The following is a 72,089-nucleotide window of genomic DNA, read 5'->3' as shown; positions in this document are numbered from 1 at the left end:
TTCTATTATGCCCCGAATGAATTTAAACTCAACTTATGCCTTATAAGGGCATTTTAGTCATTTAAAAGATTATAAAAGAGTTAAATTTGTAATCTGAGTTGTAGGTCTGATTCATACAGTAAAAATACTTAATTTAACATATTATAATAGTAGGGTATGACCCATATATGAAATTTATCATTTAAAATCAAACTATGCACCTTAGGGGTATTTTGGTAATTTCACAAGGGCTAAAAGTGTCAAAACTGGAAACCTAAGTTCAAAAACTTATATTTACTATTATTTTATAAAAATATACTAAGAATATCAGTAGGTATCAACCTTATATGTTCAATATGGTTATAGTGCATACTAGGCGTTAAAAACGCTTAAATAGGCGATTTAGAGCCGTTTCCGGATTTTCAAAAGAAAGCTGATATTTTTATATTTCCAGAATGCTCAAAATAATTTATTTAACAAATGAAATCAGTGAAAAAAGGTTTGGGGTCAAAAAGATTTATAAAACTCATTTTATGGCTTAAAAGGGTAAATTCGGTATTAACCGAATTAAACTTAGGGACCTATGTTATGCTCAGCCAAAAATTAAATAAAAATCATCAAAAATCCTAAAATATTATATAACATTAGTGGGTAAAAAGTTTTATAACAAAAAGTGGGTTTAAATAGGCTATACGCTAATTACGCCGTTTACTTAACATAAAGCTTTCAAATTACGGTATCGAGCATAACTCTTAATCTAGACCTCAAACTGATATAAAATTTTAAGTGCATGCTTATAAATCAGTAACATACGTTTCTACTCTTTCACTTTTTCAAAATTCGCGTTTTATAGCAAAAAGGGCAAAATAGTCATATTTAAGCATAAACCGGTAACATGCATATGAATCGGATAGGTGTTGAACCAAGTTTGTAAAATCTCAGAGAGTTGTACATATATAAAAATGGTCCAAAATAAGCTCTAAGGCAGATCTCAAACATGCATGCACGGATCCTAATCGAGAGTCAAAGAAAAAGTCATTTTATGAGACTTTCGGTTCCGATCCGGGTTTAACTGAAAATTGTCGAGTTGATCATGATGAAACAAGTTCTTACATTAATTACAAAGTTATTTTGATGATCAAACAGGTTGCATGTGACCTACATTGCTATTTATGCTAGATTTTGCAAAAACACATTCTGTTGACTTTTTAAGAACAACTTTGACTCGACAATAATCATGCTTAGAGTGGGAATCAGAAAATACCCTTTTGAGGGTTTGTTACCCACATAAATACCAACTTGTAGGTACTTTCAATTTGAGAAATGACTGAGCCATTTTCGTTTAATCGTGAAGTCAAACTAAGTTTACGACGGATTAACTTTCGGCTAATAATCTAAGCTAGAACGAATTAGAGAGGGGTATGAACACTTACAAGAGTCCTAATAAAGCTTAGAGATCACTAGGAAGGTGTCTTGTCGTCCAGAAAGCTCCAGGAGTTGATCTTGTGAATTTTGAAAATGCAAGTGTTCTTGGTCACAACTTCAAGTCCCCTTTTATGCAGGTTTTGATCTGATTTAGAGCTGCCACAATAGCCTAGGAATGTTGTAATATGGTTACAAGTGCCCCTACATGCATGTAAGTTGATTGGTGAGGCTCTGGAGTGGAGAAAAGCTGTACACAACTCGAAATCAGACCTGCAACTGGCAGTTGCCCGTTTTCTGTCGCTGGGCAGGTCACGCGGCCCGCGTAAGGGTCCCCAGGCGGGCCGCCTGGGCCTTCTGATCCACCAAAAACCTTTTTAATGTTTGCGTTTTGGTCCTTGGTCCTTTGTTACGTGGTTTTTGCTATCTATCTTGCTCATTAGACCTCCAAACTTGATTTTTAAGGGCCTTGGGACATTTACAAACATGGTAAAGTCCTCGGTTAGCATTGTGCTCACCCGAAAAGTCACGAAATTCAACGTTGACGCACTTAACCCTTCGTGCACGGTTTTGATCATAACTTTCTCATACGATAACGAAACTTCATGAAATTTTTACCACATATTCTAGTGAGTATATTTTATCATTACAAAGCTTCGGGTTTGCCAAAAGATCACTCAGAGGTATAAATTCAACATGTTGACACGTTTAGCCCCTGTAGTTTGTAATTCCTCACTTTCTTACATTTTCAGGCTTCGTATGATCCATGATTTATCCGTTTGAGATTATAAACATCATGTAGGGTTATTGCAGAGCCTATCTTTCCATTGTTGACACTTTGGACCCTTATAATTCCATAGTTTCACTGTTTGTCAACTTTAGTCCCTCTAAAGTATGTTTTCACATATCCAAAGCCTATGCCACGTGTCAATGCATTATTGGACGTAAATTTCCGAGGTGTTACAGCGGTGATCGGAGGTGGCAGCGGCGATGATCGAAGATGGGTGGTAGCGGTAATCAGAGGTGGCAACAACGATGGTGGATGACCGTGATGGCGGTGGCGGGGATGGAGGTGGGTGGCGGCAACGACGGTGGCGGGTGACGACGGTGGCGGGTGACGACGGTGGCGGGTGACGTCGGTGGTGGGTGACGGCGGCAGATGACAGTGGTGGTGGATGGTAGCAACAGTAGTGGGTTGTGGTGTTGTCAATGAAGGGTGAAGAGGGAATGAAATGAAAAAAAAAACAGGGGTGAAGGATGGAATGATTTTGAGGGAATGGAATGCATTTTGGAATGGACGATTCCATTCCATCAACCAACCAAACACTCTTTTCTTGATTCCCTCTCAATGATCCATTCCATTACACCTTTCATTTCTCCATACCAAACGCTACCTGAGGGCTCCATATCACAAAAGAGAAAGGGATGGTAAAAGGCAAAAGGGCAAGGGCAAAGCCTCAAAAAATCAAGTGAGTCAAGATTGGAAAAGTCTCAAGGCCTCTGGAGAATCCCACAATAGAAAACGGGCAACTCCCTTGGCTAATGGTGACGGGATAATGTGAGTGGCGTGAAGAGACCTGCCATCCCCTCTCTATGCCTGCACTCCGTTTGTTCTCACATTTAAACAAGAAGATAGTAAAAAATAGATATCATACGTGAAGAGACTTGCCCTCCTCTCTCTATGCCCGCACTCCGTTTGTTCTCGCATTTAAGCAAGAAGATAGTAAAAAAATAGATATCATACGTGAACATAAGATATAAGGCAGACATTATATACGTGGAAAATGGTTAATTTGTTATAGAGTTAAATGCTTGGTTGGTCCCTGTGGTTTGCAAATATTGCAGACTTGGTCCTAGTGGTTTAATAATTACATACTTGGTCCCAGTGTTTGTCATTTTTGCACTCGAGTGGTCCTTATCATTAACCTAGGTTAGATTTTTTAGTTAAGTGTATGTAAAATGACATATTTACTCCTCAACAATTAAGAAAACTAAAAATATATAAATTACAATTATTTAATAAATTCAAGTAGGTCTCATTTCCTACCCCTACCCAACCCCCACCCCCACCCCCACCTTCTTCTCCCCTTTTTTTTCTCCATCTTTTTGTCTGCAAAGAACAATAACGTTCCACCACCATAATAACACCCACCATCATAACAGATCCACCCCACCATCGCCGGAAAAACGCCCCTCCATAACAACTCCACCACGCCGCCACCACCTCACCCGGACATCGTCGGAAAACCCACCACCATCACACCTCCACCCCGCTGCCATCACCTCATTCACCTCTAAATCATCAACCGATTCGATCGGAACCAACTGATTCCCACTACAATCAAACAAAAACTCAAGATCTTGAGTTGGTGATTCACATTTTTACTCTTCCCTCTTTTCAAACTCAATCAAATCCCCTGTTTCCTCTGTTTCTTTCTCAAGAACTTGAACTTCATTTTCATGATTCACATTTTCCCCTAAATCACCACTCACCAAACCCGATCCAATCAATTCGACAACCAAATTACCATTTTTCTCAAACCAACAAAATCCCATGAAGAATTTTCATCAAATTCAAACCCTTTTATTTTAAACTCAACCCCACAACAAGAACACTTCAAACCCACCTTATCTTTCTCACAAAATTCAATCTTTTTCTCACAAACCACCAAAAAAAAAATCAGATTTTCACCAACCCCAGATGAGCAATTGCCACACATATCATGAATGTCTCCCAACTTTCCATGTTCTAGACAAAACTTTAAGTCAGAAACTTCTTTAGAATGGTTTTTGCATAGAAGTTGTCTGTGTGAATTCTTGTTTGTGGGTTGAAGAATCGGTCGAGGTTGGGTAACAGAAGAGAGAGGGGAGAAGAAGGTTGGGGTGGGGGTTGGGTATGGGTAGGAAACGAGACCCATTTGAATTTATTATATATTTTTAATTTTCTTAATTGTTGAGGGGCAAATATGTCATTTCACATTCACTTAACTTAAAAATCTAACTTAGGTTAATAATAAGGATCACCTGAGTGCAAAAATTACAAACATTGAGATCAAGTGTGTAATTATTAAACAACTAGGATCAAGTCTGCAATATTTGCAAACCACAGGGACCAACCAAGCAGTTAACTCGTTATATGTTATATTATTCCATATATAAATAAGTAACCTTTTTCATGCATAAACACTTGTAACTTATGCTTTGGGGATTTTCCAAAAAAAAAAAAGAACTTGATTTTTTTAGTTTTAACCCAAAGGTTTTTACCTTTTACAATTTTAACCCTACAAAATTTGTTTTTTTCACTTTAACTCAAAACTTTTCATTATTTGCAATTTAACTTCACAACTTTTGTCAATTATACTTTTCGTCTTTGGTTTAACGTTTTTACGTTCCGTTACGTATAGTTCTAAACTTTTCGTGTTAATAAGACGCAACGTACGAGTGTGGTTCAACTTTTTTATGTTTTGTTTCAAATTTTGCAAGTTAACATGGCGCAACGTGCATGTGTGGTTCAACGTTTTTACCTCTATTTTTTCATGTTTGAGAGGTTCGTCGCAACACGCAGATCCTAGGTCGAGTCAGTGTTTGTGGTCGATCCCGGTTGTGTGACATTAGTACTATTTGACACCGTTTTACGCCCCACCGCAACGCGGGGTGTGCTTTGGGGGTTTCCAAAAGAAAAAAATGGTTATGCATATGGTTGTCGTAACCTTAGCTTTAGGGGTTTTCTAAAAAAAAATTGATTTTTTTTTACTTTTCACCCAAAAGTATTTCATAAATTACTTTTAACCCAAAACTATTTGTTTTTTTTTTTTTTTTACTTTTAACCCAAAATTTTTTATCTTTTGCAATCTATCCTCACAACTTTTTTTACTTTCAACTTTGATCCTTTATAGTTTTCATTTTCCGCAAATTTTTCGCTTTATGCTTGTTTCTAAATTTTGTGACTTAACACATCGCAACGTGCGTCTTTGGTTTAACGTTTTTACGTTTCTTTCTAAATTTTGCGAGTTAACACAACGCAACGCGCGTGTATGGGCGAACGTTTTTACATCGTCTATTTTTTCCTGTTTGACAGGTTTAACATAACGTGCGAGTCCTAGGTCGACTTAGTTATAACTAAAGAATCCCCACCGCATTGCGGCGGGTCTCAATTCTAGTTTACTTATAAATAGAAAAGATATATGGTAAAAGAGAATTAACAAAGACTACGAGCAACCATCTTTGTGGGCCAATTAACAAAGACTACTAAATTGTGTGTATATATAAATATTTACTTCAGAAAGCTATTTTTATGATTTTTTAAGGGTTAGTTAAACTTTATCAATTATTTAATACGATTTTTTTGTCCCAACTAGATAGTACACAAGACTTTATTGTTTCTTAGGTGTCCTGACCGAGACTTATCACTAAATAATTAGGTAAATTGGATTTAAATAATCCCAACTCACTGTTATTGGCCAATAATAATCCCAACTCATTTAATCACCAATAATAATCCGAACTATTTACTTTTGTTTGTAAAATACTCCCAGTTAAAAAAACACTAACTAGGTTAAAAATTTGCTGATGTGGCTTGCCACATCACCTGCCACATCAGTTGCCACGTCATCAAAAATGCCACATCAACTGCCACATCAGCTGCCACGTCATCAAAAATGCCACGTAGACTGCCACATCAGCTGCCACATCATAAAAAAATGCCACGTCATATGACACGTTAGCTAAAAGGGCCACATCAGATGCCACATCAGCAAATTTTTAACCTAGTTAGTGTTTTTTTAACTGGGAGTATTTTACAAACAAAAGTGAATAGTTCGGATTATTATTGGTGATTAAATGAGTTGGGATTATTATTGGCCAATAATAGTGAGTTGGGATTATTTAAATCCAATTTGCCAAATAATTATGTACACACTCCTTGGTATTTATAGTTTAACGAGTTAACGTTAATCCGCGCGTTGCGGCGGATTATTGATTATGAATGTCTTTATTATCACTAGGTGAAATGTGCAAATTCTTTAATTTTTGCAAAACATTATTTTCATTTTGCTTTATTCTCATTCTATAATAACGCTAAATAATTTTATGTTCAAGAAAAAGAATCATGCAATATTTGATAAAGAGGCCACTACACACATACAATCAATTTCTGCTTGGCCGCATAAAGAAAAATCAATTGAGGAATCATTTGTCCTTTGTAATTTTGTAATTGCACACATTGGCGGATCTTACGTTAGTTAGTTTTCGGTATAATTAGAGGGGTAGACTATTAAAATCTAACATTTAATGCTAAAAATAAAATAATTTCACAAATTTTCAGCAATAAAATCTATGCTAAGCTAAAAAAGGAAGGGTCGGCTGTATTCAACGTTGAAGATACAATTTGATCATTGTGACATTTTGGTTATATTCAAGGCATATAAAATGTTAAATTATTCTTCAGTTAAAATCAATTTCATTCAAATTTTGTTGTGAGCAGTGATTCCATGGCATCATTCAAAGAAATTTAGTCATACTTGATTCTCACATGTTTGACCATATGCATCCAAGTGTATACTATTATGAATCTATAATGGCATCCATCAATACTTCAATCATGAATACGGAATCATGAAGGGCACATCTTTTAACGAACTTGAAATTGTATTTGTAAAATCTAATATCCATTCCTCTTCTCATAAACATTACAAACCATCTCCCCTAATTACCCCCACCAAATACTCTACAACAAACTAAACCATAAATCCTACCGGCAGATAAAATTTCTTTCTTGTCCAATTAATTTTACATTGTATTCAAACACACCTTCTTTGCCCACGAACCGCACTACACCTTCAATCAATTAGATATAAAAAATCTCAAAATTAAAATTCTTAAAATAAATTTTCATAACCCTAGTGTTTCTTGAAAATCACTTTCTAGATCCCAAAAAATCCATCTTTTCCACAAACGCACTCTTCCCGTTAAACATTCTTAAAAATCACTTCAGAGATTGTTCATATCTCTTGTGTTAATTCCTTATGATCACAAAATCCACTCTTCCCGTTAAAAAAAAACATATTTTTTTAAAAAGCCACAAAAAATCTTCAAAGATTATCCAAAACCCTTGAGTTGATTCCTTCACAAACCACTTTCTTGATCCCAAAAACTAATATTTCCGATAAAAAAAATTATCTTTTTCAAACACCTACAAAAAACCCAGATTCATAATCTTGATAATTTGGGATAACATAAACAAAAAATCTAGTAAATGAACTAAAAAGGAAGAAATTTCCGTCTAGATTTATTGGTGATTGAGTCAATAGACGATGCATGGTTTTTTTTTTTCTGCCCGTAAAATAGAATACATCAGAACGGGCATCGATTTAACGGGGCAACAGTTTATCGGTATTGAAAGGCTACTGGAAAAGATCAGACAATAGTGTGATTGGGAAGAAGACCCTTATGTTCTATGCGGGTAGGACGATCAAAACATGGTAATCGCAGTTGAAGAAGAAAATAATGACAATCTGAAAACACATACGCATGCATCGATTGTAAAGTACACATGTTCAAGTATAAAAGCAACGATGAACATGGTAATCCCCATTTAAGAAGGAAAAATGAAAATCTTGGATGATTATATTATTAAATCGACTGAACATAACTTAGATTTTTACCTTAGATATCGAATTTTGTGAGTTGGTGATGTGAGGATGTCCAAAGAATCTTGCGATTTGGTATCGGTGGAAGCAGTAAAACACGAATCTGGTTATTTAGAATGTAGAAATGTATTGAGATTATTTAAAGAATTAATGGTGTGTCGATTGATATGAAGCGTCTTTGAAAACGTAATTTATTTAATTTTTTGAGAGGGTATGAAATGTAGTAAGAAATATTGAAATTATTTGACCATGAAATTAATTTGTTGTGTGGATGTGGGAAAAAGATAAATATTAAACGGAGTAGTGAGTAATTTTTTGTGTGGATGTTTTGGTTGTAATATTTTAAAATAAGGTGGGGTAAATGTTGTGGATAATAGTCAAGCGATGTGTTTTGTGAATATATAAACGGTGTGTTTTGTAAGGATACGAAGATTCCTTTACCCCGCTGGTGTCTTTATTTATTTTTGTAATGAATAAAATTTTGTAGGTAAAATGAATAAAATGAAAGGGTGTGAGTAAAATAAATTAAAGGGTGTGACTTTTAAACTAACGGGACATAACCAAAGTTGCTAATTGTATAAGGGTATAATTTGTAAATAGCTGCATATTAGATCTTCACAATCAATTTAATTTAACCAAATTTTATTATTATAATTAGGTAGCACAAGAGAATGAAAAGAACTAGAAATATAATCTCAACCATTACTCAAAACATAGCACAACTTCTTTGAAGAAAGAACAAATGTAAAAATTATATTGAAATGTTAAAACCTTGTTAAAGTGTTCTCAGGCATGTTATAGTTTACAACAAAAAGCATAACTGCACGAGCATAGTAATTTTGCAAACCAGCTTTGGATTTCAAAAATATCATATATCTACAATCATTTTATACACATTTGTACTTGTATGTAAATTATCAAAGATAGATTTACAATATATGTATAGCTAAAGATTGGCAATACACACATTTTGACATTTGTATTATCAACTATACATATATATGTATAAAAATGCATTTTTCTTTTGCCATTTTTTGTATGATTGTTTGAAGAAAATGTGTGGTACAGAATGTTTCTCAAGTTTCTCAATTAGCCTAGTGCTTCTCACACGATCGTGGGCTGTTTGATTGTTTATACAAAATCATAACCTACCATAATACTTCACTTATAACAACCATACGAAATAAATCTCACAAATAGCAAAGTCATTGCTAAGGTCAATTCTTTTTTTGAAACTATATTCTCATAATTTTTAAAGTAAATATAGTTTCTCTGTTACATTTTCAATGCTCTACAATAGTTCGTTGATCGATTTCTGCCAACATATATACACATCGGAGTCAGGATCCTTATCATCTCCGACTTCGGCTAGGCATCCAATCATCGCCGTCACTGAGCTGCTCTGCTAAAAAATCAACCGGCAACGATCCCGGAGGAGCTGACTTTTCACTCAAGTCAACATAATCGTCGTCCGATTCATCATCAAAATAGTCATCATCTTCACAGTAATCCTCGTCCTCGGGATCACGGGCTTGACTTTCTTTGTTTGACACAATCACCGCTGGATACGAATGCTCTGTAACCTGTGTAACCGTCTCAAATTCCTCGACCACCTTCAACAGATCATCGGGCCCCAGCTCAATATCTTCCAGCAACATCGCCTTGCTTGATTCGATAGCTCGCCTCCATAACTGCGTCATTCTAGGGCTTGAAATCGATGATCTTATTTCTGACTCGTAAGAGTTTTCTGATGACAAAAAATAAGATGAATGAATCATCGTATCGAAACTTCCACAAAGTCTGGAAAAATGACGTGGAAACAAAAGCTTGTAGTTCGACGAGCCCTAAAATACCTATTTTGACAAGATAAAGTGACATTAATACTCTACATGTACTTATGAATATACGATGCCATTAAGTCAAAACAAGTCTTTCATCCTAAACCAGTTAAAATCTTTATTTTAAAAAGCGGGGCGCGCAAAGAGGCGATAAGGTCCCACGAGAAGCAAGAGACGAAGCCGCAAAAGCGCACAAATCACATATGCAAGGCTCAAGGTATTTATATTAAAAAGTTTATATTTCTGAATTCCGATAGATTTCTATCATCTCGTACCCTAAATTCAGATTGTAAAACCTCTATGTACAACCTAAATTTAGATGGTAAAACCTCATGTACGCCAACGCCTCAATCAGTCATAAGCAATGAACCGCTCTTCTGAGTGTGCCTGGTGCCTAGGCGCGACTCATAAGAACTAAAAATAAGGATATAACAGTGTTGCACAAAAACCGAATATATTAGTTTCATAATTACCTGAGCAACTAGGATCGTTTGCGATACTTTCTGAAGTAGGGCCCGAAAATATAGGTGCACCATGGAACATCGATTTCCAACCATGGCCTCTCCAAATCAAGATTTGTTCGTCGTCAAAAGATAGTAGCACACAAGGGACCAATTCCTAAAAAACATAGTTGCATCACGGATAAAATAGATAAAATTGCAACATTGTAATAGATTTAATCAAAGAGAAAAGATCTACAAACCTTTAACTTAGCACCAAGCTTCTTGTAATCACTTGCATGCATCCCTCTACAGTCGATCTTCACCAATGGAGACGCTTCAAAAGCATGTCTCACATCTCTCACTAGAGTAAGATACACTCCATTTTTCGCTGTTAAATGGACAATTAATTGACTAAAATCAGGAATGAAAAAAAAAAAAAACAAAATCTATCAAGTGCAAACCTTAAGCATTAGTGTGGATCTTTGCCTTATATACACCAAAAAAAAACATAAATGATCAATCTCTCACATATAGAGTGATTCATTTGTCACTAACATAACTCGTATGGTATTCATCTAATGTATGAAAATCTGCAACACTGATTCTATACTTGACTAGTCAAAAGTAAAAAATAACCTTCAAATCGCAAATATGTAACTCTAGCTGTTAAAACTTTACCTAGTTTACAAATCGGGGGAAGTTTTTTCCCTTTCATTCTCAACTCATCAGCTTCTTCTTTCGTCAACCCTTCAGGCGCTTCTTGTATGAGTTTAGGGTAAACCGGAGTTGCAGGCTTCCACAGCATCACAGGGTATTTCGGTCGGTTATGAGGATCATAATGCCTACCACGAAAAAGATACAGCACACCACCAGTCCTAAGAATAATCTTACCACCTGTCTTCTCCTGTTATTCTAACTTACATTCAGCATAAATGTTTATCTACTTACAGAACCTAAATGATAAATCAAAACTGGCTTAGAGAACCTGCAGAACGCGACAGAGGTTTCGCATGTCGACAGTCGGAACGCCAAGACACCGAACTTTACAAACCGGATCCCTTCGCCAATGCGAATGTACCAGCTCCAACATATTATGTGTTAACCCATCCCTTCCTACAAAACCCAATTCATAATTAATATTATTATTAATAATAATCATTTCCTTTAGGGGTGTGTTATGGACTAATACCATTGCAAGGTATGGGACTTGTCCCACATCGGTTGTATGGGCAACTGATGTGGGGTTTATATACCAAATGGGCTCTCTCACCCACCAGACTAGTCTTTTGGGTTGTGTTCTCCTGTTTGGTATGTAACAGGGTGTGCAATAACCGAACCGTTAGCCGAAACCAACAAATTAACCGAACGGATTTACCGATGACTTTGGTTACGTTTATTATTAATGCTAATAACCGAACCGTGCACAACCCTAATTTCCTTGTTATCAAAACTGTATATAATAATTAAATCTTACCAAGATTAACCTGCCGGTTACTCGAAACATGTCGTTTAACAAGCTCATGCCTCTCAGCTCGGCTCAACGGCTTCCCAAGCACTTCCTCTCTCGGCTTCAGTTCAAAATTCCCCATCTCAAACGTCTTCAACATTTCAAACTGTTTGGAACTATTATTATTATTATTGTTGTTGTTTGGGTTTGATGACTCAAAAAGTTTGATTTTTCTGGTGGATTTTTTCAAGGGGGGTTTACCGGTCCAGGGTCTGGGCATGGTAGGAGGTGCGAAGGGGAGGAAAGCCGGCTCGCGAATGGCAATCGGCTTGGCTCGGGGGGTCTCTGAATAACTGAACTGGAATTCAAACGGGGCACCGGGGAGTTGGTAGGAGACGCCGGAGTCGCCGACGACGACGGAACGGTCGCCGTCGGAGGAGATGACGGAGCCGGGTTTGATGGGTTTGTAGTATTTGGAGCGGCGGTGGAAGGTTTTGAAAGCGGGGTTGTTAGGGTTAGGGGTGGAAGGGGGTTTAGGGGGAGGGTATTTGGGGATGGGGATTGGGGGTTTGATGGTGGTGGAGGGTGGTGGTGGAGGTGGGTTGGGGAGGGAGGAGAAGAGGTTGGGGTTTGGGAGAGAAGCTAGAATCGCCATTGATGAATGGTGGTTGTGGTTGGTTAATTGCAGTTGCAGAGCAAAAACAAGATGACGATGATGATGTTGTTGATGATGATGATGGAAATTGGAAATATCTTGATAGTGATGAAACGATGTCGCTTCGATGGTTTTTTTTTTAATTTTTTTTCTATAATTGGCAGTACAAATCGCTCGTCATTAGCTCAGAAAATGCCCATTCGATTTCTTGCTCGGTTGTAAACGAGCTGATTGACTCGATTCGGTTTGTAAACGAGTCAAGCATCAGCAGAGGTCCACTTGATTTGGGTTGGCTCGTGAACACGCACTCTATAATCCTATTTTAAACCCTCTTCCAACTTCACATCTTTATCTCTCTATTTCTTCCTGAAATATCAACATTGAACGATCTATTACATCTTCAACCCCAAGTGTAATTTGTAAAATCATCAATAGGATCATATAATATTTAAAACCGGTTTTGCTCGAGAGAGTGGGGGGAGGAAGTCCATAGGTCACAATGCACAATGTTAAAGGGAAGTAAAGTACAAGAAGACGATTAAGTTAACGACAATCTTTTATTTTTAGCAATATTGCAAGAAGGGCAAAAAGACGAACTAGTCATTTTATTACAAGAAGATAAAAGTTGCATAATAGGATTTCCTGGGTGACCCAAGCGATCATGCTAGGCACTTGGTGATGAAGACGCCACAAAAGCGGAAGGAGACGTCGTTTTATTGCTGATAAGCGGATATAGTTGACTTGAGCTGTTATGCCTGCTCAGTATAACACCCTCCTAAAAACTCTTAACGTAATCCTAATGTTCCTCATATACACCGTATGCGCGTTAAAGGGCCTAGAATACCTTAATATTTATAAAAATCAAATAAACCAAATAAATAGAAGGTTTCACGGCCCGCGACGGGTGAGACCTAGGGTCTCGCGGGGCGCGACGGCCCTTACTTGGCCGACACACAATTTCGCCACGTGTCCCCACTTGTGGCAACCCTACTCGATGACTGGCCAAGCCTAAGCCCTAGCTAAGGCGGTTGGCGGCCCGCGACGGGCATGCCCTGGGGCGTCGCGAGGTGCGACGGGGTGTGCCACCAGCCTATAAATATAGGCTTCAGCCTCATTTCTTCAACGTTCAATTTCTAATTCTCCCTCAAAGTCTCTGATAGTCTAAACTATAGGGAATAATGTAACACCCCGTGTTTTCGAAAGTCAAACTCAAGGTCAAGTTTGACTTCTTTGACTGTAAATAGTCTATTTTATGTTTTAATTGTATTATGTGGAGTAAGTGTTGTTAATCAAAAGAATCGAAGTAATCGAATCTTTAATCGACGCGAAACGCTTATCGACCTTGAATAGTAGGAAGTAACAATGCGATAAAGTTAATCAATCAATAATCAAGTAGATCGAATCACCATCAAACTCGAAACTCGAATAATGCGACTTTGGTATTATACGTGTGTGTGTGACCTAGGGTCTCGCGGGGCGCGACGGCCCTTACTTAGCCGACACACAATTTAGCCACGTGTCCCCGCACGTGGCAACCCTACTCGATGACTGGCCAAGCCTAAGCCCTAGCTAAGGCGGCTGGCGGCCCGCGACGGGCATGCCCTGGGGCGTCGCGAGGTGCGACGGGGTGTGCGACCAGCCTATAAATATAGGCTTCAGCCTCATTTCTTCAACGTTCAATTTCTAATTCTCCCTCAAAGTCTCTGATAGTCTAAACTATAGGGAATAATGTAACACCCCGTGTTTTCGAAAGTCAAAGTCAAGGTCAAGTTTGACTTCTTTGACTGTAAATAGTCTATTTTATGTTTTAATTGTATTATGTGGAATAAGTGTTGTTAATCAAAAGAATCGAAGTAATCGAATGTTTAATCGACGCGAAACGCTTATCGACCTTGAATAGTAGGAAGTAACAATGCGATAAAGTTAATCAATCAATAATCAAGTAGATCGAATCACCATCAAACTCGAAACTTGAATAATGCGACTTTGGTATTATACGTGTGTGTGTGTGCCTTAATTGTTACCTGTGCGTGTTTACCTTATGTTATGTGTGGTGTTCAATCGAATCGAAACTTGAAACTCAATCGAACTCAATCGAAACCGAAATCGAATATGAAAATATAGTTGCTTGTATGTAGATATAGTAGTTGAGATTAAAATTAATTTGAATAGGAAACTCTATCGTATCCGTATCATCCTCAATCGGAATCGAAATATCAGAAATCGTCACCCAAACGCTCGAAACAGGCTGTTGATCGATCAGGCTTTCAGCCGATCGAACAGCCCAACCGATCGGACAGACCGTCCTATCGAACAGGCTGTCCGATCGGGATGCCTGGCCGATTGGCCAGCCCTTTCCCCTTTGGGAGTCTATAAATAGCCCTGTCATTGTCATTCTTTCCACTTTTGGAAACTCTCTGACCGACCAGCTCGTGTTCTTCACTATTTCTCAGATTCCTCTCAATTCCGGTAAGATTTCATCCTAAGTCTTGTACGTTTTTGATCCATGCACACTCCTTCACCTTTCTATCTTTCAAATCTTGATTTCTAACCGTGAAATCATCACGATCTAAGTATTCTAGGATGATGTCATCATGGTGTTCTTCAAGAACTTCATGTTTTGGCCTCATTCCACCAAGAATCACTTGGATCTAACCGATTTCCACATAAACAAACAAAGATCTATCCTAGATCTAAACATTTACATGATGTAAAGGATTGGAAGATGGATTTTTCAACTTTCTTTCAACTCTTTTACACTCAATGCTTTCAAAACCGGTAGAAACGGAGTTTGAGCCAACTCACAAATCATTCTAGCAGTTGTGTGGTCCAAGATTCGGATTCTATCTACAAGGTTTACCGATTTCGGGTTAAACTCTAAACTCCGTTCCGAACCGTTCACCGGCCGGACTTGGGTGATTCCTGTCCAAGTAGGAGAAACAAGTAAGAACGAAGGTTCCACGGTTCAACCCGTTGTCAAAATACCTCGATATAACGTCAAATAACCAGGACAGCCAAGTGTTAGGCGAATAGGCCGACCAGGTCAGGATGCTGACCGATCTAACAGGCTGTTCGAACGAACAGCCCAACCGATCGGACATGTCAACCGATCGACCAGGCCAGCCGATCGGCTAGCAAATGGCCCCACATTTTGACAAGTTTTATGAAGTATGGTATTGAACGGAGTGATGTTCAATCGAACGAACTGTTTAATAACATTACTCATCGGATCATGAGATACTATGCTTCAACACTTAATCGATTTTTAAACTCGTTCGACGTATGGCAGTGCCACCCGATCGAACATGCCGTCCGATCAGGTGACATCCCACTGAGGACCCATCAACTGGTGTGCCTAATCGATCGGTTAAGCCGACCGATCGAACAGACCGTTCGATCAATCGACCTGAAAGGTAAGGACACTTCAGTGTTCTCAAATACTACAACGAAAACTTCAAAAGGACAAACCATCATACACAAACATATCCTACTCAGAGGAAGAAACAATCCACTCAAACAGTCCAACCGTTCGAGCCTACCAGCCGATCGAACAGACTGTCCAAACGGACTTTCAAACCGAACGAACAACCCGTTCGATCGAACCTACTGTTCGATCGACCAGGCTGTTCGACCCATTTACACTTATTTCCATTTTATGCGTTACTCATCGTTATGCTATCGAACTACTCAGGCTAACCCTACTCTCAAGCGCTCCCTTCAATCCATCATTCAATCGCTGTGAGTATACTCGAACCCTTTTTTGCTTTAGCACTATTGGGCGTTACATAGGTTACCTATTTAAATCACAATCGAACACACTACTCAATTACTTTATACGCTAACCGTTCTGCATGTATTACGTGACTAAATGAATGCTTGTTGTTATGTTACACGTGGAATGTTGTCTACCTGCCTTAACGACGTAGTACTATAGTTTGGACTCAGCACCCGTTCACACGGGGGTTGTTAAGGACAATTACTTGCATGGATTACGGTGGTAATCATGTATTGCGAACTGTCTCGGACAGTCAACCCGCAGTCATTGGTATCGATAGATCCATGTCGATAATTAACATGCTTCGTTTCCCTCTGTGTACGTGCTGGTTATGCGTAAACTATTTCAAACTCTATATGCTAATATCAAACTTGTATGCTCACCTTTACATTTTATGTATTGACTTTATTTTAACGTATGTGACAGGTGTTTAAGGTGTATACTTGCTAGGGAAGCGAGGCTAGAATAAAGCTCTAGAGCCCCCCAACAAATAGTTATCTGTAGCTGTCGAGCTAGGGGTCTTTAGAAACGAACAAACAATATTATATTTTATTTAAATCTGAGTTGTCGGAACAGAATTACTTGACTGGTTGTTATCTATAATAATTTATTGTATTATTTGGGATACGGTATGGGACGTATCATTTAACTGAATAGTATTAATAGTTGTTGTGGAAACTTCTGGACAATCTGTTTCGCTCAGTGCCATGCCCCGATGATTCCACCATCGGTTGGGGTATGACAGATTGGTATCAGAGCCATAACTATAGGGAATTAGGCTAGACACGACCTAGTCCGGGTCGCTGTCTTAGAGACCTAGACTATAGTTTGGAACCAACAGACCAAGTTTATGTGTTACCTATCGCCATTTCCTGCACTATCACTGCACTTGAAATTTTCCAATGAATTCAAGCGATTTAGTCAAGATTAGGTGTGAAAGCCGCAAACTCTCAACTAAGTTGTCTGATCAATACTGATTTTATCAATTTATCAATGATTTCCTCATAAATTTTCATTAACAAATGAGGAGAATTATACCAAATTAGGAGTGAAATCCATATTTTGATAAATAATCTCCTCAATTTTGCTAAAAAAGGAAGAAATTGCTAAGCCAGGGGTGAAACCCCAAACCTTGGCAACTTGTTCCAAGTTTTACTCATCTCACCAAAGCCTCGACGGACTCCAACGACCTGAACTCACGAGTATGACCTAGGGAATACGTACTGAATGCCCAAGAATCGAGGCAGAAACGCGATCCCGAAAGTCGGAAAGTGACGACAAGTCTACTGTGAATAGTCGAATCGCCTTGGGTAGTCGACGTCTAATAGCCGCAGACAATCTATTCCTCGATTTTATGTGTTTCGATTCTGAGCCCACAACTGCCGACTCTGATGATTTGCCGATTTTATGTGCTTATGTGTATTTACCTGTTTATGTGTTTAAAATTTTGAAAGTTCCTCGATTTTGCCGTCACTTCGATCGACACACATGACTCGTATTGCCACTCTATCTCAAGACGATAACAAATCGCTACAATTCTAGACAACATTATGCTACAATGCTATTATGCTATGCTACTCGATATACTATACAAACGACGCGCGAGCTTTGAATGATAGGTTTCTGTATTCTGACTACATCTGTGCTTATGTGCTTCTGTGATTCTGTGCCTATGTGCTTCTGTGATTATGTGATTTTGGTGACTGTGTGTTTATGTGATTCGTGCGTATCGTGTTCCTGAGCTTTAGTAAGTAGTAGACGTGTGAGGTGAGACCCGAATAGTTGCGTTAAGTTCTGTGACGATGTCTGTTGCAGACCATGTCGTCATCTGGACACCGACGTCATCTTACCCGCCAAGAAAAGCGAGACCGTCGTCTTGCCGCTATCATCGCCAAGCAAGTGGCAAAAGCAGTGAACGATGTGTACGAAAATGTCAGCAAGTCGTCTGAGGAGTCAAGAATCGAAGCTCCTAAAGATGCTAACAAGACTGTCTTCAGTTTCAAACAGTTTAAGGCATGCGGACCCAAAGAGTACCGGGGAAGATGGCCCTACCGCTATGTTCCAATGGTTCGACTCAGTCGAAGTCACTCTGCGCCAAAGCGGCTGTCCTGAGAATCTCCGTACCCTAAATGCGACCGGCGTCTTCCAGTCCCGAGCTCTAGACTTGGGAAATGATGCAGCTTATGAGCTGACTTGGGAAGAGCTAAAGGCCATTATGATGGGCGAATTCTGCCCTCCCCATGAACACCAAAAGCTGGAGGACGAGTTTTGGAACATCAAGCAGAAGGACGAAGACAACGTTGCTTTGACTGCTCGCTTCAAGCAGCTTAGTATTATCTGTCCCGATCAAGTCAAGACGCCAGACATGGCCATCAAGAAGTATATTCGAGCTCTACCTGATTGTGTTGCCGACTTTGTTCACGCCGCCAAGACGTCATCAATCGAGGAGACTTACTTGCTTGTCACCGAGATCAATGTCAAGCGAGTAAAATCTAGTGTATGGGATAAGCCCTCCAAGTCTTTGCATCAAGCTACAACTGCAGGAACCACCGACCCATCTGCTCAGCCATCCAAGTCATCGCGCCGAAGGAAGAAGCACAACAACAACAGCTCGAGCAGCAAGAACTGTGCTGTCACAACAACTGCTGCCCCTCTGCAAGCCGTACTGGCTCCGCAGCAACCTCATCACCGGCCAGCTCCAGTGACCAATGCACCGCCATCAAAGCGTGCATACACAGGTCCCCACCCGCTCTGCCCGACATGCTCATATCATCATCCGATGGGAATCGCCTGTCGTTTCTGCGCTCACTGCCACCTCTACGGTCATTTCACTGCCAATTGTCGCTATGGTCCCCGCAACACCGCAACCCCTACCACTGCTCATCAAGCTCTACTCCCAGCCCCTCAAGGCCAACAAGCAGCTCAAGCGCCCGCGGTCAATGCTCGAGTCTGCTTTGCATGTGGTGACCCTAACCACTTTGCAAACATGTGCCCGAACAGGGTGGTGAAGCAAGAGCCCCAACAGCAACCGTAGCAGCCTCAACAACAGCAGCAAGCAGCCCGTGCCAGAACCTTCAACATCAACGCTCGTCAGGCTCAGGCTGACAACAACGTGGTTAATGGTACGCTCCTTGTGAATGGTATATATGCATCATGTTTGTTTGATACTGGTGCCGATAACTGCTTTGTGTCGTTTGAATTCGAGAAGCTCCTTAGTCGTAAGCGCTCTTATCTCTCCTCGTCATTTGAAGTCGAAGTCGCTACTGGAAGAACTGTCGCTGTTAATTCTGTTCTCCGTGATTGTACCCTCGAGCTCAACAATCACATCTTCCCAATCGACCTCATTCCGATGCAGCTCGGAAGTTTCGACGTCATAGTAGGCATGGACTTTCTTCGCGAAAACCATGCTGAAGTCGTGTGCTTTGATAAAATGATTCGATTCTCGCTCGCAAACGGTGATCTATTATGTGTGTACGGTGAAACTGCTTCAAAAGGCCTCAAGCTCATGTCATGCATCCGAGCTAGCAAGTATCTCTGCAAGGAATACAGAGCTTTCTTGGCCAACATTGTAGTAGCGGAGAAGGAAAAGAAAAAGAAGGCCGAAGTCAAGGACGTTCCAGTGGTCCGTGAATTTCCTTAGGTGTTCCCTGATGATCTTCCTGGACTACCACCAAGTCGTGATATCGACTTTCGTATTGATCTTATTCCTGGAGCTAACTCTGTTGCCAAAGCTCCATATCGACTCGCTCCATCCGAAATGCGGGAACTCTCGAACCAACTCCAGGAGCTACTTGAAAAAGGCTTTATTCGCCTGAGCACCTCTCCTTAGGGCGCACCAGTCCTCTTCGTTAAAAAGAAGGATGGGTCGTTCAAGATGTGCATCGACTATCGGGAATTGAATAAGTTAACCATCAAGAACCGATACCCTCTGCCTCGAATCGATGACTTATTTGATCAGCTATACGGTGCTACGTGTTTCTCAAAGATCGATCTATGTTCAAGTTATCATCAATTGCGGATTCAGGAGGAAGACATCCCCAAAACCGCTTTTCGTACTCGATACGGCCACTATGAGTTCGTTGTTATGCCTTTTGGTTTAACTAACGCACCCGCGGTTTTTATGGATCTGATGAATCGCGTGTGTAAACCATTCCTAGACCGTTTCGTCATCATGTTCATCGATGATGTCTTGATCTATTCCAAGTCGAAAGCCGAACACGCGCAACCAGTGTTGTAAAAGTCGCTAGGCGGACCCTAGTCGGCTAACGGGGGAGTTGGGTGTCCTCGGAGTACTCGAGGAGTACCCGGGGAGTACTCGGATATGGTAAATATAAAAGAAATTAATTATTGGATATTATATATATGTCAAAATAAGCATAATTCAAGTCAAAATAAGCACAATCCATGTCAAAATAAGTATAATATAAAAGTCAACAAACGAGGTTGACCGACTAGTCCCGACTTGACCGACTACTCTCCGACTACTCTCTGAAAAGTCAACAAACGAGGTTGACCGACTAGGCCGACTATGCCCAACTACTCTCCAAAAAGTTAACAAACGAGGTTGACCGACTAGGCCGACTAGTCCTGACTAGCCCCGACTAGACCGACTAATCTCCGATGTTGACCGAGTTTGACCGCCGGTGACTAATTGAGTCCGCCTAGGATAAAATTGCCTCAGAGGGGTTCCGAGGACCGACTACTCGCCGAGTACAAGGCCTTGGAATCCGACTTTTACAACACTGCGCGCAACATCTACGTTTGGTTCTCGAACTACTCCAGGGGAACCAACTCTATGCCAAGTTCTCCAAGTGTGAATTCTGGTTGGAGGAGGTTCAGTTTCTGGGGCACATCATTAATAGTCAAGGTATTCATGTTGATCTCGCGAAGATTGAAGTAGTTAAGAGTTGGATTACGCCTAAGAACCCGTCTGAAGTTCGTTATTTTCTCGGACTAGCGGGCTATTATCGACGATTTATCGAAAGATTCTCCAAGATCGATGTGCCGCTTACCGCCCTTACTCATAAAGACAGGTCTTTTGTTTGGGGAACCGAACAAGAGTCTGCTTTCCAAACACTCAAGCAAATGCTTTGCAATGTTCATGTTCTCACTCTGCCCGACGGAAGCAATGATTTCATTGTCTACTGTGATGCTTCCAACCTTGGTCTTGGTTGTGTTCTGATGCAACGAGACAAGGTTATAGCTTACGCGTCTCGTCAGCTCAAAATCCACGAGAAGAACTATACAACCCATGATCTCGAGCTAGGCGCAGTTGTCTTTGCATTGAAGATTTGGTGACACCACCTGTATGGTACCAAGTGTACGATCTTCACCGATCACAGGAGTTTACAACACATCTTTAATCAGAGGTTACTTAATATGCGTCAATGCCGGTGGGTAGAACTTCTTAATGATTACGACTGTGAGATTCGTTATCACCCAGGCAAAGCAAATGTTGTTGCCGACGCGCTCAGCAGACGGAGTTACATGCTCAGTATTCGCAATACCCAAGCTCAGCGTGACCTCGAGACCCTCATCCGTGAAGCCCAACATGCTTGTTTTAATGAACACACTTTGAAGAAGGAGAGGATCTATCATGATGGAGCTCAGCTTGTAAGTAAAGCAAATGGGATCTTCTATTATCTGGACCGAATCTGGATCCCTAAGCGAACCGATTTGCGAAAGATTATAATGAACGAAGCCCACAAGTCCCAATATTCTATTCATCCCAGTGCCGATAAAATGTACCCGGATCTTCGCTACAAGTACTGGTGGGCGGGCATGAAACGGGATATCGCTCTTTACGTTGGAAGTTGTTTAACTTGCGCAAGAGTTAAGGCTGCACATCAACGACCTTCTGGCTTACTCGAACAACCCCCAATCCCTATATGGAAGTGGGAGAGTATAGCTATGGATTTTATAACCAAACTCCCGCCTACGCCATCAGGTCACGACAGTATCTGGGTTATAGTTGATTGTCTGACTACATCAGCCCACTTTTTGCCTATACGGGAAGACTACAAGGTAGAACGACTAGCCCGAATCTACACCGACGAGATCATTTGTAATCATGGTACGCCTCGTGACATCATTTCAGATCGTGACGCTCGGTGTACTTCAAGACTGTGGGAAACGTTTTAAGCGGCCCTCGGTACGTCGCTTAATCTAAGTACCGCATTCCATCCTCAAACCGACGGACAAACTGAGAGAACGATCCGTACTCTTGAAGACATGCTCCGTGCATGTGTCATAGATTTCGGTGGTAGTTGGAGCAAGCATCTGCCACTAGTCAAATTCTCGTACAACAACAGTTATCATGCCAGCATTCAAATGGCACCATTCGAGGCCTTATATGGAAGAAGATGTCGATCGCCAATTGTGTGGCACGAGATCGGTCACTCACAATTAAACGGTCCCGAGATTTTACAAGAAACGACTGACAAAATCCTCCAGATTCGAGACAACTTGGTGAAAGCTCGCGATAGACAGAAAAGTTACGCCGATAGAAGACGCAAGCCCCTTGAATTTGACGTTGGTGACTACGTACTCCTAAAGGTATCACCTTGGAAGGGTGTGGTCCGATTCGGCAAGAAAGGGAAATTAGCGCCACGATATGTTGGACCTTTTAAGATCCTGGAAAGGATCGAAAAAGTCGCCTACAGACTCGAACAACCGGAGGAACTTAGTAACGTCCACCCGACTTTCCACGTGTCAAACCTCCGAAAATGCCTAGCTGATCATGATCTGATTGTACCTCTCGATGATCTTCAAGTCAACGAAACGCTACACTTCGTGGAGAATGTGACACTCTAGGTTTTCCCGAGCAAATATCTTGTGATAACATTGTGTGTATATACGTTATTAAATGAAAGTTGCGTGTTATCTTGATGTTCTATGTGATCCTTTTACTAAGTTTGTATATGTAGTATATATGTATGTAGTGGGCCGAGACCGCGAAACCCGACTCGAGACCGGTGGTCTCGAGTGAACAGTTAATGGTTGGGCCGGTTGGGCCACAAACCCGATGAACCCCACTCGAGACGAGTATAAAACCCAAAGCCCACACACACTCTCCTTTACACTCTCCCCCATTTTACCCTCACTCTCACACACCATCCTACACTTTCTCTCTATCACTAAAACCCTAAGGTTCTACCATCATCCTCCTCCCTTCTACTCGGAACCAACCGGCAACAAAAGGGCCTTCGGATCGGCTTGAAATCATCACTCGGGGACTCCACCTTATCACTTTCTTGCACACCTTTTGAGTTGCACAACAACCGGTTAGTGTTTCTTGTCAAACACATGAAAATGTATGATGAAAGTGTTGATTGGTGATTGTGTAGGAAGATGTTACTCATGGTTTATGAATTATATGCTTAAAAATGTGCGTTTGTATGAAGGAATAGGTAGCATAATAAGTGTTTGCGGTTTTGAATGTTAAATGGATGAATGTTGATAATAAATCGTATACAAGCATGTTTTTGTATTGATTGGTTACACTAGAGTTAGTAGTCGATGATGATGGAACTGTTCGATTTACTATGTGCAAAGTGAGAAAAACCTGTTTGAATATAATAGGAAATATTTGAATATGTGAAGAACATGTTTGAATGTGACTTGAATATTTGAAAAATGGTGTATTTGATCTATTTTGAACCAATGTTAGACAATAAAACATGTTTGTGCAATTTAATTGGATAGTACACCAAATCATAAAAATGAAATTCTATTGGATAGTACAATGCTGGCAGGTGTTCTAGAATCAGCAGGGATGCGAGTCGAGACCCCCGGTTTCGACTCGAGACCATCAAGTGACAACTCGAGACAGACTTCAGGGACTCGAGACCAGCAAGGTCTCGACTTGAGACCTCGTGATCTCGACTCGAGACTGGACTCGAGATCCCCTGAGGTTGCGACTCATGCCAGAACCACTCGAGACCAGACGTTCATAACTCGAGATCTCCTGGTTGCGACTCGAGACCGCGTGTTCTCGACTCGAGACCACCTTGTCTCGACTGGGCTACTTACCTTAGTTATTGGGCCACCATTTGTTTTGGTTTGGGCTGTCTGTGGACTGGACTATGTGTAAACTGTTACTGTTTAACTGTGCAATTATTAGAGCAGGCCCAGTAACGTGACATGTATGCTATGTGTTAGTTATGTGTAAAACCTACGTGATTTAACTGTATCCGAGCCTGACCCAAACTGGTAACCATGTTAGGACGTGGTGACCAGCGTGTTTGACCAAGTAAACTAATCTGCCGAGCAACCCAAGGTGAGTTCACAACTTTAAAGCATGCGTTCCCGGTGGTTGGGAAACGGAACTAAAAGCAACGCTATCCCCTTGTGAGGGACACAAACCTACTTTTCTCCCCTTATGCGGGACCTTTAGTTAATTACTATTTATATGTGATGCAACAAGTCATACTAAATGCAACTCTATCACTCAAGTCCCTACTACTTAATACCGATTAGTCGCCGGGGCCTGGCGAACGGGTTATTAGTTGATAGCGCTATTTAGGTCTTACCAGCCTCACACCATGCCCGTGTATGGGATCGGGAGTGAACAAATAGACTCTGGCAATCCGTCAATGATGATAGAACATTGACAAACGGGGCACTTTACGGAAACGTACGGTCACATGAGTATTCGGTATTGGAAAAACCAGTTTAGTAGCTTACTTAAGGGGTAGCTCCCCTTGGCATAATATAAATGAGTAAATTAACTAGTGAAACAAGTTTTTAGAATTAAAAACTGGACAAACTCGTGAACTCGCCAACATTATGTTGATACCCTACTGCATGCTTTGCAGGTACCCAGTGACTCAGGAGCTTGCGGCTTGGGGATGTGTAGTGGTCGTCTTAACTCGTGTGTGGGGTTCTTTAATAAACTTAAACCTCGAACTTTGTTTGAACTGTTTTGCCTATGCTTCCGCTATTCACCTAAACTACTATTTGAACCTACAACTTTTGAACTTGATTATAATATTTGCTAACCTTGTAGTTGGTGAGTATCATTTATGTTATTAATTAAATTGCTCAATATAATTGGTGGCTGGATCCTGGTCAGTCACGCCCCCAAGCGGTGGTACTCCGCATGTGGATTTTTGGGGGTGTGACAGATTGGTATCAGAGCCATTGGTTATAGTGAACATGGTTTTAAAAAGGGAATCTTTTTGAGAAAAAAACCAAACTATAACCCGTGACTCATGACGACACTACACTCCAAGTGCAAGACTCAACCCATGAGACCTCATTGCTCGGACTAGTATTTACTTGCTTGCTTACTTTGTGCCTTCTATTCTGCTATACGTACTAGTTTGCCTAGTTAGATAGATACACCTCCCTTTTCTATCTTATTCTCGCTCCATTACGACATCGCACTCATGTTATGTTTTCTGGTTATGAAGACAATGAGTGGACGCGGAAGAGGAAACGTTAACATGACTCAGGCTCAGTTCACTAACCTGATCAACACGGTGGCTGCAGCTTTCGCAGCTCACCCTGGAGGTAAACTCATTATTTTAGGATGTTTAGGTCCTACCCCCGCATCGTCTTTCACCCCTAAACCTATTCGCTTCGCTTCTCACAACAGGTCAGCATGCGCCTGCGCAACCACGTGTTTGTACTTTCTAGACCTTCATGGATTGCGATGCCTCTACCTTTCAATGGCACTGAGGGTGCCATAGGTCTTCTGCACTCGATCGAGAAGGTCGAAGCTGTGTTCGCAGTCTGTGAGTTTCCCCCTGCCAATTGGGTGAAGTTTGCTACTGGCACACTTGAAGGAAACGCGCTTTCATGGTGTAAAGCGCAGATTCAAATGCTTGGTTTGGAAACCGCTAATGCCACTGCATGGGAAGATTTCAAGGATATGATCAAAGAAGAGTACTGTCACAGGGATGACATCCACAAACTCGAAAGCGAGTACTTTGAGCTTAAGATGGTTGGGTCAGAGATTGAGACCTACACCAAACTGTCCAACGATTATGCTGCCCTTTGCCCAAACATGTCTCGACCTATGTACCGAAGGATCGAATTGTACATCAAGGGTTTGGCCCCAGAAATTTGAAGCCGTGTGACCTCAGCTAACCTCAACACCATTCAGCTAGTCGTCCGCCTTGCTCACAAACTCACTGATCAGGTTGTGGAACAGGGCAAGTTGCCCAAAAGGATCAGTGCTACTGATGGAACTGCTGGCGACAACAAGCGTAAGTGGGAGGGAAACCAAAGCAAGGATGCTAACCCCACTCAGGCCCCGACTCAGCAGAGGAAAATTGAAAACAACAAAGGCCCTCAGCAACAGGGTGGCTATCGAGGGAACCACCCTAAGTGTAACAAGTGTAACCGGCACCACAATGGGGCATGTAACAAAGGTCAGTGCCAACGATGCAACAAGATGGGGCATGAAGCCAAAGACAGCAGGAGCCAGTTTCCGGCTAGACAGAATCAACAATAGCAGCAGCCAGGAAACAATCGTGTATGCTATAAGTGTGGAGCAACGGGGCATATGCGAAGGGATTGCCCTGAACTGAACCAGAACCGCAACAACAACAACCAGGGAGCTAGAAACAACGATCAAAACCACAACAATGCTGGGAATGGTGCAAGAGGAAGGGCTTTTGTGATTGGAGCTGGAGAAGCAAGGAATGACCCCAACGTCGTGGCGGGTAAGTTCCTACTCGATGATCATTATGTTTCTGTATTATTTGATTCTGGAGCCGATGCTAGTTATGTATCCCTATGTATTAGTAAGAAGCTTAAGCACCCGCCTGCGTTATTAAGTTCTAAGCATATCGTCGAGTTAGCTAATGGTAGAAACATCGAGGCCTCACATGTGATCAACGACTGCAAGCTAGTATTGTCTGGTCAGACGTTTAGCATCGATCTTTTCCCTATCGATCTTGGAAGCTTCGACGTCGTCATTGGCATGGATTGGTTATCCAAACATCGCGCTGAAATCCTCTGTCAAGAGAAAATGGTTCGCATTCCCCGCCGATCTGGCAAACCCCTCACCGTTCAAGGTGACAAAGGCGGAGAAGTCACATGCGTCATCTCGTTCTTAAAGGCCCAGAAGTGTTTACGAAAGGGGCACACCGCTATCTTAGCACTCATCACCGACACACAAGAAAAGGAAAAGAGGATTGAAGATTTTCCAGTGGTACGCAACTACCCCGAGGTATTCCCGGAAGAACTACCTGGACTCCCTCCCCATCGTCAGGTCGAGTTCCAAATCAAGCTAACTCCTGGAGCAGCACCTATAGCTCGTGCACCTTATCGACTAGCCCCCGCGGAACTGAAGGAACTCTCTATGCAACTACATGAACTATTGGATAAGGGGTTTATCCGTCCTAGTTCGTCACCCTGGGGAGCACCAGTGCTCTTTGTTAAGAAGAAGGATGGCACATTCCAAATGTGCATCGACTATCGTGAGCTAAACAAGGTTACCATCAAGAATCGTTACCCACTTCCTCGTATCGACGATTTATTCGACCAGTTGCAAGGATCGAGCTACTACTCTAAGATTGACCTACGATCAGGTTATCATCAGCTGAGAGTCCGTGATGAAGACATCTCCAAAACTGCCTTCAGAACTCGTTATGGTCATTATGAATTCCTCGTCATGCCCTTTGGAATGACTAACGCACCTGCAGTATTCATGGATCTCATGAACCGCGTGTGCAAACCCTACCTCGACAAGTTCGTAATAGTGTTTATCCTGATCTACTTGAAAAGTCAAGAGGAGCATGAGCAACACCTGCGTCTTATTCTTGAACTCCTTCGCAATGAGCAATTGTACGCCAAGTTCTCGAAATGTGACTTCTGGCTTCGAGAAGTCCACTTCCTTGGACACGTGGTCAACAAGGATGGAATCCATGTTGATCCAGCAAAGATCAACTCTATAAAGAATTGGCCTACACCTAAGACGCCGACCGAAGTTCTCCAATTCTTGGGATTGGCAGGATACTATCGCAGATTCATCAAGGGATTTTCGAAGATTGCACAACCCCTCACGACCCTCACTCAGAAGGGCATTACTTACAAATGGAATGAGGCTCAGGAGTCTGCATTTCAAAAGCTAAAGGATAACCTTTGTAGCGCTCCTATTCTCTCGTTACCTGAAGGTACCGACGACTTCGTGGTTTACTGCGATGCGTCTATTCATGGGCTCGGTTGCGTGTTAATGCAACGCGAGAAAGTTATTGCTTACGCTTCTCGACAACTTAAGACTCACGAAAGGAACTACACTACGCACGACTTGGAACTGGGAGCAGTGGTTTTTGCTCTTAAGATATGGAGACATTACCTGTACGGTACCAGGTGCACCATTTACACCGTTCACAGGAGTCTCGAGCATATCTTCAAGCAAAAGGAGTTAAACATGCGACAACGTCGATGGGTCGAACTCTTGAATGATTACGAATGCGCCATCAAGTACCATCCGGGCAAGGCCAATGTCGTGGCAGACGCCCTCAGCCGAAAGGACACTGCACCTAAGCGCGTGCAAGCGCTACAACTTACTATCCAGTCTAACCTCCCTACTCAGATTCGAAATGCTCAGGTTGAAGCATTGAAACCAGAGAACATCAGGGCTGAGTCCCTGCGAGGATCGAGGCAACAGTTAGAACAAAAAGGAGACGGCGCTTACTATGTAACGGGGCGCATATGGGTTCCTCTCTATGGAAAGTTACGCGAGCTTGTGATGGACGAAGCCCATAAGTCTCGTTACTCAGTACATCCTGGTTCGGATAAGATGTACCACGACATAAAGACTACATATTTGTGGCCTGGCATGAAAGCCCACATAGCAGCATATGTTAGCAAATGTTTGACTTGTGCAAGAGTCAAGACTGAGTATCAGAAACCAGCGGGCCTACTCCAACAACCAGAAATCCCGAAATGGAAATGGGAGCAAATTTCCATGGATTTCGTTACTGGCCTACCTAGATCCCAGCGAGGAAATGACACTATTTGGGTGATAATAGATCGATTGACCAAGTCTGCACACTTTTTGGCTATCAAAGAAACAGATAAGTTCTCTACCTTGGCAGACATTTACTTAAAGGAAGTAGTATCAAGGCACGGTGTGCCAACCTCCATTATTTCCGATCGAGACGCACGTTTTACTTCGGAGTTGTGGCAAGCTATGCACAAATCCTTTGGCTCACGTTTAGACATGAGCACCGCTTATCATCCACAAACGGATGGGCAGTCTGAACGCACCATCCAAACCCTGGAAGACATGCTCAGAGCATGTGTGATCGATTTTGGCAAGAGTTGGGAGAAGCACCTACCGCTAGTAGAGTTCTCGTATAATAACAGCTACCACACCAGCATTCAGGCAGCACCTTTTGAGGCATTGTACGGTCGTAAATGCCGATCACCTCTTTGCTGGGCGGAAGTTGGTGACAGCCAGATCACAGGCCCAGAACTGGTGGTGGACACAACGGAGAAGATTGCCCAGATCAGACAACGCATGGCGGCAGCTCGTGACCGTCAGAAAAGTTACGCTGATAAGCGTAGGAAACCATTAGAATTCCAGGTCGGTGACCAGGTTCTACTTAAAGTCTCACCCTGGAAGGGTGTGATTCGTTTTGGCAAACGGGGCAAGCTGAATCCGCGGTATGTCGGACCATTCGAAATTACCGAGAAAATCGGTAAGGTTGCTTATAGATTGAATCTGCCTGAAGAGCTGAGTCCGGTGCACAACGTCTTCCATGTATCTAATCTGAAGAAGTGTCTGTCAGATGAAACGCTCGTAATCCCTTACAAGGAACTCACTTTTGATGAACGGCTACACTTTACTGAGGAACCGATTGAGATCACGGATCGAGAGATCAAAACCCTCAAACGTAGCCAGATACCTCTTGTACGAGTCCGTTGGAACTCGCGACGTGGCCCAGAGTTTACCTGGGAGCGGGAAGACCAGATGAAGCGCAAATATCCCCAGTTGTTCCCTAACGAAACTCCCAGCACTGAAGCTACAACAGAATTTCAGGACGAACTTCCAAACTAACGGGGGGATGATGTGACACCCCGTTGAGACGTTCTCACTCATACTAGCTTGACAGTGGCTGCCTTAACTTTCGGGACGAAAGTTCTTAAAACTTGGGGATAATGTGACACTCTAGGTTTTCCCGAGCAAATATCTTATGATAACATTGTGTGTATATACGTTATTAAATGAAAGTTGCGTGTTATATTGATGTTCTATGTGATCCTTTTACTAAGTATGTATATGTAGTATATATGTATGTAGTGGGCCGAGACCGCGAAACCCGACTCGAGACCGGTGGTCTCGAGTGAACAGTTAATGGTTGGGCCGGTTGGGCCACAAACCCGATGAACCCCACTCGAGACGAGTATAAAACCCAAAGCCCACACACACTCTCCTTTACACTCTCCCCCATTTTACCCTCACTCTCACACACCCTCCTACTCTTTCTCTATATCACTAAAACCCTAAGGTTCTACCATCATCCTCCTCCCTTCTACTCGGAACCAACCGGCAACAAAAGGGCCTTCGAATCGGCTTGAAATCATCACTCGGGGACTCCACCTTATCACTTTCTTGCACACCTTTTGAGTTGCACAACAACCGGTTAGTGTTTCTTGTCAAACACATGAAAATGTATGATGAAAGTGTTGATTAGTGATTGTGTAGGAAGATGTTACTCATGGTTTATGAATTATATGCTTAAAAATATGCGTTTGTATAAAGGAATAGGTAGCATAATAAGTGTTTGCGGTTTTGAATGTTAAATAGATGAATGTTGATAATAAATCGTATACAAGCATGTTTTTGTATTGATTGGTTACACTAGAGTTAGTAGTCGATGATGATGGAACTGTTTGACTTACTATGTGCAAAGTGAGAAAAACATGTTTGAATATAATAGGAAATATTTGAATATGTGAAGAACATGTTTGAATGTGACTTGAATATTTGAAAAATGGTGTATTTGATCTGTTTTGAACCAATGTTAGACAATAAAACATGTTTGTGCAATTTAATTGGATAGTACACCAAATCATAAAAATGAAATTCTATTGGATAGTACAATGCTGGCAGATGTTCTAGAATCAGCAGGGATGCGAGTCGAGACCCCCGGTTTCGACTCGAGACCATCAAGTGACAACTCGAGACAGACTTCAGGGACTCGAGACCAGCAAGGTCTCGACTTGAGACCTCGTGATCTCGACTCGAGACTGGACTCGAGATCCCCTGAGGTTGCGACTCATGCCAGCACCACTCGAGACCAGACGTTCATAACTCGAGATCTCCTGGTTGCGACTCGAGACCGCGTGTTCTCGAGTCGAGACCACCTTGTCTCGACTGGGCTACTTACCTTAGTTATTGGGCCACCATTTGTTTTGGTTTAGGTTGTCTGTGGACTGGACTATGTGTAAACTGTTACTGTTTAACTGTGCAATTATTAGAGCAGGCCCAGTAACGTGACATGTATGCTATGTGTTAGTTATGTGTAAAACCTACATGATTTAACTGTATCCGAGCCTGACCCAAACTGGTAACCATGTTAGGACGTGGTGACCAGCGTGTTTGACCAAGTAAACTAATCTGCCGAGCAACCCAAGGTGAGTTCACAACTTTAAAGCATGCGTTCCCGGTGGTTGGGAACCGGAACTAAAAGCAACGCTATCCCCTTGTGAGGGACACAAACCTACTTTTCTCCCCTTATGCGGGACCTTTAGTTAATTACTATTTATATGGGATGCAACAAGCCATACTAAATGCAACTCTATCACTCAAGTCCCTACTACTTAATACCGATAAGTCGCTGGGGCCTGGCGAACGAGTTATTAGTTGATAGCGCTATTTAGGTCTTACCAGCCTCACACCGTGCCCGTGTATGGGATCGGGAGTGAACTAATAGACTCTGGCAATCCGTCAATGATGATAGAACATTGACAAACGGGGCACTTTACGGAAACGTACGGTCACATGAGTATTCGGTATTGGAAAAACCAGTTTAGTAGCTTACTTAAGGGGTAGCTCCCCTTGGCAAAATATAAATGAGTAAATTAACTAGTGAAACAAGTTTTTGGAATTAAAAAGTGGACAAACTCGTGAACTCGCCAACATTATGTTGATACCCTACTGCATGCTTTGCAGGTACCCAGTGACTCAGGAGCTTGCGGCTTGGGGATGTGTAGTGGTCGTCTTAACCCGTGTGTGGGGTTCTTTAATAAACTTAAACCACGAACTTTGTTTGAACTGTTTTGCCTATGCTTCCGCTATTTACCTAAACTACTATTTGAACCTACAACTTTTGAACTTGATTATAATATTTGCTAACCTTGTAGTTGGTGAGTATCATTTATGTTATCAATTAAATTGCTCAGTATAATTGGTGGCTGGATCCTGGTCAGTCACGCCCCCAAGCGGTGGTACTCCGCATGTGGATTTTTGGGGGTGTGACAGAGAAGCCTGTCGAAATCATGGATCGTCAAACCAAGCAACTCAGACACTCACGCATCCCTATCGTGAAAGTCCGATGGGACGACAAACGAGGCGCCGAGTTCACTTGGGAACTCGAAAGCGACATGAAGGCTAAGTACCCGCAATTGTTTAAATGAAGATCTGAAGCGAGAAATTGGCAAGACCGTTCACGGTGCTGTGCAGCTTTCGGCCTAATTTCGGGACGAAATTCCCTAAACAAGGGGAGGCTGTAACACCCCGTGTTTTCGACAGTCAAAGTCAAAGTCAAGGTCAAGTTTGACTTCTTTGATTGTAAATAGTCTATTTTATGTTTTAATTGTATTATGTGGAGTAAGTGTTGTTAATCAAAAGAATCGAAGTAATTGAATGTTTAATCGACACGAAATGCTTATCGACCTTGAATAGTAAGAAGTAACAATGCGATAAAGTTAATCAATCAATAATCAAGTAGATCGAATCACCATCAAACTCAAAACTCGAATAATGCGACTTTGGTATTATACGTGTGTGTGCCTTAATTGTTACCTGTGCGTGTTTACCTTATGTTATGTGTGGTGTTCAATCGAATTGAAACTCGAAACTCAATCAAAACCAAAATCGAATATGAAAATATAGCTGCTTGTATGTAGATATAGTATTTGGGATTAAAAGTAATTTGAATAGGAAACTCTATCGTATCCGTATCATCCTTAATCGGAATCGAAATATCAGAAATCGTCGCCCAAACGCTCGAAACAGGCTGTTGATCGATCAGGCTTTCAGCCGATCGAACAGCCCAACCGATCGGACAAACCGTTCGATCGAACAGGCTGTCCGATCGGGATGCCTGGCCGATCGGCCAGCCCTTTCCCCTTTGGGAGTCTATAAATAGCTCTGTCATTGTCATTCTTTCCACTTTTGGAAACTCTCTGACAAAACAGCTCGTGTTCTTCACTATTTCTCAGATTCCTCTCAATCCCGGTAAGATTTCATCCTAAATCTTGTACGTTTTTGATCCATGCGCACTCCTTCACCTTTCTATCTTTCAAATCTTGATTTCTAACCGTGAAATCATCACGATCTAAGTATTCTAGGATGATGTCATCATGGTGTTCTTCAAGAACTTCATGTTTTGGCCTCATTCCACCAAGAATCACTTGGATCTAACCGATTTCCACATAAATAAACAAAGATCTATCCTAGATCTAAACATTTACATGATGTAAAGGATTGGAAGATGGATTTTCCAACTTTCTTTCAACTCTTTTACACTCAATGCTTTCAAAACCGGTAGAAACGGAGTTTGAGCCAACTCACAAATCATTCTAGCAGTTGTGTGGTCTAAGATTCGGATTCTATCTACAAGGTTCACCGATTTCGAGTTAAACTCTAAACTCCGTTCTGAACCGTTCACCGGCCGGACTTGGGAAGAACGAAGGTTCCACGGTTCAACCCGTTGTCAAAATACCTCGATATAACGTCAAATAACCAGGACAGCCAAGTGTTAGGCGAATAGGCCGACCAGGTCAGGATGCTGACCGATCTAACAGGCTGTTCGAACGAACAACCCAACCGATCGGACATGTCAGCCGATCGACCAGGCCAGCCGATCAGCTAGCAAATGGGCCCACATTTTGACAAGCTTTATGAAGTATGGTATTGAACGGAGTGATGTTCGATCGAACGAACTGTATAATAACATTACTCATCGGATTATGAGATACTATGCTTCAACACTTAATCGATTTTCAAACTCGTTCGACGTATGGGAGTGCCACCCGATCGAACATGCCGTCCGATCAGGTGACATCCCACTGAGGACCCATCAACTGGTGTGCCTAATCGATCGACCTGAAAGGTAAGGACACTTCAGTGTTCTCAAATACTACAACGAAAACTTCAAAAGGACAAACCATCATACACAAACACATCCTACTCAGAGGCAGAAACAATCCACTCGAACAGTCCAACCGATCGAGCCTACCGGCCGATCGAACAGACTGTCCAAACGGACTTTCAAACCGAACGAACAACCCGTTCGATCGAACCTACTGTTCGATCGACCAGGATGTTCGACCCATTTACACTTATTTCCATCTTATGCGTTACTCATCGTTATGCTATCGAACTACTCCGGCTAACCCTACTCTCAAGCGCTCCCTTCAATCCATCAATCAATCGCTGTGAGTATACTCTAACCCTTTTTGCTTTAGCACTTTTGGGTGTTACATACGTTACATATTTAAATCACAATCGAACACACTACTCAATTACTTTATACGCTAACCGTTCTGCATGTATTACGTGACTAAATGATTGCTTGTTGTTAGGTTACACGTGGAATATTGTCTACCTGCCTTAACGACGTAGTACTATAGTTTGGACTCAGCACCCGTTCACACGGGGGTTGTTAAGGACAATTACTTGCATGGATTACGGTGGTAATCATGTATTGCGAACTGTCTCAGACAGTCAACCCGCAGTCATTGGTATCGATAGATCCATGTCGATAATTAACATGCTTCGTTTCCCTCTGTGTACATGCTGGTTATGCGTAAACTATTTCGAACTCTATATGCTAATATCAAACTTGTATTCTCACCTTTACATTTTATGTATTGACTTTATTTTAACGTATGTGACAGGTGTTTAAGGTGTATACTTGGTAGGGAAGCGAGGCTAGAATAAAGCTCTAGAGCCCCCAACAAATAGTTGTCTGTAGCTGCCGAGCTAGGGGTCTTTAGAAACGAACAAACAATATTATATTTTATTTAAATCTGAGTTGTCGGAACAGAATTACTTGACTGGTTGTTATCTGTAATAATTTATTATATTATTTGGGATACGGTATGGGACGTATCATTTAACTGAATAGTATTAATAGTTGTTGTGGAAACTTCTGGACAATCTGTTTCGCTCAGTGCCATGCCCCGATGATTCCGCCATTGGTTGGGGTGTGACAAATAATACCCCTAAAAAGCGAAGCTCTGCCTCGTTGTAAGTAATATAACCCCTGATCATGTATCTGTTACCCTACCCGATCGATCTAGGGCTCCGTAACGCATGTCAAGGCTCTGTCTGACTCAGTCGTTGGAGTTCTGTCTCATGTTACACCCGATTGATCTAGGACTCCGTAATGCATGTCAAGGCTCTGCCTGACTCAGTCATTGGAGTTCTGTCTCGAGTTGTACGGTTAAAGTGATTTGGGTTATCTTATTAACACGTGTGCGTTGTTTAATTTTAATAGATAATAACCGGGAGAATCACCAAGAAGTTATAGTAGTATCACCTAAGTTAACAATGTGAGTACATCTTATTTTTGTCACCTTTTTTGTGAGTCATTCTCTTTTTGTAAATCTTTTTTTAAAACCTCAAATGTTTTCAATTATAATTAATAGTGATTGAGTCTATGTATTCTACAATTACTATCGGTATGTTGGGGTTTTGTATACATTATTTTAATCCGTTACTATTGGACAAAGAGTTAGCAAATGAGTAACATGACCCACAAGTCAGGTGTTGACAGTACTGAATGAGTAACTGTGTAGATATAAACATTGTAATCGCTCTCAATACTGTGAAGTTATAAAAGTTGTTTTGATTAAACTGGGATGCACTCGCCAGTATTTCTTGCTGATAAAACCTTTCTAAAACGCATTTCAGGTAACTTATTGTGAAGCCAATAGAAAACAGCTGGAGAGCACTGAAAGCTTAAAGTTATGGCTATAAAAGTTACCTAAACAAAAAAGGAGTTTATGTTTTTAATAATTAGGGTTTACCCCTACAAATGTATTGTCAAATGAAACTTGGGTTTTATCCCAATTGTTGTTATAAAAGTTTAGTGTTTGACTTTGATAAAAATATTTCCTAACTACGGTCCTGATGTATTCCGCTGCCAAATTAATAAACACTGATACCACCCGCTCTGCGTTTATCCCGCGGCCGCCCGCTCCCGGTGCAAGGGGTCGGGGGCTGCGACACTCAGGATATTCCTATCCCAAAAACCCTCCATAGAAAACTTGAATGGATCAAATTCAACCGAAACCCAATTATCAAAGGTAAATCGACGGACTGAAATCAGGTTTCTAATAGCATCAGGATCGTATAATATGTTGTTTAGTTGCAAAGGTTTTGAGGAGGTATGTAGGGTTGAATTACCCGATCCAAGTACTAGCATGCTATAACTATTATCGACAAAAATAGAGTTAATGGAATTAACTTGAGAGGGAACTGAGATCATACCTTGGTCGGATTTGAGATTATATGACCCATTGAGTTTCACAAGTGTCAGACTCCAGAGTCATTTCTTGAAACGCTTCCCCAATGTCAGTGGGTTTCAGGGGGTTATAATTAGAGAGGTGGGCCTCAGTAGAGTGGTAAGGGTCAGTGGGTTATAGCCAGTGTGGTGGGCTTGAGTAGGGTGGTTAGGGGTGTTGGGTTGCCAGTTGGAATTGGGCTGGATCTAACCTCTTTTGATGAATCAGGCCTGTGCTCTAGTGATGCTGGTGAGGGTGGGTGTGTGTTTTAAGTGGGTGGTGGCAGTTGGTGTTGGTGAGGGTAGGTGTGTGTTTTAAAGAGAGAGTATAGAGAGAAAATGTGTGTTTTAGAGAAAGAGATCGAGAGTGTGTGTGTTTAGATATAAATGTACATATAAAATATAATATATATAAATCATTTTGTTTTATTTATTAAAACTATTAAAATGGTTTATTAAATAAATACATAAAAGACCAATTTGCCCTTTACTTAACTGTTAAAATTAAATAAGTTAGGCTTAAAGAACGTAACATGTAAGTTTTCTAAACAATAAGTACAAAACTCGTCAATTTTAAAGACAAAGGGCACCGCCTGAAATTGAGTATAAAGGTAAAGGACAAAACCTGCAATTCACTCCTATATAGGATCAGGTACGGCTATAAAGTCTAAATCTCCTAAAAGTGTGGTTTTTATGATTAATTCTTAGAATAATATGCACTTCATATATATGTTCTAAAAAAGAATTGTTAAAAAATGGTAAAGGAAATATATGGTTTTAAAAAAGGAAAAAAAATAAAAACATGTTATTAAAAGTAAATATGATAGTAAATTATTATAATATATTAAATAAAAAAGTTATTAAAAAGCTATAAATTATTATAAAAATAAAGTTACTACTCATGTTCATTCGTTAACAATATATACTAGGGTGTATGCCCGTCGCGTTACGACGGTACGTTACCGTTGGCATTCGATTGATATCGGGGTTCTGTTCGTTACAATACAGGTACTTAAAAAAATAAGTACTTAGAAAGTTTAATCACTATTCATCATTTAGAGCTTGATAAAACTAATATAATTACATAAAATATAGAGATAATTGCATATTTCCCCTTAACAAACTTTTTAATTGCATATTTACCCAAACATAAACTAAAATTGCATATTTCCCCTTATTAATTAAAATGACTAAATTGTCCTTTTGAAAACTAAAAGATTTTTTATCACCTACACCAAACCAGATCAGATGAAATCTGATATCAAAGTAGTCAAACGACTCTTCATGTTCTTCTCCATGCTACTCAATCAACCAGGGACTCTTATCCTTCTGCTATTCAACCAGCCAGTGATTCAGTAATCATCGGCGATTCTGTGAATACGGCGATTTACATGAAGTAGGATAGTTATATTGATCGATAACCAAACAAGATCAAAGGAAATCTAATATTGACCTGTGAATACAGCGATTCCGTGAACATTTGACCTTGGATCTGATTTAGTTAATGACTTTTTTGAGGAATTCTATAAAGCATTAGTTATTTTTATTTTCTTTCATTTGCTGTTATTTTTTTATTTTCTTCATTTGCTTGAAGTCAAATGTTCAACCTTGTAACGTGAAGATGGGGAGTTATATTGATCCATATATATAGTAAAATCACAAAAGCAGAGGAGATGATAATGCGAATAGTTATATGAATTCATATGGTTTTTGATTTTAGATGGATGTTATTTTTTATTTTCTTCGATTATAGATTAAAGTTTTGGTTTTTCTTTTCGTTCAGATGACTGTCACTCGTATTTTCTTATGATTGTTACTCTAGTTTGTGATAAACAAGCAAACAATGAAAATTTGCAATAAAGAAAAATTAATTTAGTAAAGAGGCAAGAAATGAAAAAAGCTAACTAGCGAAACGTAAACATAAAGAAACTTGTGAAAAAGACACAAAAACTAGCGAAAATGGGTAAATATGCAATGTTTTTTGAGGTTTAGTAAAATTAAGGGTAAAATAGTCATTGTATAATTAAATTTTAATAAAATATATCAAAATGGGTAAATTTGCAATATTATTAGTTAATGAAGGGGAAATATGCAATTTCAAATTTGGCTTGGGTAAATACGCAATAAATATGTTTTATAAGGGGAAATATGCAATTGTCCCTAAAATATAATTATCTGGAAGATCAATACACGCGACAATATTCGAGCTTCTTGATTACGCCATGTTAAAAAACGATAATTTTTTTTAATAAAATTACATATAAAATTTATGTTATTTTTCATGTCATTTGTAAAATCATATATGTAAGTTAATGGGTTTTTTTCGCACTATCACAACGGGGTTTCAGTCGTTATCGGTTTAGTTTGCTACACTACATATACGATATGATACGATGCATGCACTCGGTATAACAATCAACACGCATTTTACATCGATTGAAACCATAAAAACGAACATTGATACCCATGTTTTTCGGATGATATTGGTTCGGTTCATGATATCGGTTTAATTATCACAGACAAAGTTGTATTATATTAAATTTAATTTGAATTACTATTCATGAAGACTTTATATGTATAATAATAAAAGTAAATATAATAGTAAATTATTATAATATATTAAATAAAAAGTTATTAAAAACTATAAATTATTATAAAAATAAAGTTGCTATTAATGTTCCTTTGTTAACAATATATATAATTGTATATATATACTTTAACTTAATTGCTTTTCCCATAGGTCTATACTTCTAAACCCAAACCAAACACCACCTTACATCTTGTGTCACTAGTTAAATTAGGCATGAGACTTGGTACTGTACCAAAAAATACTGTTACTGAAAACGAGAAAAAAAACAAATTTCCACACCGATTATGGTCGTACAGTACCGGTTCGGAAATTTCCGTACCCATTATGACCGTACCGATTGACTAGTACGGAAACCGAAAAGCACAAAAATGAATAACAGTATCGATTTTGTTTGTCTGGTATCGGTATTGTATAGTACCGTCATGGTATCGGTACCTGTGTTTGGAAAAAGAAAATTAGTACTCCATAAATTAAACTTAAGACTTTTGTTCAATACTTGTATATCTAAACTAGATCAAGAATACAAAAAATAATAAGAAGAAAAAAGATATAAAATGGTTGACACCTTGACTCCTAAAAATCAACTAGCTAGTTATGCCTTTGAAATGACTCAAATGTTTCACTTAAATGCCAAACACTGAACGCCTGTGTTTCAGTCTCCTTTATATTTATACATATATATATGTCCATGTGCTTTCAAAAGTAAACCCTCTTCCAACTTCACATCTCTATCTCTCCTGAAATGTCAACATTCAACCATCTGTTAGATCTTCAACCCCAAGAACAAATTTGCTATGTGCAATGTGGTTTCTGCACCACAGTTTTACTGGTAAACTGTTTCATTTCAATCTATTCACTCAACCAAATTAGAATTTATTGTTTAATTTCAATTATTTAATCTAATTTGTTTATGTTTATCTATTTTATATCTAGGTTGTTGTACCATATAGTTGTTTATCTATGGTCGTTACAGTCAAATGTGGCCATTGCACAAGTCTTCTTCCAGTCAACATGATGGGATCAACTTTTCTTCCTCTTCATTTCTCTTCTTTTGTTGATGATCAAGAAGAGGTATGGTTTTATATTTCTTTTCAGTATATTACTATTCTTTATCACACCTTATGTTAAAATGTATCAGCTTTAATGTATGACTCTTATCACATGCAGCCAATGGTGGAAGCTTCTGGAGAAGAAAATTTTTCTAAATTAAGCTTGAGCAAACATAGCTCTTCCCCTCTCACTTCATCACTTGAAAACGACGACGATGATGATCTTGAAGTAGTAAACCATGTCGTCAACAAGCGTAAAACTTTACTTGATTAATCTTATATATTCTTCAATTAGAATTGATCTTTATAGGTATCCCACATGATAAAAGGTCCTATATGCCATACACAATAAGGTTTTTAATATGAGAATTAATATGCCATTTATATGAAACACTATTCATCAAGTTATTTGTCTAGGATAGTGTATGTGTCTTCATGATGAACTTATTTATTATAATTTATGTGTATGTCGCAGCCCCCGAAAAGAGACAACGTGCCCCATCCGCATATAACCAATTCATCAAGTAAAGTACTCATTTAAGTTAATTAAGTATTTTAGGTTGATTTAAGTAATATTAATGGTTAAGGTTAATTCACTCTGATATGTACATTATCAGAGAAGAGATCAGAAGGCTGAAGACACAAGATCCCAACATGTCTCATAAGCAAGCCTTTAGTACAGCTGCCAAAAATGTATGTTTTTTTTTTAATTCTATCAAACTACAAGTGTGTGTGTGTGTGTGTTTATATAGTTAAGGGAACAAACATTTTATAACACACACATGATATATATACCATGAACTCAGATTAATTATGTGAAGTTTTGTCTTGTCTTTCAGTGGGCCCATTCACCACTCATTCAACAGAATGAAGAAGATAAATCAAAGGGCTCAGGTGGTGAATCCACAGGCATGGTTCAGGAGCTTGGTTTGGACCAGCCATCTTAAGTTGACATATCTGATCATAGAGTGCAAGCCGCATAACATGTTACGGATTAAAATATCGATAGTGACTATAGATAAGTAATTAATCTTCTATGTATAGGTTTGTTTTGCTTCAAAAATTAACATGTCCTATGAGGAGTAGCTACCGTTTATCGTTTAAGTAATCTAATTTAGCTTGTGCGTCTATTTTAATATGAGTAAGGTAAACAAAAGTTTTTAAGTGATACAATTACCATAAGAAACCCTCTAAACTTTAGTTCCTTCTCATTAAAATTTTCAAAATATAAAGTCGTTAAAATAAATATCGAATTAGTATAACGTTACCACATAGATGGGAGCAAGTCCTTCTGTCAAGAACTTGCAGGTTCCTTCACAAAGGAAAAGAAAAGCCCTAGCCTTAAATGACATTTGTGTAAGTGACCCCATGGAGTTAAGAACCATGAGTTGTTCTTTCCATTTTAAGAAGCTTTTAGGGGTTCTATAATGTACAAATAATTGATCTAATGAGGCATGTAGTAGCTGGCTAGATGCTCTTGGGGTTTGAAGTAGTTGTGATCCAAGACCTTCAATTCTCAAATTTAAGAGTGACAAATGATTGACATTTGACAAAACCTTCTTCATGTGCCATTTGGAAATTATAGCAAAGTTGCTTTTTACACTTGTATTTATTGTTAGTTGAGAAATATATATTATAAACTTAAGATTAGATTGTGATGTTACAGGAAGAAAAGGTTACAATGTTTTAGGTTTTAATTAGACAACACTTCAAAAATTACTACTCCAACATAAAAACATATATAAAATAAAACATCAACCAAATATTAATATTCTTCAAACCCTATAACTATGACTCAAGGGTACGTTACTAAATAGGTAGACTCTTTTGAGTCATTGACATTGTTGGACAAGTTGATTCATTGGGTTTGAGTATGCTATAAGTTCTTTATATGTAGACCCTCGGGTTTTTCTGATTATGATAGTTCTATCGATCGGTTAAGTTGGAGATTTTATCAAACATATGACACTCAGGGTGTGCTTGCATGCTGGTTATGAAGGAATGTCTTATTTTTCTTTAATATCTCAAATGATGATTCCTTCTCCCAAACCTTTGTGTTTTATGACTATATCCTGCAAAATAAATTAAGATTTACAAATTGAGGAATAGCTTGAAAGTTCTATCATCTTATTAATTTTTATAGAAGGAAATGAAAGGAAAAAAAAAACTCTAGAAGTGTTGATTGGTGTACCATTAAAGAATTAATTGATGAATTGAAGAAAAAGAGTCCAAAACTATATACAAGACAAAAGAAATAAAAGCTGAAAATGTAAGGAAGATGGAGTAACATACTCATAAAAAGTCTTGAAGAAGTAGCATGGAAATTATATGCTTGGAAGAATTCTATGTTTTCTTTCTGTAGTCCCCTCCACACTGTCAATTGTACATGAATTCATAAATGGGTTAATTGCTCAATTTTGAACTTAATTGGTTAATTATACCGATAATCCCAAAACAATACATATAAATAAAAATATGTATACGGTTTTACTTCGTAAATTTGTAGAAGTAATAAAAACTGAAATAATTTGCCTAAGTATATAAAAATAAAACTAAAGAGTTCACATCCATAAATACATATACATATTATATACATGTGTATATGTATGTGTGTAGGATGATTCTATACAAAGTGGAAAATGTGTGCACAAACACATAAAGAATCGAAGACGAGACATAAGTATTTTAGGATGAAATAAATTATAAGTGAATTTTAGATGGCACTATTTTAGTGGTTTGGGCACATCAAATAAATCGCCAAATCTAGACAATTTAGATGCACTATAGTGGTTTGAACGCATAATTATAATCACCCAATTCTTTCATTCATCATACCTAACTTGCACTTATCGTTGTATCATAAGAGACACCAATAGGTTTAGAGTTTAGGCATATCATTGTAACGTTAGACATATTTTTATAATTAGTTTAAATGCATTGCTATAATCGTAGACTAGTGTATCAATATATTTTAAAAGAACACTATTCTTTTGATTAAATATTATAGTAATATTATACTCAAATAGAAAAATAAAAAAAAAATCCTCTTTTTGTTATTTATAGTTTAAAAAAAGTAAAATTCCTGATTTTATTATATATAGTTTCAAAAATAATGAATTATATATTAAATTAGTTGACTTTCAAATAACTAACAGAAATAAATTTAAATGAAAATGGTGAACAATGAATGTTATTTCTTTTTTGTCACTTTGATAAAAATCGTTCCATCACTCCAATCTTAACCACTAAAAAAATTGTGACCATGGTCCCCTTTCTGAAACTTTTTCACTTTGTTTTTTATCGGATTGTATGTATGTATAGAGTTGTGTTCCCTAAAAAGATTAGGGTGAAACGAGGATGTGACATTATAGATGCATTGGTTTTATAGTGAGTGGTATTTTTGCTCATTTTGTACGCTTGTATCATGCCACGTGTAAATGAACTTTGTAAATGGGATAGACGCATATATGCACAGTTGTAAATGAGTTGGACGCATATGCACACCATGTATGGAACCCAATACTAACTTGAACGTACATCTTCATAATTGTAAATGAGTTGGACGCATATCACATCGATCATGTAAACGTGTTAACAAATCATGCAAATACACATTTACGCCATTGTACCTTTAAACACGGTTTATAAAAATATCAATACTATACTATCAAACTAATTAAAGACAATTAAAAAATGTAAAATTTTATCAAGTGTGTATAGAAAGTTATTTATTTATTAAACAACTTGATGAAACTATTTTTAACCGAAAAATCAACAAAATGAAGTCGCCACCATGTTAATACTAACCTTTGGCTTGTTACACATATATACGTGTGTATGACTAAATTACATGTTCTCTAGTAAGTGAAATGCTATATTTAGTCCTACCTCTTGAGAAATCGTCCATTTGACACCAAAAGTTCACTTGAGTGAATTTGATTATGAACTAGTGAACTAACATAAATAACAAGTTGACTCGGCTGATCTTTTAAGTAAGTTTTAAGAAATATTAGTATTATAGTGATGGGATTTACAATAAAGATTAATAGTGATGAGATTCAAGCAAAAGAGTAAGGAGGATTAAGGTCGGCCCGTTAGGCTTTTCAATCTAGGCATGGGTCTAGGGCCAATAAAGATTAAATTGCCGTCATGAAATCAGAGTAAGGAGGATTAAGGTCGGCCCGTTAGACTTTTCAATCTAGGCATGGGCCAAAAATTTGGTTTGATTAAATTGCCGTCATGAAATCATAGTTACAATAAAGATTAATAGTGATGAGATTCAAGCAAAGAGTAAGGAGGATTAAGGCCGGCCCGTTAGACTTTTCAATCTAGGCATGGATCTAGGGCCAACAAAAATAAGGGCCTCCAGTTTTTAGAAAGTCTTATATATTGTATATATGTATTATGCCCAAATAAAAAGCAAAACTAAACCAATTTTTTATTATAGGATCCCTGATAAAAAATGTTTAGGAAAAAAGACCAGCATTCAAAATTAAACTATATACATAAATACAACAACTATCGACCATGACCATTCGACCCCACCCCAAAGCTAGAAAAATTAATTTTAGAGTTAAGCGACATTTACGTCCCTGTAGTTTGTTCACTTTTGCCATTTAAGGTCAAATTTCAAAATTGCGCCATTTTCCTCACAGACATTTTGGAAATTATTTCAGTCCAAAAAATAAGCACAGTTAAATAAATTCAATTAGCTTAGGGGTAATCACAGTCAAAATTGCAGTTGGCCGGGATCGAACCCGTGACCAGCTGCTTAAGAACAAACGAACTTTACCCCTAAGCTAACTAAATTTTTTAACTGTGGTTATTTTTTGGACTAAAATGATATGTTTCCAAAATGTCAGGACGGAAAACGGTGCGATTTTGAAATTTGACCTTAAATGACAAAAGTGAGCAAACCACAGGGACGTAAATGACACTTAACTCTAAATTTTATTAAAACATATACTATATCCATACAAGACATTTAGCTTTCAAAAAAAATAACTTCGTCCGTTCTAATCCCGGGTAAAAGAGGAGGGTTTCATTACTAAATATTTTGAAATAGATAATTTTTCAAAAGGACCTTCATTTCTTAGTTCGCTTAGGGTCTCTAAAAACGTAGAAACGGCCTTGGTAAGGATTAAGAATAAAGAGTTATGAGGGTCACTTAGTTATGGTTCGGTTAATTAATAACTTTGATACTCTTCTAATGTTTGTGTATATATGCGCCATATTCAACCAACATATTCGTGATGTTTTGAAATATATACGAGGGGGTTTAGCATGCATCTTGTTAGTGAATTAGGTGCTGATCGATAACATATATAATGGTGTTACATCTTGTTAGTGAATTGGGTAACACCCTTTTTGCATCAATTGTACCGGTGTAGGTGGTTGGTTCTCTATGATCATTTCACACAAAGTGATGATCACATGACATTTATTATATATACTATAGCTAGATTTCATTGCAATCTTTAATTTGAACTGAAAGGATATATTTGTAGCATACGAGCCCTTAACACAATAATGTAATACGGTAACCATAATTAATGTGCAAGATCGAGCATGCGTGTGTGGGAGAGAGTTATGTAACAAAAAAGAAAACCTGTAAGTGTGACGACTGGATGAATGCAGGCATGTTTGGCAAGAGCCCAAACACACTCATCTCGGTGCATTTTCAGCAACAGACACCTCTCTATAAGATGTTGAACCTACATATATAATTCATCGTTTAAACCTAGCTCATCAACTAATATGCATTTTATATACCCAATCGATCATAGTAACATAATGTGTATAGTATGAATATAAGTGTGTGTGCGTGTGTAATGTTTTAAATATATATATAGAGAGATCATTGATATATACATACCAGTCTAATATAAGTAATGGGGTGGCAATGAAAACATGGTAAAGATGGCTGGCAACTGTGATACTTGCGCTTCATGAATCTTTGTTTTTGATTAAAAAAATGGACAAAGAAACAAAGAGAATGAAAGAAGCTTGTTCAAATTCTTTATTAGAAAATAAAAGAGCGGTACGGTGTGACAATTGAATTCACTTGAAGAAGAAATATTATTATAAACCTCTTTTGTTTTTCTATCTATATATACACATATATGGGCATAAATGTATGTTATCTTGGAGATATCCAAGTGAAAGGAGCAAAAGGCAGAAGGAATCCAAATGAGAGATTCATGTCATCTCGTTGGGGATAAGAGAAATCTATATTTAATTTCCCAATTCAATTCACATGATGTCTTTATGCGTCGAGTTGAGTGACGGACCCAGAAATTTTTTTATGGGAGTTGCAAATTTTTTTTACAGAATTTAGCTCTCTAACTATATAAAAAAAATTTGGTTCATAGCGGGTCGGATAGGGTCAGGTCATGTAAAACAAGTAAACGTAAACAAACGAAGTTTCAGGGCGGGTCAGATCAGATCAGGTCAGGTTGGGTCAATTTCAATTTTCAAACAATCAAACCCTATTTCCTACTTCCTATCACATTAACAGACAAAGTTTGAAGTAAAACAGTAAACACATCATAGGTAAGTAAAGAAACAACAAAAAACTATCAACATTCAAACCATCCCTACTTCTATATTTCATAATAATTAAATAAAACAATAATATAAAAAAACTTATCTAAAACATAGTTTAATCTTTAATTAGAAGAATCCGATGAAAAAAAGTGGTTCAACCATTTTCCTCTTGAGAAATCGCGTCATATTCCATACTCTCAGTTTTTATCACATATAAATCGCTCCATAAGTTTATAAAACAACACTAAACACTTACACAAAATAAACAATTATATTCAATCAATACCCCTGTTCATAATTTTTGAACATTTAAGCCCTAGTTTTAAAAGTTGATTGGTAATCATTTAAACAAACAAAGCTTAAAATAAAACAACAAAATTATTAACTAAAAGTTTAGAACAACTAAAAAACATCAAAAAAACATAAAACGACCAAACCCTTATACATTTATATTTTCTCCTAATCACCGCATAAAACAACAAAAACAATCAATAAGGAAAGGATACCCGTTCTAAGTTGGAATTCCGGCGTAATAATGTTCGGAACAGCCGGAATTTTGAATTTTCCGGCCAAAAAACTCGTCCTGTAGACTGTAGTCGTTGGGCGTCTTTTTTGAGCAGGATTTAGAATTCGAATGGATCATGGGTGGGTTGGTTTGGGTTATTTTATTTAGTTCACAATCTTTGGACTTGTGTTTGGGCTTGGTAGTTGGGTTAATAAAATTAGATTGTAGATTGGGTTAAGTAAAGTAATTAAGTGGTTAAAGAATAATTATATCAATTGTGTTATATACTTATATATTCATAATGATCAGTGTTTATTTTTTATTTTTTTATAAATTCATAATATTTTTTTTCTAAGGACGGCGGTTCAAAATTTTCAAAGGATGCGGTTGAAAAAATCCAAAGACTACGATTGAGATTTTCTACAGAAATTAGCACTAATTTTTTTTTCCATAGAGTGCGATCTCCCCACCCACCATTGTGGTAGATCCGTCCTTGGTTGAGTTATGATTGGGGTTTAATGATTGGTTGTGTTTCATGATTGGTTACCAACATGCCATGTGTTTCCACTATATTTCACTAAAGACGTGTAAGCTAGCGTAGTCACAATAATATATAAATTGGCAACGTGGTTCTCTTTACTACACCCTTTTGAACTTGGAGTCCCAATAAGAATTTGCACCACATAACCAAAGTCATCAAACTTGAATATCTTTTGTTTGAGTCTGTACTTTAACTTTCATCCTTAAACCTCTTTTTTTATTAAAGTAAGGGATTGTTTGGTAGTCTCTAAATGGTCATTAAGAGAATATCTCTTAAGGGAACTATTAAGAATTTTACCAATGAAAAGGTAGAAGAATGTGACATGATGATTTACCATTCAGAGGTTACCTCTTATTCATTCAGAGGTTTTAAACCATTAAGAGATAGCATCTGAATGGTCATTGAGAGACTACCAAACAGCCCCTAAAACTTGTGAATTGTACCAATGGGGTGGTGGTCCATTGGCAAAGACAAAACCTTTAAAATACCTTGAGAGGGGGAGGTCTTGGGTTAAAGTTCCACAGACGACATGAATAATAGAAATTTGTCGTTCAAAAAAAAAACTTTGAATTGTGATCTAGATCGAAGTTTTGATTCACATTTATTTAGTTACTTTAATTATTTTCCTATTAATTTCAGATTTCAAGATTTGACGTTTCATGGAAAATCTATATCCGTTTTGTAAAAGGAACGTTTGATGTAATATTTAACGTTAATTCAAAAATAATATTACTCTTTTTAGTGTAAGGATTAAACACAAACGAGTCTTCAATATAATCAAAATGACCTAAACATTAAACATTAGAAGTGAAGAAAGTTTTTTTTTTTTTTTGCACGCCCCTTGTACAATCTAAATTTTCCACCTCTTTGAATAAAGGGTGGATACCTTACCACCACACCATATCCCTTAGGGACGAATAATATTACTTTTCCTTAAGAGCGTGTTTACAAATTTTACGACAATACTTCTGTTATGCGTTAATCCGGCATCATTCTTGGGCTTCAGCATGAATATGCGAGTTATTAAAGGGTTTATAACCTTAACCGAAACAAGAAAAACACAGAAAACTATTATTAGATGATAACAAAACAATTAAAATTACTATAGTAATAATTAAACTGCATAAAAGCAGGGCCGGCCCATACATGTTAAGACCCTAGGCACAGGCCTAGGGCCACCCAAGTTCAAGGGTCACAAAATTTCTAACTAATTTTCTTTGTACTTGGCCCATGTTAAAAGTCTAGCCCAAATTCTGATAACCAAATACCCATAAAAAACTTGAAACGCTGAAACTGATCTCCCTATATGCGACGCTACACTGTAAACAATACTTCAGATCCAGTCAACCAGTCCTCCATGGGTGCGACGATTCGATGAACATTCCCGCTAAATGCGGCGTTGGTTGAGTGATCTGAAATCCTCGCAAATCGGTTGAAGATTACACGGTAGGTAAGCACAAAACATTAATTGAATATTCTCGTTAGGGGTAATGATAATCATCGCAAATCTTAAATCCTCAATCTCAATTGAAGATTACAATAGATAAAAACTATTGCTCAGCCTCTTGATTTTCGTTTATCAATCTTGATTTTGCTCAGCTGTAACACCTCGAATTTTTGTGTCCAATAATGTGTTAACACGTGTCATTTGTTTACACGTGGCATTGATATTAAATAAAGGACTAATATTGACAAACCTTGAAAGTATATAAATTCGAGGGTTATAAATGTCAAACAAGGGTAAATATACTGTATAGTAACCCTAAGTGGTGCTTGTACCTTCAAACGAATAAATCATGGATCGTACGAAAGCGAAACGCGGAAGAAAGTGAGAGATTATAAGCTACAGGGGTTAACTGTGTCAACATGTTTAATTGTACCTCTGAGTGACCCTTTAACGCTCCCGAAGCTTTGTAACAGTATTATACGCTCACTAGAATATACTGTATAAATTCCACAAAGTTCCGTTTTAAAAACGAGAAAGTTATGATCGAATTCGTATGAGAAGGGTTAAAAGCGTCAACAATGAAAGTTAAGGCTTTCCGAATAATTAATAAATTAACCGGGGACTTAATAATGCGGGTAAATAACACGAGGTCCCTAGTTGTAATTAACCGAGGGCCAAACCGCAAAGTTACCCCTTCAAACCCGAAAGGTCAGGTTAATAATTACGAAAGATTTCGTTATTAATTACCAGGATTTCGTAATGATTACAAAAGATTTTAAAAACCTGAAAATCAAGCCTCTCGCGACCCGCATTGTGTTTTGGGTTAAGTGGAGGCGGGCCGCGAGCCCCCTAAGATACGCGCCTGATTTTTAAACATCAGGCGGCCCGCGTTAAAATGTGCCTAAACCTCCAGGCGGGCCGCGTGGGACGCCCAGATGCAGAATGTTTGGACAGACTTGCCTTTTGAACTTGTGAACGATCATTTGGACAATTAGTGCAGCATGGGTGCCCTCTACTTGCCTCCTAGCATCAGGGGCCACCTGCCCATCATCCATGATCAGTTGTAGGGTGTTGTGTGATGATCTTGGGTGCCTTGCTTAACTATAAATAGACCCCTTGTGCTCATAACTTTCATCACAACTCAAAACACTTCTCTGGTCACTTCTAAGAGCTCTCAAGCATTCTTCTTTGTTCTCTAAGCAAGTCTCAACTTCTGTAAGTCCATTAGATCCTCTGTAGTATGATTTATACTTAGTAAATAGCTAAAACCAAACCGTCGTAAATACGGTTTGACTTCAAAATAAATCCGTAATGGCTCAGGCTTATGACGGATCAAAAGTAGTTATGAGTTGGTATTTATGTGGGTAATAAACCCCTAAAAGGGTTCCCTCTGATCACCACTCTAACTATGTCGAATGTCGAGTCAAACGTGCACTTAAAAAGTCAACAGAAAGTCATTTTGCCATTTTGTACATAATCTGTAATGTATATGCTATGAAACCTGTTTTGGCACTCATAAAACATGATATTAAGTATATAAACTTGTTTACGCTCGTTTGAATTGACCATTTGCTATATTGACCCGGTTCGGAGCTGAATGTCGCAAAAGTTTGACTTTTGCTTTGACTTCAGTTCTGACCCGTTTTAGTGAGGTATAGATATGCCTTAGGACTCTGTTAGGACCAGGTTACATGATGGTATAACCCTCTGTGACCGGTTCATTGTTTGTCCGAGTCTTTTACGCATTTCCGTTAATCACCTAAAAGTTGACCGTCACGGCCTTTTTAAAATAAAACGAGTATTTCGGACGCGTGAATGGACTATAACCTTGCTTACTAAATTATAAGCATGTCCTTAAAGTTTCACGTCAATCCGAGGTCTAGAATGAGAGTTATGCTAAATGGCGCATTTATAAGAAACTTTTGTAATAAACGGCGCAATTAGCATAACGCCTATCTAAACCTAGATTTCATCACCAAAACTTTCACCCACTGTTATAAAATAATATTTTTGGAATTTTAGAGATTTTTAATAAATTTTACCTTGCTCATAACCTGCGGTTATGGCTACGGTTCGGTAAATACCGAATATGCCCTTTTCGGCCAAAACTTGAGTTCTACAAGGTCTTTTGACCCGATTCCAATTGCTACTGATTTTAAATAATAAATAAAGTATTTTAGACTTTACAAACTGTTCGGGAAACTCAGATTTCCTGTAGAACTCGAAAAGCCCTTTAAAAGTCTTTAAAATGACCGAAAAACCCCTACGGGGCGTAATATTAACTTAAACTCGTTACGGGCATCACGGAAGGTATCCTACTGATACCACAACCTATTTAAGGCATATTGACTTAGGAAATAAGCGTAGGACTCTCATGGTTAACCGTTGTGCCTATTGCGCGCATGATTCGGCTTATGAAACTAGTTTTCATAAATTAGCCGATATGGGTCAAACCATATTATTTTGAACCCGAAATCCAGAGTGTGAACCTTAAACCCATATAAAACAAGTCTCTGAACTTGTTGGGTCAGAATCACACTCCATTCTCGGTTTTCGCCTTTTCGCGCGATTAAACCGTATTTATATTTCGGAACCAACCGGTCTAGGCTACGGCCAATATAAAGACCCGTTAGGATTCTAATAGGTTAATTAAAACCTTCGTTCCAGAGTAGGAGCCCCAGTAAAAGCTACCTGTGACGTAATCTATTAAAGGAATATACTCGCAAAGGTAAATACTTTTAACTTATTTTCCCTATACGGGCTTGGGATACGGTATAATATTTACCGCTTGATTGAGCATCATATCTTCCATTGCTTAGGTGGTTAATTGAATAATGTGATCGGCTCATTTAAACAGTTTTGTTTCTTAAAAGCCTTTGGGGGGTTAATGACCGTTGTCCCGGATATCCTTGGCATCATTTTACGAAATGGCCACGACCTCGACATCCCGGTGTAGGCGTACACCCGGTATATTATGTCGACACTATTATTTAAAAGACGTAGCCGTTGGTTTTCATACTACGGTTTTACGCAATGTGGTGTGTCTATTAATCTTTAACCCGGACAGGATCCGGGCTACTGAACGCATAAAAGGACATGTAATACGTTCACAAGATTTTAATAATTTTCCCAAGTTATAAAAGAGTTTGTGCCTCGTGCATTCAAATCAATTTTAATAAACATTTTCAAATGTGTCAGTTGAACGTATTTACCAGTGTAAACTGACGTATTTTCCCAAAAAGATTAAATGCAGGTACTACACGAAATTGGCTGGTAGTAGCTTCCTGGCATCGTGATAAGTCTCGCAAGCTTGATGCTGTATCTGACTGAACAATACTTTATTATTATTTTGATCCCCTGTGGATACAGTTCGACTTCTGTAATACACTAGATATTACATTCAAAAGGTTGAATTATATTTATCTTTTTGCTTCCGCTGTGCCTTCATATAATTGTGTGGTTTGACTATATTGTTGCCAACTACGTCACGGTAATCCCCCACCGGGCCCACCGGTGATACACGTGGAAATCGGGGTGTGACATCAGCCTCTTGAAATCACTCATCCCGTCAAGTAATGATAACCAATTACTATAAGTCAGGAAATTCAAGTTGGCTATTGCACAGGTAAGTTTAGATTTCAATTACTATTTGTTAGGTAATTTCAAACTTTAAAATTGTTATTTGTTAAGGAATTTCAGATTTTCTATTAGTTTCTTAAACTTTTGTTTAGCCTCTTAGGGAAGTTGGTAGCTTAGAAGAACTTGAATTAGAACAATTTGCCTCAATTAAAGCTAGAAAATATATAACTTTCAAAAAAAAAAATAACTTCGTAAATTATAAACTTTTTAGTTTATAATTGTCGGTCCTAAGCCCAGGTAGGAGGAATGTTTTGTTATTAAATATGTTGAAAATGATAACTTTGCAAAAGGGCCTCCACTTCGTACTTCACTTAGGGTCTCAAAAAACGTAGGAACGACCTTGCATAAAAGTATATATAATTTTAGAGTTAAGTGCCATTTTCGTCCCTGTGGTTTGGTCACTTTGGCCATTTCAGTCCATTTTTCAAAAATGCGCCATTTTCGTCCCCCACGTTCTGGAAAGGTGCCATTTCAGTCCAAAAATCATAACCCAGTTAAGTAAGTTAGTAAATAAGGACTGATTGTGTAAATTTGTAACATAAAAGGACTGATTGTGTAAATTTGTAACACCACCACCACTAGCCCTGCCACCACCACCACTCCGCTGCCACCACCGCCACCACAGCCACCACCGCCACCACAGCCACTGCCACCACCACCACCACCGCCACCACAGCCACCACAGCCACCACCACCGCCACCACAGCCACCACTGCCACCACCGCCACCACCGCAACCACAGCCACACCGCCACCACAGCCACTGCCACCACCGACAATCATCACGTTGATCATCATCAACAGTTCTTCGAACCACAGCCACTGCCAACGTATCATCATCATCATTCAATAACATATCATCTGGCTTGTGCGATCAGAAGTTCATCATCATCATTCAATAACATATCATCTGTGTTCTTCATCAACGTATCATCATCAGTCACCGTTCCTCCACATCTTCTAGTCACCATATCATCTCCATTAGAACCTGCAACATCACTTTCCTTTGTGCTTCGAATCTCACCATCCTACCTGCAACTTCATCAACCCACATCGACACCGATTCCGATTTCGCACACCGAAACCGCACACTTCATCATCTTCTTCGTCTCCGGTGTTCCACCCGTCACAACTACGACACCGCATCACTACACCGTCGTTCAACCAGAATCATCATCCGTAGTATCGGTCATCTTCTCCGCGACCTCCTCCGACATCACGTTCATTAGCATCGTCACCGTATTCATCTCAGTTCCTGTTATTCATCTCCGTCGAGCATCATCGTCGAACTCCGGTCACCACCATTCATTCATCGTCACCGTTGCCGATCATCTCTATTCTCCGACACATTCCGATCTCTGTTCACCTTCAACCTCCGTTCAAATTTCTACTACCAACCGTTAGCACCGCAACCTCCTCACCTCCGATCACCTTCACCACCACTTCCGTTCATCATCGAGTCTATATCATCGGGATCTCACGGTGTAGGGTATTTTAGAAACGGTGATGATAGTGGTGGTGGTGGTGGGGGCAGTGGCTGTGGTGGCGGTGGTGGCTGTGGTGGCGGTGGTGGTGGTGGTGGCAGTGGCTGTGGTGGCGGTGGTGGCGGTGGTGGCAGCGGAGTGGTGGTGGTGGCAGGGCTAGTGGTGGTGGTGTTACAAATTTACACAATCAGTCCTTTATGTTACAAATTTTCACAATCAGTCCTTATTTACTAACTGACTTAACTGGGTTATGATTTTTGGACTGAAATGGCACCTTTCCAGAACATGGGGGACGAAAATGGCGCATTTTTGAAAAATGGACTGAAATGGCCAAAGTGACCAAACCACAGGGACGAAAATGGCAGTTAACTCATAATTTTATGAGTAAGCTGCAATTTTGGTCCCTGTGGTTTGGTCAATTTTGTCACTTTAGTCCAAAACTCAAACTTTTTGCATCTGGGTCCCTGTGGTTTCAGTTTTATTGCCATTTTGGTCGAAAAATGAAATCAGATCATATTTGTCTTATAAAATTCTGTTATTTTGTCATTTTCTGCAGAGGCAAAATGATCATTTCTCTTTTTATAAATAAATACCATATTTTATAAGACAAATATGACCTGATTTGCCCATGAGGAAATGACAAAATTGCAGGATTTTATAAGACAAGTATGACCTGATTTCATTTTTGGACCAAAATGGCAATAAAACTGAAACCACGAGGACCCAGATGCAAAAGGTTTGAGTTTTGGATTAAAGTGGCAAAAGTAACCAAACCTCAGGGACCAAAATGGCAGTTTACTCTAATTTTATTTTAACATACACAAGCTCACATATATAAATTAACCGTACTTTAACTAGACGTGAGTATGAGTCGATTCAACATGAATCAAAGTTGAATCGAGAAACGATGTTGAATTTGGTTTTTGAATTTTCTACGTTTGGTTTTGTGAGTTATAGTTATACAACGAAGTGAACCTATATTGAACTAATAATCAACAATGGAGATTAGGGTAAAGCTAGCTCATATTCATATTAACAAAAGAACAGATGGGAATTACAGAGAGAGAGTTAAGATGAGACCATTTAATACAAGTTAATTGAATCCTTTATTTGACTGAGTTATTCATAGTATATAAAGTGGTTGTGAATGAAGGAAATATTTATGTGAGTGAGTTCTCATAGTATATAAAGTGGTTGTGAGTGAAGAAAATACAAAATATTACTATTTATTAGTAAATTTAGAGAAAACATTGTTCACCCATTATAATTTTTTATTGTTTTTGAAGAGGTTGTGACTAGAGAAGAGAGAAAATGTAACCATAAAAGTATTAAGAAAATATTATTTAATTTAAAATAAATATAATACTTTTTAGTATAATTATATAGACAAACGTAAAGGTCCAATATGAGTACTTGTTTGAGTAAATTGTCATTTTAGTCTCTAAGGTTTGATCAAAATTGACACTTTAGTCCAAGTAGTTTTTTCTTGCCATTTTAGTCCAGATAGTTTTGTTTTCTATCATTTTAGTCCTTGACTTTTGTTATTTTTTTTTTTTTTTTGCCATTTTCATCCAACCCTCTAACTCCATTCAAAAAATTTAGTTAACTTAGGTGAATTTTGGTCAAACCATATTTTTCTTTCTTTTTTTTGCAGGTGTGATGGTATGGGGATGGTGTTGTGCCCGTTAACAATGAAGATGATGGCGGTGGTTGTTGGTTTTACGATTATGACGGTAGTGTTGGTTGATGACGTGGGTGGCGGAAAAGTGGTCGGCGGTGGTGGAAATGGTGAGTGGTGATGGTGGCGGGGTGGGTGGTGACGGTGCAGGTAGGTGGTGACGATGATAGAAGGTTGTGATGGGGTGGGTGGTGGGAGGTGGTGGTGGTGGTCGATGAAAATGGCAAAAAATGACAAAAGTCAGAGATTAAAATGACAGAAAACAAAACTATTTAAACTAAAATGACAAAAAAAACTATTTGAACTAAAGTGACAATTTTGATCAAACCTTAGAGATTAAAATTACAAGAGTAAATTGTTATTTTAGTCCCTGAGTTTTGTCCAAATTTGCCATTTTTGTTCAAATAGTTTTTTTTTGCCTCTGGTCCCTGACTTTTCCCTTTTGTTGCCATTTTGATCACATACACTAACTCCATCCAAAAACTCCATCTTTAACCAGGGGTATTTTGGGGATTTTCATTTTAAATGTTTTCAATTGCCATTTTGATCCAATTCCATAAAATCAAAAAAATTCCAAAAAATTCTAAAAAATCATAAAAATTCTAAAAAATTATAAAAAATACAAAAAATCCATTTCGATGCGAACCGTTTCGAACCCGAACCGTTTCGAGCTGAACCGTTTCGACGCGAATCGTTTCGACACGTACCGTTTCGACCCGAACCGTTTCCAGCTGAACCGTTTCTAGCTGAACCGTTTCGACCCGTACCGTTTCGAACCGAACCGTTTCGACCCGTACCGTTTCGACCCGAACCGTTTCGACCCGTACCGTTTCGACCCGAACCGTTTCGAGCCGAACCGTTTCGACCCGTACCGTTTCGAGCCGAACCGTTTCGAGCCGAACCGTTTCGACCCGTACCGTTTCGACCCGAACCTTTTCGAGCCGAACCGTTTCGACCCGTACCGTTTCGAGCTGAACCGTTTCGACGCTTACCGTTTCGAGCTGAACCGTTTCGAGCTGAACCGTTTCGAGCTGAACCGTTTCGACCTGTACCGTTTCGACCCGTACCGTTTCGACTCGAAACGGTTCAGCTCAAAACGGTTCAGCTCGAAACGGTACGGGTCGAAATGGTTCAGCTCGAAACGGTACGGGTCGAAACGGTTCAGCTCGAAACGGTTCGGTTCGAAACGGTACGGGTCGAAACGGTTCGCATTGAAATGGTTCAGCTCGAAACGGTTCGGTTCGAAACAGTTCAGCTAGAAACGGTTCGGTTCGAAACGGTTCAGCTCGAAATGGTTCAGCTCTAAACGGTTCGGCTCGAAACGGTTCGACTCGAAACGGTTCGCGTCGAAACAGCTCAGCTCGAAACGGTTCGGGTCGAAACGGTACGGGTCGAAACGGTTCGCGTCGAAACGGTTCGTGTTCGAAACGGTTCGCGCCGAAATGGATTTTTTGTATTTTTTTAGAATTTTTATGATTTTTTAGAATTTTTTGGAATTTTTTTGATTTTTTGGAATTTTTTTGATTTTTTTGAATTGGATCAAAATGGCAATTGAAAACATTTAAATTGAAAATCCCCAAAATACCCCTGGTTAAAGATGGAGTTTTTGGTTGGAGTTAGCGTATGTGATTAAAATGGCAACAAAAGGGAAAAGTCAGGGACCCAAAGACAAAAAAAAAAACTATTTGGACTAAAATGGCAAATTTGGAAAAAAGTCAGAGACTAAAATGGCAATTTACTCAAATTACAATTTACTCTACTTTTAATCCTATACTTTTCCTTTCCCCTCTCATGTTGGGCCTTTTGATCACCATTGACTGGCCTTGGATTGCTGGGCTTGGCCCAGTTTGATGTGGTTGCTAGTAATTGAGTGAACACCCACATAATACGATCCATAACATACAAAAAGTTGGTTAACAAGCGGTTCTTAGTCCATTCAAGCTCATTTCGATTGATATATTCAATAAATATTTTTGTAAAAAAAAAAGAGTATGCAAATTTGTAGAGTAGAAAAATGAGACAAATGATATATTACTAATAAGAATATATAAACGATAGTTTGTGTTGTCGATTTGATTCGTTTATTTCAATTTCGTATACACATATAAGTATAACCGATTAACTGCAATATAAATATGTTATACAAAAGCCATAACCAAATTTTGTTGATTGGTTCTATATATATTTAGGTTTTCGTTTTTAAACATGTAGGAGATGCATAGTTGGACTTCAATCGTCATTAAAAGTATATTAAAAGTATTTGAAGTGTCCATACTCCATAGACTTATAAATTAACTTTCCTCATACCCAGTTTCAATGTGTACAAATCCAAAAACACTAAGAATATTTTAACATATCGTAGGGACGCATCTAAATAATAAAATAGTATTTTACAGTCCCTCATGAATATACAGTCTATTTCAAGGACAATGCTCCCAATACATTCCCAATTAATCACTTAATTTTCAGCTCCACAAAAATCAAATAATTGTCATCACGAACAAATGAGTGCTTGCTTGGTCGGGTTGATCGTGCTCAAAAATCAAATAATTGTCGTTACGAATAAATGAGTGTTTATTAGAAGCCAATCGAAATAATATCAAAAGAATCAATTGATTATTCATCTAGTTTTTTTAAACTGGTCACACAACTTCCTAGTAATATATTCATGTGACAAAAAGATGTAGTTTTTATTGGTTTCGTATTTAAATTATATGTCTAAGTACTAACAACCCCATATTCATTTTCCAATTATAATATATTAATAAGAAGTAGATAGTTTGAAACCCATTCTTAATTTCTTACTCATTAGACCATCTAAAATGCATTTATCTATAACTAGATATGGCATGTCACTTCTTCATCTTTCACCAGACAATTTTTTACAACCATTCTTTCATTATTCACTTACTTATACCTAAGGATGGCGGTGATGGTGCCAGGTTTAGCGGCAGCAATGGGGGTAGAGATAGTGGCCATGAGTATGTAGTGAAGAAAAACAACGGTTAGGGTTGGTGCCTTGGAACCCATTTGGACCCTTTTTAAATTAGCAAGTTTCATAATAGTTGCCCGTTTTGACCCCTTGACTAATTTACGTATTACCCAAATTGACTGGTTGACTAGTTTGAGGTGACCAAATGAACCGGTATACACTTTATTTTTGCTCAAATCAACCCATATATATATATATATATATATATTTTTTTTGAAAAGTGGATCATGATTTTCACCTATAACCATCGCCATAACATACAGGAACAGGATTAGAGCCAAAGAAAAAACACTTGATTAAATACAATAATGAACCAAACATATGTAAACAAAAGCAAAAATTCCAACCACAAGACACGTTACTTATTTAATTAGTTATCATTATGACTAATCATATATGAAATGTTTAACTCTATGGTTTAGTTTGTAATTTTACTTGCATTAAAAGGGTTAATGTGAAATTTACGTCTAATGAAAATTTAGATTAGTCCCATTGGCCATTACCCAGACAAAAATTTTAGGCTCATTCATCATCATATGTCACATACTCAAAGGAGTTGAAAAGTTTCATATGTCATAATGCTACTAAAACATTAATAAGATTTTGGGAGTTACATACGTTATGAGAGGTACACTTCCACACTTACCGTTTTAACCGTCTGGCAAACAGGACAAACAGGCGTAAAACTATCACAGTCTTTACACAAACTTAGGTGTCTACAAGGCATAACCAAAACCGACACCTCATTCGCCCTACAAGCTTTACATGTAGACTTCCCGACATTGTTTGTTAATCCAACATAATCATTAGATGACACTTCAGCATCAGTGTCTCCAAATCCTTCTTGAAAACGATTGTCGTTTCCACGAGTCAGTGCCTGTTGAAGATTTGTTTGCAGTAAGTTGACCATTGACTCGTTGTACTTTGCTCTGTAGTGCCAGTTTTGGGCTTCGTTCGCCACCTGTTTTACTCTCTCCATAAGTTCCTTGTTTTTACGGTTGATGTTTTCTATTTCGATTTCTTTTTCATGTAGTTTATGTTTTACCCCTTTCTCGATAGCCGCCAGAAACGAACTCATGTGTCTCTGCCTTATGTCTCGAATTCCTTTCAACATCTTTTCTTCCTGTTAAATACCACTTTACTATTCTGTATTGCAAAACCAAATAGGCCAAATTGCATAAAATATAACATAGTTCGGTCTAGTTTAAAATGTCATTTTCGACCAAAGGTTTGTTTAGTTTTGCGATTTTGATCCAAAGGTTTGTTTTTTCTCATCTGGATCCAAAAGGTTTGAAATCTTGCCATTTTCATCCGGCTCGTTAACTCCATCCAATTTTCTTCGTTAAGTCAGGGGTATTTCCGTCTTTTTTGTTAACTTAAAGGGCAATTCAGTCTTTTTCACTTTATGTAAAAAGACCGAATACCCCTGAAAAAGACTGAATTGCTCTTTAAGCTAACAAAAAGACTGAAATACCCCTAGCTTAACGGAGAGAAATGGATGGAGTTCACGCAAGATCCAGATGAGAAAGAACAAACCTTCGGACGAAAGTCCCAAAACTGGCCAAACCTCGACGAGAATGGCATTTTACTCTTCAGTCTAAAATATACGTATACGCATATATTTTGTATACAAATCATCGGTATGGCAGTATGGAATGGTACCTGAATCATAAAGAATCTTTCAAACTCTTCTTTGTGCTGATCAAGTTCCGTTGTAATACTATCGCCAATAGAAGACATGACTGACGGTGCTAAAGTCATACTTGCACTTGCTGAAGTGACTGATGAATTACGTTCCTCGTCATCATATGATAATTTTAAGCCGGTTGATACATGGTGTGGGGTCGGGATAGTTGAAGGTCGATCAGAATCATCGTGATAAAAGTTGTGATTCAGTGAAATCGGAAGTTTATTTTGCGTAAAACTAGCATCGACTTCCCTTGTGCGTTTGTTGGGCCGAAAAGCGGGACTATTATGGTCATAATTTACTGCACCAATAATAGAGATTGGTAAATCGAAAGAATTTAACGCCTTATTAGAAGATTAAAAAAAGTTAACATGAGTAGAAATTCACCTTTTCCAAATAGCTGCAACTGATTTGACGCATTGGAAGGATACTGGAAAACGTTCTCGTCAAGAAAAACAGGGGGTAAGGAATTCTTGTTACTTCCTCCCAACATTGTCTAGAAATGATTTATACAAAAACAATCCACCTAAAAAAGAACAACGACGAAAGGAATTAGATTTTGAAATGCACAAGTAGCCAATGTCAAAAGTAATGCCTCTACACCATCAAAAAATAATGCACATAGCAACATAAGATTCCCACAATAATTTAGAGAATATGTGTCCATAAAAGGCTAGTAATAATATACTAAAATAAGAAAGATTTTAGAAAGATGCGAAACCAAGAACGGGGGTAATACGTAATTTAGAGAATATGTGTCCATAAAAAGCTAGTAATAGTGCAGCTGTGCGCGTAATTGATTGGACATAATGCTGTATCGAGATCCTAAAAAATCAATGCTAACAACAACAATAACAACCTTGGTTTAAAAAAGCGCGAGGCGCTCCGAAGCGTTTTGGTTCCAAAAGCTTTAAGCGAAGCTTCAAGCGCGAAGCGAGAGCTTCACGTATACGAAGCGATCAAAAAAATATATATATATATATTTGTACACATCAATAAGACATATTCTACTTGTTAACCAATAATAAACACAAAAACATGATTAAAAAACATACTTAACACATAAAAAACATAGTTAAAACATAAATTAAAGTCGATTATTGGAGAAAGTATGAAGAATCGATGGAGAAGAGGGAGGGAGCGGCTGAAGATGTTTACTAACGTTCTTTTTTTAGGGTAAAGAAGTAGCGGGCCTCGATTAAACCCTATTAGAGACTATTGGGCCTAAATAAAAAACCCAAATCTGACCTGATTGGGCTGAAGCGTCGCTTCAAACCGATGGCGCTTCGGGCTTAAAGCGCGCTTCAAAACGCTTCACGTGATTTGTCGCCTCAGAGCAAAAAAAGCGACAACCCTAGCGCTTCATCGCCTCACGCTTTAAGCTCGCTTTTTTAAACCAAGATAACAACAAGCATCCGCAGTAAATCCCTATTCATAGGTTTTAGGATCAATGGTAACAAAATAAATGGAGAAAAAGCCAAATTTTGGGTGAAAATTAGCTCAAGTAAAATGACGTTGAGTTACAATGTAGCATGCCGTAAATCATACGATGCAAAGCACTACATTGGCACAGGACTAAGAAGCAATGAATCAAGCACACCATAAATTCACAACAAATATTCAACTTAACTAAAGATGGATGCCCAAGTCAATAAAAACCAAAATGTTTGATAGCAGGTCAGTGATTTAACTGAATAAGAATTGGCTAAGGCATGCTAATCAAGCCCTGCACACATCTACAATCTCCATGAACTGTTTCTTTTAAATCCAACCAGTCAAGTCATCAATCATCAAAAATTCCAAACTGAAGAACCTTCATAAACTAGGAAAAATTCACCAACAAGAAAATCATCTCTACTCAACCTAGCTAAACTATGTCACCTGTTCTCATGGATAATGGCCTAGTGGTAGGGAGGCTCGGGTTCTCCAATGGAGACCCAAGTTCAATCCCCAATTGTGTCACTTTGGTGGATTAGGCAATGATGGATAGAGCCTAGCCTCTTTGCAGAGGTGCCAGGTTCTATCCCGAGCCCACCCGGGTTTTCGTCCCACCCTGTGTTACGCCAGATAGTTGGTTCAACTCTTGTAGTGGCACAACGTCTGTCAAGTGGCAGTTGGCGGTACGGTTTCCCGGGGAACGCCGAAGCCAAACTCTGAAGCCAACATGGGCCCAGTTAAGACAACACAGTCTAGCCGAAGTGGGGCAACGAGGCTCTCCAATTTGAGAAGTGCGGTGGCCTAACACAAGAAAGTCATCGTTCCAAAAAAAAATACTATGCATGTTGTCATTCTTTATGTGCTTCTTATAATGTAATATAGTTCTTTATAAATGATAGTTCTCTTCCCTTGTTTATGGTGTGAAGTTTAATCATTCACATGGTATTAATAGATTCAGCCTCAATCAAAGTATCAACTATCAAATAATCAAACAATCCTTCTGACTTTTAAATTCCAACCACAACAAGTTATCTACTTAATTAGTCTTCTCCACAACAAATCTCATAACATTGCACATGATAAAACAACATTTACTCCTTCAATTGCAACTGCACCTACAACTAGAGGTGAGCAATAACCGAACCGTTAACCGAAAACGGAAATTAACCGAAACCAAATTAACCGAAAATCGGTTATCGTATATTTTTGCACCATCGGTTAACTGAAATTAACCGAACCGAATCATTTAAATCTTCTTATATTTCTAGCTTTTATACCTCCATTTCTTGTTTTATACTTCCATTTCATGTGTCCTCCATTTTATTTATTTATACATCAAATTCATGTATTTATATATGTATTTCGTATATTTTTACCTCCGTTACATGTATTTCTAAACAAAAATTTTATCCAGTGTTTGGTTTGGTTATTAACCAAAATTAACCGAACCGAACCGAAAACCGACAGATTAACCGAATAAACCGAACCGATTAACCGATGAAAAACCGACAGATTAACGAATAAACCGAACCGATTAACCGATGACTTACTTTACGGTTACGGATAATGCTAACCGAACCTAACCGTGCACACCCCTGCCTACAACTCAAAATTGAAAATAAAAACGAAAACATACAACGGGAAGATTAAACAGTCAAAATACTTCTTATATCATCAATCGCAAATTAAAAAAAAAAACAAAGGAATCAAATACTACCTCAATCACTCGATCCTGCAAATTCGCAAACCGAAAACAATCGCCAATCCACTTCAAAAACTGTATTCGATGAAATAATTTACGAGAAAAAAAAAAGTTATACCTGAAATTGATTAGAGAAGTTATTGAGCGGTTACACAAACGGTGGAGTATGACGAACGGACTGACGGTGACGGACGTTGAGCGGTTGAGAGTTGAGAGCAAAAATGTGTGTTCTTCATCTTCTTCTTATAATGTATATATTTCATTTATATTTATTTATATTTAATATTTAATATATTTCTGACAGAGGGACAGAAAAAAGAAAAATAAAAAGTAAAGGCGGGGAAATACGTAGAGAGTGGGGCCCACCAAACACGCGACCCACCAAATTTCTGGAATCACGCCCCCTACTCCTCGATCCATTAGTTCTTGGAATTACCTAATTGCCCTTCGATTTTTGTTTATTTTCTGGATTTATTTATTATGGCACACGTTTATTGATTATCATGTTTTGGAGATTTAATCAAATCTAGTTGTGTATTTTCTCTTTTCAATCCGAATCAAGGGTCGATTTAATTCATTCAGTATTTTGTTTTTATTTAGGTTTTATTTCCAAAATATTTTTTGTGAAATAACCTTTCTAAAAAAAATAATTATATAGCAAGTGAACCAGGTTTTATAAATTAAAGTCAATAAAATATTTATATGAGTTTAAAACACATAACAATATTATTAAGATTTAGGGGTTGTTTGTTTCAGCTATTAAGACATCTTATCTGAAATTGTCAGACATTTGTCTCTGGAAGTTTAAACATTATACTGACTCTTAATATAATATTTCGGAACTCTTATTGATTCAGTAGTTAATGGTTCAGATCTCCTACTGGTTCAGCACTTACTTATTCTAAAATTGCCAAACAACCCCTTAACTTAGATAGTTATAATTTTCTAAAGCCTTCAAATTTATTTAGTAAGCTCTAACCAATGTTTTAATCTTTGGATCAGTTATTAAGCATTCGTCAATCGATCCATTGATCGTACTGATTTCTTAAAAACCTTGTTACGTTATAACAATTAGGCGTGTAACAAATATAAATAAACTATGAAACTATTTTATTTTTTGGTGTACACATGTAACATTAATAAAATACGAAATATGAAATAGAATGTGTTATGCATGGTTTTTTAAAAACAACCGTGTTTGTACACGGGTCTTACTACTAGTATTTTGTAAAAAAAAAAAAAAACAAACATCTTGTGATTGTAAATTCATGGTTTTGGTCTAGCTTGAATTATAAACCGTATAAAAATTTTATCGACTTTTTCTGATGTTATTTGAGTTCTAGTATAATAATTTAACTTTCCTTGACCAAAACTTTAATATGCATGAAAAATATTTGTTGAGCGGTCAAATACAGTGTTTCTATTAGACAAGAAGGTACAACATCTTTAAAGACGTGAACAATCATTATAGTTGATTTAGAATTAGGTGTATACAATAATTATGTAGCAAACATAACCACTACGCTTGTCACGTTATATAAATAATAATTAATCATGTCTATTAATGTGGTGTATGTATTTGATGGTTTATAAATTAAAACATTAGTTTTTTTATACTTTATAAATAAAACCAAATTGTTACAAAACTGAAATACCGTATGAACGGTTCGATTTCATATTTTGAGTTTGACTAGTCTCTAAATAAACAAATTAGATGTTGTTGGATAAATAGTAAACACATGATGATAAAAGTCTTAACATTGAACATACCCACAACTCTAATAACTCAGAAACATACATTGAACGTATAGCGTTTGTTCATTGTTGCCTAAACAGTAAGGACACATGCTAATCAAACTTTATCTTCATTGGTCTTGAAACGTACCCACAACTCTAATTTTCACAACTCTAATACACACTTGCCATCGCTTCTTTACTTTACTCGTATATTATTAAGTTTTTTTTTTTTTTTTTTTTTGGTTATGTACCAATTGGATTGATAGAACCCATTTACCAATTGGAATGATAGATAACCCATTAAGGTGAGAGAGAGATATTGAATGAATGGCTTTGTGTTACTTGTGCCTTGTATTTATAGTTATCGGTGGTTAGGGTTTTCACTTTAAGCGGTTGAGGGTTGTATTTGAGTCAGGGGCCTCTCTCATAAAATAGGATTGTAAACATCCAAAAATTTATACATCATCTGTTACTAACGATTTAGCTCATGATTTGACCTAAAAAGCGTAATTATAAGTTCAAAGTCGTGAACAACCAACATTTTCTAATGGTTATAAATCGATTATAAAGTTATTTGCCACAACATTAACTACTTTTTTCAAGGTGTGAATTATTCGCGAATGTCGGGAGGTCTAGCATACGTTGTTTTAACCGGCAGGGGCGGACTTAACTAACAAACATCGGGTTCCCAGGAACCCATTCGGTTTTTAATTTTTAGTGTAAATATATATAACAAACTGAAAAGGAACCCACAAGTAAAATATAAAAGGAACCCATAAGCAAAAAACTTTGGTTCTTCACTGGTTAAGGTTGCGTTATTTTCCCAAGACACCCGGGTTCGAATCTCGTATGAGACATTATCAATCATTTTTGTTCCGTTTTTCTATTTTTATTTTTTCCCTTTAATGTAAAACCCATTTAGGGTTACAACAAAACAAGTTAACAAGCCCAAAACAAAAAAACATAAGCGAACAAGATCAGATCTTTCCCATCTGCACCTCAGTGACGCCTCCACCTTCAGCGAACACCTGCACCTCCGTCGACACCGGCCGCCGTCCTCCTCCGCCGACTCTAAACCACATCAGGTCTTTCCCATCTCTTTTACATCTGCAAAGGTTTTGATTTTTGATTTAGTTGAGTTGAGAATCTGAGTAGGTTTGTAGTGTTAAACCCAAATTTGAAGTACAAATGAGTTTATTTGGAGCCCTAGTTAGAAATTTGGTGTGTGATTTGCTTTTTGTATGTAGAATTGGAAACAATGAGCTTTGATTATGGACTAGACATCAATGTGCTTTTAGGTTTATTTGTTCTTTTTTTATTTACAAAACCCATATTTATTTAGGGTTACACTATAAATGTCACACCCCCAAAATCCCACACGCGGAGTACCACCGCTTGGAGGCGTGACATGACCAGGATCAAGCCACCAATCATATTGAACATGCAATTAATATTAAGTAAAATAAATGTAAACCATTCATTCAATACGAAAAGTGTTCAAAGATAATCATAGTTTCAAAATGAAGCGGAAGCATAGTAAATAATCCAGTAATAGTAACAGTTTTAAGTGTCATAATAGTTCAACAGAAAAGCCACGATCCTTGTCCACAACGACCCGCTTCTCCAGTGCAAGCTCCAAGTACCTAACGATCTGCAAGGCATGTAACAGAATGATCAACAAACTAGTTGAGCGAGTTCACAGTTAATAGTTTAGTTTGGGTAATAATGCGTTCGTTCAATTAAGTCTCATATCGTATCAGTTCCATCGCGGCCTCACAGGCATGTGTGCGAAGATTAGGTTCATTAGTTCGCGACCGTAGTCTTTACCGACCAGGGTGTGTGCGAAGGCAATTTATCAGTTCGTTCGCGACCATAGTCTTTACCGACCAGGGTGTGTGCGAAGGCAGTTGAGTAGTTCGTTCGCGACCATAGTCTTTACCAACCAGGGTGTGTGCGAAGGCAGTTCGACAAGTATCATTTAAGCATGCACAACAATCATCCAACCCATTCCCACCCTGGGAACCCATGCCTTGGCTGTGTGAACTCACCTTGGTTTGCTCGGTATGCTAGATTATGCACTCACAAGTAATTAATCACGTCCTATTGTATGCACGTAACAAATCAGTTCATGTTCACAATGATACGCATGCAATTTAATGTTCACATAACAGTCAGTTTGCATATCGGCACAACACGTATTGTTTCACATTTAATCATCAGCTAGTGCGCACGAATACAAATGTTAACATTCATCACTAAGCATGGCATGTCAAATAAATTAAGCATACATTCCAACATTCAAAGTATGTTCATAATTATATATCTTTCGATCCACCCTTATCTTTCGGTACATTAGTGATCTTTCGATACACAGTTATCACAGTTATCCTTCGGACCGAATGTTATGTTTCGAACCAAAGTCATCTTTCGACCAACTGTCATCTTTCGGTCAACCTAATTATGTTTCGGTCAATGCTATCCTTCGGTCAATGCTACTATGGTTCGGTCAAAGCTATCCTTCGGTCAACACTACTATGGTTCGACTAACAAGCATCTTTCGACAACAACTATGTTTCGAGTAGCAAGTATCTTTCGATACATATCAGTTACGTTTGATCACAATCAGTTACGGATATCACGCAGTCAATTACAGAAACAGAAACCCTAATCATCTACAGCCGTCATCATCATTAACAAGCACATTTCATCAGTTTCATTACACAGAAGGCACAAGATCATCTACGACAGTTACTATCATTCCTAGAAATCATTTAACGGTAACAGAATCAATCATCAACCAATCCGAATCGTCATCTATGTGTCATGTAAACATAATCATCATTCGGTTCAACTATCTAACATACATATCCGGTTATCATAACCGATCCATAAAATATTATCATTGAACATCATCAAAACAGATCCGATAGTCATACATATCCGATTAACATACAACAATATATTGCAAGACAATAGGTAAATCATGAAATCAAAGCATCGTGAAATCAAAGCATCATAAACAACACCACACACTAACCGGAAATCTGGATTACGGAATGAAATCCTTCGAACAGAGGATGGGTCTGCTATGCCGTCACACACACACAATAGAACTAGGGTTTTTGAAACTGACCGATGACTTACATGCATTCACGTATTTAAACGTATCACAGAAATGGGCCAAGCCCATTAGAAAGGCTGGGCCGAAAGATGTCGAAGGATAGGGTCCTTGGTCGAAGGATATGTTTCGAGATCTTTCGGACCGAAAGTTGATCCTTCGAATCGAAGGATATGTTTCGAGATCCTTCGAACTGTGGGTCATGTTTCGTGATCTAGACTAAATGTTTTAAATAATAATTCTAATATTATTTTCTACCACAGCAAATACGTTACATTAAAACACAACGCGTACAATTTCAAGTCCACAACTTCAAACAACTAAACAGTCAAAGTCAACGCGCATTTAATGCGAAAGTGAAAGTCAGAAACTCGAGTTGTCACATTATCCCCAACTTAAAAGAAATTTCGTCCCGAAATTTGGTACGCACTCACTGAGGAAGCTAGGTAAGTTACATCGTTCACTGGTTTTCCTGGGGTGTCACATCATCCCCCCGTTGATTTGGAATTTCGTCCCGAAATTCAGTAGTAGTAGCTTCAGCCTCAGAAGTGGATGCATTGGTTTCGAATAACTGGGGGTACTTTTCTTTCATCTGGTCTTCGCGTTCCCAGGTATACTCCGGGCCACGCTGGGAGTTCCAACGAACTCGAACAAGAGGGATTCTCTTGTGTTTGAGGACCTTAACATCCCGGTCCGTGATTTCAACTGGTTCCTCGACGAACTGCAACCGCTCGTCGATAGTGAGTTCCTTAAAAGGAACTATAAGGGTCTCATCTGACAGGCACTTCTTCAGATTTGACACGTGAAATACATTGTGAACTGCACCGAGTTCAGCTGGTAGGTTTAATCTGTAGGCTACTTTGCCAATCTTTTCTAAGATTTCAAATGGTCCGACGTACCGCGGATTCAGTTTGCCTCTTTTACCAAATCGAACCACACCCTTCCAGGGTGAAACCTTCAATAAAACCCGGTCCCCGACCTCAAATTCCAATGGCTTTCTACGCTTGTCCGCGTAGGCTTTCTGACGGTCGCGTGCTGCCGCCATGCGTTGCCGTATCTGTGCTATCTTTTCTGTGGCGTCCACTACAATCTCTGGACCCGTAATTTGACTATCCCCCACCTCTGCCCAACAGAGAGGTGACCGGCATTTACGTCCGTACAATGCCTCGAATGGAGCGGCTTGAATGCTGGTATGATAGCTGTTATTGTATGAAAACTCCACTAAAGGGAGGTGTTTTTCCCAGCCGTTGCCGAAATCGATGACACACGCTCGAAGCATGTCTTCTAGAGTTTGGATAGTTCGCTCAGACTGCCCATCCGTCTGAGGATGATATGCTGTGCTCATATCTAAACGTGAGCCGAAGGATTTGTGCATCGCTTGCCAAAGCTCTGACGTGAATCGTGCATCGCGATCCGAAATAATGGAAGTGGGCACTCCGTGCCTCGAAACAACTTCTTTAAGATAGACGTCTGCTAGGGTAGAAAACTTATCCGTTTCTTTGATAGCCAAGAAGTGAGCAGACTTTGTGAGTCGATCAACGATTACCCAAATAGTGTCATTCCCACGCTGGGATCTTGGTAAGCCCGTAACGAAATCCATGGAAATTTCTTCCCACTTCCACTGCGGTATCCTGGGCTGCTGAAGTAGACCAGCTGGTTTCTGATATTCAACCTTGACTCTCGCACAGGTTAAGCATTTGCCAACATAGGTGGCGATGTGGGCCTTCATACTAGGCCACCAATAAGTAGTACTGATGTCGTGGTACATTTTATCCGACCCTGGATGTACCGAATAGCGAGACTTGTGAGCTTCATCCATTACAAGTTCGCGTAAACCGCCATAAAGTGGGACCCAAATACGCCCCGTTACGTAGTAGGCGCCGTCTTCCTTTTGTTCCATGCGTTGCCTTGAGCCGCGTAAGGCTTCAGCTTTGACGTTTTCGGGTTTCAGTGCTTCTAACTGAGCAGCTCGTATCTGTGCAGGAAGACTGGACTGAATAGTAAGCTGTAGCGCTCGCACGCGCTTCGGTAGAGTGTCTTTCCGACTGAGGGCATCAGCCACAACATTGGCCTTGCCTGGATGGTACTTGATGGCGCATTCGTAGTCGTTCAGAAGTTCAACCCATCTCCGTTGACGCATATTCAAATCCTTTTGCTTAAGTATATGCTCGAGACTCCTGTGATCGGTGTAAATTGTGCACCTGGTACCGTACAGGTAGTGTCGCCATATCTTAAGCGCGAAAACAACAGCTCCCAGCTCTAAATCGTGCGTCGTATAATTCCGTTCATGAACCTTGAGTTGCCGCGAAGCGTAGGCAATAACTTTATCCCGCTGCATCAATACACAACCAAGCCCCTGTATCGATGCGTCACAGTAAACCACGAAGTCATCCGTGCCCTCTGGCAATGAGAGAATAGGTGCGCTGCAAAGCCTATCTTTTAAGTACTGAAAAGCGGTCTCTTGCGTATTACCCCATCTGTAAACGACACCTTTCTGTGTTAGCATAGTAAGTGGTTGCGCGATCTTTGAGAAGTCTTTAATAAATCGCCTGTAGTAACCCGCCAAACCCAAGAATTGGCGTATTTCTGTCGGTGTACGTGGTGCTGGCCAGTTTCTGATCGAATCAACCTTGGATGGATCGACATGAATCCCATCCTTGTTCACCACATGGCCTAAGAAGTGGACTTCACGAAGCCAGAAGTCGCATTTTGAAAACTTTGCGTACAGTTGCTCCTTTCGAAGAAGTTCCAAGATAAGGCGTAAGTGCTGCTCGTGCTCCTCCTGACTCTTGGAGTAAATCAGGATGTCGTCGATGAAGACAATGACGAACTTGTCTAGATAGGGTTTACACACCCTGTTCATAAGATCCATGAAGACTGCTGGCGCGTTCGTAAGCCCGAATGGCATGACAAGAAACTCGTAATGACCGTAGCGAGTTCTGAAAGCGGTTTTGGAGACGTCCTCATCCCGGACTCTCAGCTGATGATACCCTGACCTTAAATCAATCTTGGAATAGTAACACGACCCTTGCAACT

The 72,089-nt window shown here is 38.9% G+C and overlaps 4 protein-coding genes across 6 annotated transcripts; 1 reads left to right on the top strand and 3 right to left on the bottom strand.

The window, feature by feature from the left end:
• Positions 1-9,227: 9,227 nt before the first annotated feature.
• LOC110921081 (CRS2-associated factor 2, chloroplastic) lies at positions 9,228-12,484 on the bottom strand. Of its 2 annotated transcripts, none has more exons than XM_022165350.2 (6): positions 11,804-12,484; positions 11,315-11,442; positions 11,008-11,233; positions 10,590-10,717; positions 10,360-10,504; positions 9,228-9,795 (listed from the first exon to the last, which is right to left on the bottom strand). In XM_022165350.2, exons 1-6 carry the CDS (start codon positions 12,429-12,431, stop codon positions 9,401-9,403), a joined length of 1,650 nt encoding a protein of 549 aa, XP_022021042.1. In that variant the 5' UTR covers positions 12,432-12,484; the 3' UTR covers positions 9,228-9,400. The 2 variants fall into 2 exon arrangements, with proteins under 2 accessions (XP_022021042.1, XP_035842613.1); XM_035986720.1 differs by having other exon boundaries at positions 9,261-9,901.
• Positions 12,485-40,172: 27,688 nt separating this feature from the next.
• On the top strand, positions 40,173-41,669 carry LOC110921122 (axial regulator YABBY 4). Its single transcript, XM_022165394.2, has 6 exons — positions 40,173-40,321; positions 40,426-40,563; positions 40,660-40,795; positions 41,017-41,065; positions 41,159-41,234; positions 41,381-41,669. Exons 1-6 carry the CDS (start codon positions 40,235-40,237, stop codon positions 41,486-41,488), a joined length of 594 nt encoding a protein of 197 aa, XP_022021086.1. The 5' UTR covers positions 40,173-40,234; the 3' UTR covers positions 41,489-41,669.
• A 619-nt stretch (positions 41,670-42,288) lies between these two features.
• On the bottom strand, positions 42,289-46,752 carry LOC110921123. The gene is made up of 4 exons (XM_022165395.2): positions 46,417-46,752; positions 46,150-46,255; positions 42,834-42,914; positions 42,289-42,613 (listed from the first exon to the last, which is right to left on the bottom strand). The coding sequence occupies exons 1-4, from the start codon at positions 46,489-46,491 to the stop codon at positions 42,558-42,560; spliced, it is 318 nt and encodes a 105-aa protein (XP_022021087.1). The 5' UTR covers positions 46,492-46,752; the 3' UTR covers positions 42,289-42,557.
• Positions 46,753-59,924: 13,172 nt separating this feature from the next.
• Positions 59,925-64,463, bottom strand: LOC110921037 (probable BOI-related E3 ubiquitin-protein ligase 3). Of its 2 annotated transcripts, none has more exons than XM_022165302.2 (4): positions 64,317-64,463; positions 61,447-61,585; positions 61,035-61,360; positions 59,925-60,495 (listed from the first exon to the last, which is right to left on the bottom strand). In XM_022165302.2, exons 2-4 carry the CDS (start codon positions 61,550-61,552, stop codon positions 59,992-59,994), a joined length of 936 nt encoding a protein of 311 aa, XP_022020994.1. In that variant the 5' UTR covers positions 61,553-61,585; positions 64,317-64,463; the 3' UTR covers positions 59,925-59,991. The 2 variants fall into 2 exon arrangements, with proteins under 2 accessions (XP_022020994.1, XP_022020995.1); XM_022165303.2 differs by lacking the exon at positions 64,317-64,463 and adding an exon at positions 64,214-64,298.
• Between the last annotated feature and the right edge of the window lie 7,626 nt (positions 64,464-72,089).

The sequence above is a fragment of the Helianthus annuus genome, chromosome 17 (assembly GCF_002127325.2).
Source record: "Helianthus annuus cultivar XRQ/B chromosome 17, HanXRQr2.0-SUNRISE, whole genome shotgun sequence".
In the NCBI taxonomy this organism is placed as follows: domain Eukaryota; kingdom Viridiplantae; phylum Streptophyta; class Magnoliopsida; order Asterales; family Asteraceae; genus Helianthus; species Helianthus annuus.
The sequence above is the reverse complement of the archived record's forward strand: the minus strand, read 5'-3'. Positions and strand labels throughout refer to the sequence as shown.

Bases quoted from the DNA above. Each gene is read 5' to 3' on its own strand.
- LOC110921081 (XM_022165350.2), bottom strand. From the start codon at position 12,431: ATGGCGATTCTAGCTTCTCTCCCAAACCCCAACCTCTTCTCCTCCCTC. The intron at 11,443-11,803 runs GTAAGATTTAAT...TGGGTTTTGTAG, and splicing joins TAACCGGCAGGTTAATCTTG to GAAGGGATGGGTTAACACAT. The intron at 10,505-10,589 runs GTTTGTAGATCT...TATGTTTTTTAG, and splicing joins AGCTTGGTGCTAAGTTAAAG to GAATTGGTCCCTTGTGTGCT.
- LOC110921122 (XM_022165394.2), top strand. From the start codon at position 40,235: ATGTCAACATTCAACCATCTGTTAGATCTTCAACCCCAAGAACAAATT. The intron at 41,066-41,158 runs GTAAAGTACTCA...GTACATTATCAG, and splicing joins GCATATAACCAATTCATCAA to AGAAGAGATCAGAAGGCTGA. The intron at 41,235-41,380 runs GTATGTTTTTTT...CTTGTCTTTCAG, and splicing joins TTAGTACAGCTGCCAAAAAT to TGGGCCCATTCACCACTCAT.
- LOC110921123 (XM_022165395.2), bottom strand. From the start codon at position 46,491: ATGAAGCGCAAGTATCACAGTTGCCAGCCATCTTTACCATGTTTTCAT. The intron at 46,256-46,416 runs GTATGTATATAT...TTATATATGTAG, and splicing joins CCATTACTTATATTAGACTG to GTTCAACATCTTATAGAGAG. The intron at 42,614-42,833 runs GTATGTTACTCC...TTTATTTTGCAG, and splicing joins TTCTTCAAGACTTTTTATGA to GATATAGTCATAAAACACAA.
- LOC110921037 (XM_022165302.2), bottom strand. From the start codon at position 61,552: ATGTTGGGAGGAAGTAACAAGAATTCCTTACCCCCTGTTTTTCTTGAC. The intron at 61,361-61,446 runs GTGAATTTCTAC...TTATTGGTGCAG, and splicing joins GTTGCAGCTATTTGGAAAAG to TAAATTATGACCATAATAGT. The intron at 60,496-61,034 runs GTACCATTCCAT...GGTATTTAACAG, and splicing joins AAAGATTCTTTATGATTCAG to GAAGAAAAGATGTTGAAAGG.